At 42.8% G+C, this 71861-nt stretch overlaps 3 protein-coding genes and 1 long non-coding RNA gene across 4 annotated transcripts; 1 reads left to right on the top strand and 3 right to left on the bottom strand.

Annotated features, from left to right (window-relative positions):
* Positions 1–3881: 3881 nt before the first annotated feature.
* Positions 3882–10689, bottom strand: blk (BLK proto-oncogene, Src family tyrosine kinase). Its single transcript, XM_034076294.2, has 14 exons — positions 10646–10689; positions 9500–9582; positions 9067–9160; positions 8901–8931; positions 8523–8616; positions 8329–8427; positions 8111–8214; positions 7831–7980; positions 7284–7436; positions 7003–7182; positions 6267–6343; positions 5411–5561; positions 4832–4963; positions 3882–4663 (listed from the first exon to the last, which is right to left on the bottom strand). Exons 3-14 carry the CDS (start codon positions 9157–9159, stop codon positions 4461–4463), a joined length of 1467 nt encoding a protein of 488 aa, XP_033932185.1. The 5' UTR covers position 9160; positions 9500–9582; positions 10646–10689; the 3' UTR covers positions 3882–4460.
* Positions 10690–20698: 10009 nt separating this feature from the next.
* On the top strand, positions 20699–21524 carry LOC139433117 (uncharacterized). Its single transcript, XR_011642682.1, has 3 exons — positions 20699–20803; positions 21101–21311; positions 21426–21524. It is a non-coding gene; the product is annotated as an uncharacterized lncRNA (long non-coding RNA).
* A 20352-nt stretch (positions 21525–41876) lies between these two features.
* On the bottom strand, positions 41877–50410 carry LOC139433048 (retinitis pigmentosa 1-like 1 protein). Its single transcript, XM_071201915.1, has 6 exons — positions 49916–50410; positions 47051–47216; positions 46953–46967; positions 46060–46886; positions 44393–44561; positions 41877–41914 (listed from the first exon to the last, which is right to left on the bottom strand). The coding sequence occupies exons 1-6, from the start codon at positions 50408–50410 to the stop codon at positions 41877–41879; spliced, it is 1710 nt and encodes a 569-aa protein (XP_071058016.1).
* Positions 50411–66911: 16501 nt separating this feature from the next.
* On the bottom strand, positions 66912–70319 carry sox7 (SRY-box transcription factor 7). Its single transcript, XM_034076480.1, has 2 exons — positions 69852–70319; positions 66912–68776 (listed from the first exon to the last, which is right to left on the bottom strand). The coding sequence occupies exons 1-2, from the start codon at positions 70081–70083 to the stop codon at positions 67833–67835; spliced, it is 1176 nt and encodes a 391-aa protein (XP_033932371.1). The 5' UTR covers positions 70084–70319; the 3' UTR covers positions 66912–67832.
* Between the last annotated feature and the right edge of the window lie 1542 nt (positions 70320–71861).

Below are 71861 nucleotides of genomic sequence, written 5' to 3'. Positions count from 1 at the left end.
CATCTATTGGACCAAACACTCGTGATTGATGGACGCCATTAATATAATGACATCAAAGCCCAGGAGAGGACACATGTGTATGAGGAGTATAATCTCAATTGGACAACATTGAAAACAGCAACATTACTGGAAGATGAAAGCACATCTCTTTTCATCTGTGCTGGATGTGCTCGTCTTTATCTCAGAGAGCAGGGTTACCCTCAGAAGACACTAATGATGTGTTGCCTTCTGCAGGGATCACTCACTGTGTGTGAGCCGTCGTTTCCCGTCATTATGTGTCTAAGGCAGCTGTGATGAACAATAGGAGGGGAGAGAGGATGATTAAGCCCCCCAACCTTTACCCCACATGTCTTGTCATCTTGACGCTGCTGCGTCTGTAAAGCCGTTGTGTCCTTGGGCAAGACACTTCACCTGAACTTGCTCCTGTGGGTATTGTCCAGTGACCATTGCATGTATAACAAATATGTGTAATGTGTATCTGTAAAGCTGTATAATAAATGTAAGGAATTATTATTAATTATTATTGTGTTAACATCACGGCTCATTTCAAGGTGATGCTGCCTATCAATCACACGGCAGCGTGAGACGTGATTAATGCTTCTTCCCTCAGTTCACCAACTGACTGACGGATGTTATTATGATCTGACCCTGTGGGGAAGCTTTTGAGAATAGTGAACAAATATTGGCTTCATAGCATTCACAGTATGTTGAACTGGATGTAAATATTTAGCTTATGCTCGATAGATTGATTCTTAGCATATTTAATGGGTAATTCACCACTGGCGTAAACAGCAGAATTATCTGATAAAGATGCACATGAAGAAATATCGTATAAGAATTACCTGTATGCTTGTACTTATCTTGAGTGCCTACCAACAGAGGTGGAAAGTGCATTTACTAAATAAGTTGTGGCCTGGGTAGGTGGGGTATGTAATTTTGGAGAAACCAGCTCGAGTGCGCTAGAATTTGAAAGCACACAACCGAAACAAATCTGCCTCTTCCTTCAGACTTCCTTACAGAGCCCCTCCTCCAACACACACGAACGCGCACATGACCAATGAGGGCACGAGATGGAAGGCAGACAGGCAGGTAGGCCATCGTCGTGCTTTTTACAGCGCCACGGCTTCCACAGATGAATTGTTTTATGTATTTATTGTCAAAGCATTTCATATATTCATTGTCGGGATGTTAAGAGCATTCCATGGAATATAACAAAAAGTGTTTCTGAAATAAATTACATACCCCACCTTTAAGTACCAATTAGAGAGACTTGTACTGTTTTGAGTATTTCCATGTTATGCTACTTTGTACTTATACTCCACAATAATTCAAAGGTTAATCGGATTTGATTGATAATGTGAAATATAATCAACCCTTCTATAAGAATTTAGTTACACCTGACATTCACAAGCTACCCTGCATCATACAAAGTCATTAAAACTAGCTGCACCTTTACTAGCTCTAATGCATTAGTAATTATAATGAAATGGACCATTTTGCATAATAAGTACTTTTACTTTTGGTACTTTAAGTTTATTTTGATGCTAATACTTTTGTACTTTTACTTGAGTAATCTTTTGAATGCAGGGCTTTTACTTGTAATGGACAGAGTATTCCTACACTCTGGTACTTTACTTTTACTCAAGTACAAGATCTGAGTACTTCTCCCACTTCTGCCTACCAACGCACATATATTAAGACATCACAGTGAGACTTTTGAAGGTTTCAGGAAGTCAGAAACATTGGATTCAACAAGCTATTAAGATGATGCTCCCCTCCATGTCACATGCAGGCTCTTTAGAATAAACTGCCCCTCTCTTGATATTTTAACCCATGGCTACCTTTGCAAGCCAATCAGAGCAGAATGCTTTCTCAGGAGCTGTAAATGCCTAAAAAGACAAGCACTTCAACATTTGGACATTCAGACGGTACGAGTAAAATAAAGTGTCTTTTTAACATTAAAGCATGTTAACATGATCTAGTAGAAAGCAAAATACAAAGATGTGCTATTAGATGCCTCGTAAGACGGACAGATAAGATCAAAGGAATACAGATTATATCAGTGCGTGAGAGTCCGGCCCGGTGGTTAGAGACCACAGCTCACATGTCACCATGCCACATCAGATATGTGAGGTTGATCAAAGTTAGACTCTTTATCAGAACGTTTCATGATATTCCTGAGGAAGTTGTCACAACAAATGTCCACATAATAATGCTGTCGAGTCATTCAGTATTTCATTTTTTCAAAACACTAATTTAAAGAAAACCTAAATGGTTTGCATCTCAGGAACTTCTATCATTAATATCATAAAATTGCCAAAACATGATGTTGTGAAGTATCATTTTACAAATTGCTTGTGATGGGAAAACTTCACTTTTTCGTGTGAAGTGAGTGAGTGATTGAATTTATCAGTACTTCACTGTTCTCATTTATCAGGCTCAACAGTCTCTTTACAGTTTACAGCAGAGTATGTCATGTGAAACTGTGCAACACTGACCTCTGCAGGAGGACAACGGTGTAAACATCACTGTAACCTGCATTAGAAATGTCACACTTTCCTTTACTAACATGTATGTCTTTTTTATTTGCTATATACGCATCATTTCTGTTGGGAAAACATTAGTCACCATATGACTAAGGGGAAATGTTAATTCCCATAATTGATAAAGATGGGCATCCAAGCCAGTGCCGGTGTTGAAAAGTCCAAACTCACAGTAAAACTGTCTTTGCTTCTATTCTTCAGAAAGATTGATATTACACAGACTGCCAATGTGGCGGCTATCTAACGCTTGCAATGCATTTTAATGAAATTAATGAAATTAATGCAAGATGCTGTGAAACATAGCTCTCTTCTTGTTGCGTCAGTTGGAAACTCTCCAAAGTGTATGTCATTTCATTTATTTTTCTAAGAGCCCTCAGCTCAGTCATATAAATTACCCTTTGCAATCGCTGTAACAGACTGTTTTGATGATTCAACAGGAAAGCAGGCCAGTGGTACATTAACACCGTCTGTCACCGACTGATCCATAAAATATATCTAGACTTATGGCAGATAACACTTACCGTGATGATGGTGCACTGGTGACTGTATGAATTCGTTTTAGTTTTCTATTAACTTATTCACAGAAGAGTATATACTGTTTAACAAAGGAAATGAAAGTCTTGAATATTGAAGGTGGTTTACCGACCAACAGATTGAAAAAGAAAAAAGCACAAGCATAAAGCAGATATTTTAAACGTAAAGAAAATGTGAACACCTCAACCAGTTTGTCATGGGAGGTCATTCTAGCTGTGTGGCATTTCAGGAATGCTGACTCACACTTCCTGTTTCCTGTCCATTCAGGAAGTGGCTGGGTTTAACCCCTGGCTGCCGCTGCCCTTCCACTCTCTTATCTTCAAGATACTGCCGGCCCCCCCGGGGATGCTTAAGCTAGAGGATCAAACCCATGCACTGTAATTTAGGAAAGTGAGATGCTTTTAAAAGCTTCCTGTATGCAACTCTTTGTAATCACTCATCACTTTTACATTTTCCTCCATTCACCAATGTAAAAGTTAAAATACCAAACTTTTATTTGGTCTGCAAAAGTGATTACTTGTGATTATTATGTTTGTAAGGGATATCCTGTTCATGCAAAGCCTCATTTAGAGTGCCACCTTCTTTAAAATGGTGCAATGCTCTCTGTAGTTTTATGCGTTCTAGAATATTTCATTATAAAAAAGAAATTAAGCCAGTGTTTTAAAATGCCTAGAATACTTAATTCTGATTGGTCAATAAATAATGTCTACAGTTTATTAATAGCAACAATATTTTGTATCAAATTAATGATCTCTTTGGTTGCCATGTAAAAGGAGGATCGTTTTATATAAAAATAGGTAAAAATAAGACGTAAATATCTTTATTTACATAGAACATGTTTGCAAGTACAAACACTCCTAAAAAAGCCCCTTTCCTGTATCCATTGAAAGGAATAATAAAGGGGGGTGGGAAAGTGCAAATTATTGTGCATGTATTCTCAGGCTGCTCGTTTCTGTGCCATGCAAATGATTCATCTTTAACTCTACCTGGTCCAACTTTGCTGGGTCCATATGCCTTTTAACAGCACGCATGGACTGTATATGTATTTCAATATTTCTTCTTTTAACCAAATCCTAATTATGTCTTCTCATACTACAATGTGAGCCATCAATACCAGGGTAGTTGGCAACCCTTAACATTTCCTTTTTTGACTACAACTTGTTTCAGAAGCTCTTACTGCCGCTGCATAATCAGCTATGAATAACTTTCAAAATCACTAATAATAAGATATAGTACAAAATTCTGTTCACTTGAAATGTTTGAAAAAGTCTTAAGAAATATATATCTTTGGTTGGTCCTCATCCTTTACCCATGCAAGTCTCACATCTGTCTTCAGGACATGTTGTGGCCTTCAATGTTATCAGCAGGAAACCTTCTCTTTAATCACGGCTGCATCTCATATTGTCCCTCCGTGGCGATGAAGAAGTCGTTGAGAGTGTTCTGCAGAAACTCAAACGTGGGCCGGTCCTCAGACCTCTGCCCCCAGCACATAGTCATAACATCATAGAGTTCCTCAGGGCAGCCGTCCGGACACGGCATCCTGTACGACTGATCTAGACTCCTGATCACCTCTGGGTTGGTCATCCCTGATTAACATAAAGAAAACGGGCATAGCGAGACATTCCAATATTTTTAGCCATCATAATGTGCGATTTTCATAGCTGCAAAGTAACATTTCCACTGGTTTCTAAACAATTTAAATGGAAGCTAATTAACTTTTTTCTCTCCTTTTACTTGTTTCTCACTTCTCTTACCTGGGTAGGGTATTCTTCCATATGTGACTATCTCTGTGAGGAGGATCCCAAAGGACCACACATCTGATTTGATGCTGAATGTGCCAAAGTTGATGGCCTCTGGAGCCGTCCATTTGATGGGAAATTTGGCTCCTAATTGTCAGAGAGAGGGTTGGAAAAGGCAGAGGAAATGGTGTTACTCAGCAGGGAAATGCTGGGAATATGTAGCTGTATATATATGTATTTCACATAACTAAAACATATATAATGTGATAGAAGATGTTATCCACATATTCAAACAATAGTGGAGATAATGTGCAACTAATTATTCATTCATTTACACTTTTTTTATCTGCAAAATATTGTAGAATTGTAAATAGGGTCAACCTTTAAACTTGCAGGAAAAGCTACATAAAAATATGATTTAACAGTCAACAGAATAGATACAAACACTTAGATTTGAGTGTCTATTTACATTTCAGTGGGGTGGCTGGTGCATTGGTTCCCTTCAATTCATCCAATCAGTATTTCCTAAATTCCTGGCTGAGGCCTTGGATGCATTTATTGTCCAATGTGAGCAAACCTTTGTACATACTGTACCTTCTTGAGCTGTGTATTCTGATTCGATGATCCTGGCCAAGCCAAAGTCTGCTATCTTGCAGTGGATGTCATCACTGACCAAAATGTTGGCTGCACGCACATCTCGGTGAATGTAGTTCTTCCCCTCGATGTACTCCATGCCTTCAGCAATCTGTCATATAGAGAGAAAGTCATTTTGTTGTCCCAAGAAATAAGACAACTTGAAAGATTTTACAGCACATCCATAGGTGAAATTGAGATTTGGTGCACGTGCTGCTTGTGTGTGTTTCTTCTGGTCAGTGTGTAGAGTACAGCTCCAGCATGTGTGTGTATACTGTATGTGTTTATGATAATGGCAGCAGTGGGTTTAACAGGAAGTGCCGACTATCAGGAAAGGGCTTTTTTCGAAAGGGGCAAGAAGTTCTGAGGGAGCGCACTGTAAATGGAAAATAACATGATTTCCTGTCCGGATGTTAATAATTGATGTATGGGGAGTCTTTCAAGCCAGCAGAGTAGAAACCTTATCACAGAAACCACACAGCTACTGCTGACAGTTACCACGTGTATTCACATCATAGCGGGTGTGAAAGCATATATTAAAACTGACGTTCAGAGTGCTATGATGCGGCCTGTGTGTACAAATAGGCTTTGAGGTCAAACGCTTTTGTTTTTGTCAGAATATGCTAATACAAATATAAAACAAATTTATAAAACAAATAAACATCCTGTAGGCCTATTTAGAAATGTAGAGAAGCTTTCCTGACTGTATTGAGAGGTCTATGTGACGAACAGGCCACATACTGTACAACATATGATTATTCGCACTCACGGACATCATGTTGTTAAAATTAGCCATTTACAATCATAAGTCTCCCACCTGCGCTGACATGTCTATCAGCTTATTCATCTTGAGCTTTTTCCCTTCATCTGATTTTAGATAGTCCAGAAGACATCCTGCAGAGGAGAAAAGGAGAAGGGTGATAACTCTAACACATTAAAAGTGACAAAGACACATTGCTGTTTAATAGAAAGTACTAGATAATAGTTTGGATAAGGTTAGATGTTTCTGCACTTTTAGTCTTACATGATACTCAAAATGTGTGTATATCATTGCAGACACCTGCTCTTTACAGCATCTTTCAGTAGAACAACCTGGCAATACATATTTTAAAGCATTTTGATGAGAGGTTTTGATTGATAGAGTTCCCAGATCATCTTTAACTATATAGTTCTCTAATTAGTTTTTTCTCTCACCAACAAACTTCTTATATGCTCACTAAATAATGGAACAGCTGATCATAAATGGCCATTGAATATGAACAACTTTCTGACACAGCATCATAAATTGGAAATTCTAATCTTCACAATGTTGTTCTTTCCTTGGATTTGATTGCATTACTTTGTAAAATGTTGATTAAAAGTTGGCGTTTCTTTGAAAGGTTTGGAGCAATGGCTGCAACCAATTCAGCAATTTAACCGTATGGTCCGATCCCCGGAAAAATATTCTGCGACCATGATGATTACAGTTGATTATAAGCATGACACATTTTCTCTAGTTTCAGCTTCTCAAATGGGAAAAATACATATATGATTATTTGTATTTTTTGTCTTACCATTGATCATGAACTCAGTGACGATCAGAATGGGCTCCTTGGTGACCACAGCATGGAGGCGCACCAGCCGCTCGTGCTGCAGCTGCTTCATCAGGTTGGCCTCCTGGAGGAAGGCTGCCGGCTCCATGGTTCCCTCCTTTAAAGTCTTTACAGCCACTTTCTGGGTGTTCTTGTAGTAACCTGTAGTGGGGATCAACACGGTGCGCTTAACTCACTGCACTCTTCCATCTTGGCTTATAAAGTGTTGCCAATTTCAGGACGATTTGTTAGCTTCCTCTCACCCATCCACACTTCTCCAAACTGCCCGGCCCCCAGTTTCTTCACCATTTTCAGGGTATCTCTGGGAATCTCCCATTCATCAGGGGCCCATGGCAGCTCGGGGGCCTTCTCCTTACAAGGAGCATGCAGCCGCTGGCACAGACCGTCTGATGCGCCTGCACCCAAACGTGACACATGAGGACTTAATTACCAATATCTCTGTTCCATCTTTTGTTACTATTTTGCTAAGTTAAGTTCCTCAAACATACCCATGAGCTAATGTTCCTTAAATAGTTTTAAAGGCCTGTATGTGTACACTCATAAGTCGCTGTGCATTAAAAGCCATTCTATAGATACTGCCTTCTCATCTTGTGGTTTTGTCACACGAGTGGAAAAACAACACAACACAAGGGTCTAACTTCCCCTTTCAATTAACTTTTGATTTACAGCAGTAAGCTAAGGCACAATGTTTGTTCTATTATTTCTTATTAAGGAACAATTCAACTCCTATGTGTAATCCTTTTTAATGATCTTTGTGGATAGGTAAAAAGCGATCTGTTTATTACTTACGGGTGTAGTATTGAACCAGTTTCTGTAGAGATGTGAAGGGGTTGGAGGGGGAGATGTAGTAACCACCTTTGTCCAGACAGCGAATCTTGTAGTGTTTTACTACATCTCCTTGCTCTGGTACATGATCTTTGACTGACAGTGAGAAGGACCCTAAAGGGAAAACACGTAGACCATCCAGTATACATTTAGTTCTTAAAATTGGTCATATTCACATGTTTCTAAATGTGCTTCTAAAAGTCTACTTTGTGGCGTGATTATAAAAAGAGTCTGTGGCAGTCACCTCTGCTGGTCTCGCTCTCTCGAATCAGAAAGGCCCCGGGTTTGTTTCCTGGGGCTAAAAGCATACGTTCGGTCTCTCTCCTACTTATGTCCCTGTAAAACCATCTGCAGAGGAGAGAACCACAAAGGACACTGCATGTAGAAAAACTAAAAACACATACAAATGTATTTCACAGTACAAAGAAGTCTTATCTGCCATGCAGTTTGATGAGTTCTTACTTTTCCACCTCCAGTGTATCTGCTCTGGCAACATAATTACACGGGATGTAGCCTTCCTGTCCGGTCTCCAAAGATTTAGCCATCCACCATTCTCCCTCACTACAAAAGTGGCAGATCATTTTTATTTATCTGCGTTAGAAGGACAATTTTGTTTCACTGATTGATATACCATGCACTAGGAAGAGAATACTTACTCTTGTAAAACCTTAAGTTTGTCTCCCTTTTTGAAAGGTAGATCCCTGTCGTTGGTTGCTTCGAAGTCATGTTGTGCCATGAAAATAACATCGTCTACAAATAAAGCACATTTATTTTAAAGTAGTCTGCTGCTACTCTGGACGTAAAAGTTAATGTAGTCAAAATATATAGCGTGAGCATACAGAATGTTTGTACACTGTCTGTGATAGTGACATGAACACTATCCCTCCCCCAGAAGAGAACATAGGAAACACAACTTAGATTTTAATCTCTAAAAGTGGCCTCCTCTTGCTGCTACTAATGTGTCTCTGCATAGCAACAGTGAACTGCAAAAACGCAGGAGAAAGATTGTCAGTATGCGTGCGGTCAGTGATTACCAGTATCCGTCAGGGTCCGCTCACTTCGTGCCTAAAGAACAGAAAGATATGTCATTTCTAGTATTCAAAACGTGAATGAAAAACAATGGCAAATGAATTAAAGTAAATGAACATACTTTGTACTTATTAAGGTGACTATAGATGATCTTTTAAAAGGTCTACTTACTATGTGATTGGATTGGTTGGAGGCCTGAGTGGTGAATTTTCTTTTGTAGTTGTCGTCCTGTACCTGTTTCTTGTCACTGCAAGCGCAGCCCATCCTGCATGATTGGAAATCTTTAGTTAAACAGCATACTGCTAACAATATGTTTGGTGGGTGTAAGTGTATCATCTCACCCTTATTATAAGCTAAGATATTAAAGGTGTTATCTATTGTGCACTGTAATAGATTGATGGAGACGTACAGCCAGATACTAACACTCATACCGTTCTTCCTAAATATACTAGAATTCTCTTTATACTATGATGCTTTTTGCCGCCTAAACTAGCATGCTTATCTCATTGTAATAGTATGATACAATGCTTCATAGCCCTAACCCTAACCCAGTTCATTTTACAATATCAAATTTACAGCATATATTTTCATTTTTGATTTGTACCTGATTAAGCAGAGGAGCCTGAAGCTGTTTTCACTCTCCTCTCCTCCCACTGCAGGGCTCTGTCTGTGAACTCATGCCCGGTGCTGTACAAATGAATGAAACTCGCTCAAAATCAGCGTTATCATCAGAGTAGAGACTCTTGGTGAGCTCAAAAACAAATCGCTCTCAATAAATGGTGTTTTTCTTTATCTTTGTATGGTAGCATTTACCGTTTCTGATACAGCCATAGTGTCATGTCAAGAGTTAAAAATAGAGAAATAAAAGTGCTAAATATAACCAAAGGAGAAGTTTACCATGAACTGTTTGGGTCAATATGAAAGCATCATGTGTTTCATTTATGGTGCACAGATAACTGCTGTTTAAAATGTTTACTATCAGTCAGAATAAAGGAAGGACCGTTTGTGCCCATAGGTTGTTGTGCAAATGTGAAAGTTAAAAAGTCAACTCTTGTACAGTTACAATGTGCTATAACGAAACTTGACTAAGCAGTGTGGTATTATTTGCCTTGCTGTTCATTGAATTATGAGTCAGCATATTTGTGACTGCACTGTCCCAGGAATATTGAAAAAAATACTTTAATTATGCCATAAATGTACATTTCCCTCAGATAACAACTGCATTGTGACAATCTTAGAGCTTTAAACCCTACAAATATCTCATGACGTGTCATTAAAACTGTGTAAATATTATAAATGACAGTTGAAAAACATACTATAATCTTTATTTTTGTTTTACGTGTGACTTTTTTGTTTGCGTCTCATATTGTAGATGTAGAGTCAGAGGAATTGTAGCTGCATATTGCACACACTGCCAACATGTTGTACCATATGAATACCTTATCTGGCCTTCTATACACACTAGGGATAGTTTTTTTTTCTCAGTCAAATTGTTTTTGTATGCATAATGTAATAATAGTTTGTAACAACTACTCCAAATATTATCCTTTGTTTATCATTAACCATGTGAATACCAGTAAAACTCTATTAGCGTTGAACCATTCGAGTCATTTGGTTTTCTCCTAAAAACAGTTTTTTAAATGTACTTTTGTTAATAATTTCAACACTGTTTAATATGATTGTTCATTACCTGCATTTCTATTAATACTGGCAGATTTTGATATGAGACAAACACACAGCAGATAAATACCTTGAACTTGTCCCCCAGCTTGTGTCTTCAAAAGTACTCCAGATGCAAAATGTCTTCAATTTCCTGATTGAAGGCTAACGCTGTCTCTCTCTCTCTCTCTCTCTCTCTCTCTCTCTCTCTCTCTCTCTCTCTCTCTCTCTCTCTCTCTCTCTCTCTCTCTCTCTCTCTCTCTCTCTCTGTGGCTTTCTCTCTTTCTACTCTCTTTTTCTCTCTCTCCCTCCCTCTAAACACGGCCTCCCCTGAGGGACTACAATGAGTTTACTGTAAATAGATAGCACTGTCTGTGTCTATTTATTTTTGTCCCATAGTTCCCTTTTCCCTCGCATCTGAAGCAGATTATCTTGCAAAACATTACAAATAGCCTCATCTGCGTATTACATGTCAGGTATTTAACTTAAATAAAACTTTGATTAAATACAATGCATCTTTAGTCTACAGACTAACAAATGCAACTCAACCAAGGTCCAATTACAAAGGAGGGAGTTTACTAGTTTCAGCAGAACGGTTTATTTCCAAATGTGTGTTTTTTAGATGTCTTGCATATCAAATGAGATCTGCGGCCCTGTGTGTATATGGTTGACTATAGGGTTGGTTATAGGTGTGGTTTTGTACTATATTTAAACCAGTATGCATAGTTTCCATGACTCATATCTCAGTTCCTCAAGTGAAGGACGTCTCATTTCTCTAAATGCACACCGTGGACCGAGGATCGAGCGTCGAGGAGGCTCTCTGGAGGAGCTATAACCGAGGATACACTGATGGTTCCTCCACGGCTCCTCCGCGGATGCATTTCTGGGAACGGTGGAGGCGTGACGCACGGCCGGACTTATCTCAGCCAATGACAGCTCTGCATCCATCCCCTGGATATTATTTTAGAAACTGCTCTCATCGCAACGCGATGTTTACATTGAGAACAGCTGTGAGGTCCTGCAGAAAGCAGAGCAGTGTGTAAAATATATATCACTCAGTATAACAGGCCTACTCTCTTTATTTGCTTTAGTTTAGTAGATATATACAAACAAAGAGTCGATATTTTTCTAAAACCATTTAGTGCTTCACATAATAAAATACACAACGGCTGTAGCCTGATTATGCTTTAGGAGCTGTAGGTGTGTTTGGTACAGTGTTTAGGTGTGTGTGGTAGGCTACAGTGTGTAGGTGCGTGTTGTACAGTGTGTCGGTGTGTGTTGTACAGTGCGCAGATGCGGCGGACAGACAGGTCTCAGTTGGTTTGGTGTCCTCTGCTTACTTTTAATACTTGCAAATACAACGTTTGGCCTGTAATTTCAATTCCCCATTTCAGCGACCAGAGAGAGGGGGAGGGGGGATATATCCAGTCTCTGATTGCGTTACGTTATTATGAGAGTGCTCTCATACTTTAAATTGCATATATTTATATAAATATATTTGTGTGTGTGTGTCCGCATCTGTAGCCTGTTATTGTCTCATTATACCGCACTCTCAATGAATTCAAAGTAAATATGTGGGGGAACAATGTTCAGCTGATCTAACAGAGATTATAAAATATGACAAAACACTCGACAGCTGATGCAGCTGTTGCCACGTAATAATGAACGGACGTCGCTTTAATATGACCGCTCAGAGGAGAGGAGTTCTCATTTCTTTAAACGTCTGCTGCTTCCCCTCCTCTCTCCTCGGTTCCCCTCCTCGGTCCTCCGCTCGCATCTCCTGTGAGCGGGACTAAGTCTCGAGGAGGGGAGTCGAGGAGGGGACATTTAAGAATTGAGAAGCCTCTCTTGAGATGTTATTCTCCTAAACCTGTGTAAGGTCAAAGGTCAAATTGGAAGAAAATTGAAAGAGAAATATTGTACTGCTAATTCGTCCAATTGTTCTATATCTCCCAATTGTACTTGTTCTACTTTAATATACTGTAGATTAAGGTTCATCTTTTTAATTAATTTCCTTTATTTTCAATTTATAGAAACACAACAATTGTGATTATTACAAACATTATTCATTACCTTTTTATTTAGTATTTTAACTATAGGCTGTTAGTTACTCTAGTCAAATAAATGTGACAATCAGTGTCGCCAGTGGGGATGGGATTTTTGTATGTCATATGATGATGCATTATATTTACTGTGTGTATATGTATTTTAAGCAGAAGTGGGGGGAAATGTGTGTTTCCATTCATAAAAGGGTAGCCTGTCAGGTGGGCGGAGTATGTGTGTTTTCGCAGCTGGTGTGAATCAGCTGGAGGAGGGCAGCGTGATTGGCTGCTGCCTGCCCAGCCTTCCAGGGAGCTACGTGGATTGGCCGGTGGGTGGTTAAAGCGAGGAGCCGGGACATTTACCGGAAGAACGGGAACAGGTGAAGCTCCGAGGTGAAGAGGGAACGGGAAGCAAGGCTCTGGACGGATCGACGAGGAAGTGACCGTGAAGCGAAGGTCCACTGTGGAAGTACTGCTGCACTGCGATTTACTGTACGGCTGCCAGCTGCTGATCGACGGGTCGGTTGAAGGCAGATTTGCAACGCTCTCAAGCTCCTGATATTGCAACGCTCTCAATCTCCTGATATTGTAACGCTCTCAAGCTCCTGATATTGCAACGCTCTCAAGTTCCTTATCATTGCAACGCCCTCAAGTTCCTGTCTTTCGCACCGCGCGCTGCTCCTATCAGGGCCAGTGCGCATCTGAGTCGGATGCGCTCCGAACTATTGGGAGACGCGCGCCAAGTCTCCAACTGCTTTCTTCCGACCAGAAACACGCTGCGCTTAAGGAAGGGTGAGAAGAGATAACTTTTAACTCCTCTCGGTCTGAGGTGTTCTTGACCGAGAGCGGACCCATAACTATTTTAATTCGGGCCATGTCTTGCTAGGCTGTCACTGCATGGTTAAATGAACAAGGAGAGTATGGGGTGCAAATAGTGCCACTTGCAGTCATTTGCTCACCAGTGCCAGTGACTGTTCCATTTTACTCCTTAGCAGCCAGTGAGTGGGAGAGCATGTTCATTGTGTGATGTGTGTAGTGCTTTCTTTAAATAGACGTGTCATGTGTGTAGTGATTCCCTAATAGAAGTGTCATGTGTGTAGTGATTCTCTAATAGAAGTGCCATGTGTTTGCGTTATTTGCATGCTTTGTGACATTTTACGTTTAGTTGTACCATTCATGGTCCCTCCGGCCAGCAGGGGGTGGGTAGAGCAGTAGCAGCCTGAATTGACGGGGTGGTATATAGGCACTGCATCACTTGTCCTTGTGATACATTTCCATGTGAGAAGCTTGGCTGATATGGTCCCTTACTATTTATTTAATTTCTAATAAAGATGATTGTGTTACCCGATATCTGCCTGCTCCTCGTGTGTGTGGGTCAATTGGGGGATTAAAAGAACTGGGTGCCAGCAAGTGGGCCATTACATAGAGGGCTCACTCGCGACACCTTACATTTTGGCGTTGTCGGCAGGATACGGCCTGGCCATCCAGTGTATAGCATCCGGCCCGAGGGGAAAGAAGGACCGATACGGACGATGCACCGCAACAACCTGCGTCCCTGCCCTGCAGGATTATGGACTGAGTCTCAGGTGTGTCCTCAGGAAATTGATTCCCAGCCTAACCAGCCTGTATTCTTGTTGCCTTTTGGCACTGTAGCTAGGTGGGGCTCTCGGTCTACTCCAGTCATACCAGGCCTAGTGCCGGAGCCAGAGCAGTTTGGGGAACTAGAGCAGGTCCCAGCTCAATTGGACCCTGAGCCTCAATTGGAGGGTGGGCTTGTGCCAGGGGAAGGACAAGGCCCTGTGAGGAGGTCGCAGCGTCGAAACTTTGGGGTGCCTCCACAAAGGTACCAGGTCTAAGGGGTAGTCGGGACGACCACCAATATTGAGGGGGGGAAATGTCGCCAGTGGGGATGGGATTTTTCATTCTACGCTTTCGTGAGCTCTATCACAAGTGGCAAGCGAGGGAACCACCAGCTGAGGACATTGAAGATGAGCTTCTAAGGACACAGTTCATCAGGGGACTACAAGAAAGCCTGGTGAAACAAGAATTGAAACGACTTCTTCGTCGCACGCCGGGAATTACTTTTCCTGCTATCTGCACCGAGGCCAAAGCGCTTGAAAGGGAGCAGGCTAAAGATGGAACTGAGACATGGGCCTGTCGCACTTATGCCCCCAGGCCTCCACAAACCCAACCACCTGACACTCCTTTATGTTCCTTAGTACCCCCACCTGCCCAGGACAGCCAGGCATTATGGGACTCCCTGCGGGCAGAGCTCCAACAGGACCTTAAAGACCAGATGTTAACACTGGGCAAGTCTCTCATGGAAGAGATGCGTGGTCAAATTGCTAACCTCTCTCTGGGGCCTGCTGACTCAACTGTACAGAGGCAAAACCCACAAGCAGGGCCCGCATTTCAGACTAGGCCTAAGAGTGTGTAACCCCCATCCCTTCTCCATAGAGATCCCCCAGCGTCGTGCCCTGGCTACAGTGTCCCAGGTGGATCCTCAGGCTGTGAAGACCGAGGAGGAGTTGGTGTTGACCCACACAGGGCCATCTGCGGTGGAGGTAAAGGTGAGGAGTATAAGCAGCACTCCAGTCCCGAATGTTACTGTACCTCCAGATCATCCGGCCCTGGCATTGCAAGGAGAGGACCTCAACCATAACGAGCAGCAGCGGTTAAGTGATCTACTTCAGAGGTGGACCAAGGTTTTTGCAGCCAATGAAGATGATTTTGGCCACACAAGTGCAGTCTTGCATCAGATCCCTACCGGTGATGCACCTCCAATCCGACAGAGACACAGGCCAGTTCCACCAGCACTCTATGCTGAGTTACGAGCCCTACTGGAAGGTATGTTGGAAAATGGGGTTGTAAAGGAAAGTTCCAGCCCCTGGGCAGCACCTGTAGTGTTGGTAAGGAAAAAGGATGGATCGTGGCGTTTTTGTGTAGATTACCGGAAACTTAATGCCATAACTCACAAAGATGCTTTTCCTTTGCCCAGAGTCGAAGAGTCGCTCACCCACCTCAAGGAGTCAGCTTGGTACTCCACACTGGATCTGGCTAGCGGGTACTGGCAGGTTGCGGTGGACCCCCGAGACCAGGAGAAGACCGCCTTCACAACACCAGTGGGCCTCTTTCAGTTTGAGCGGATGCCGTTTGGTCTCTGCAATGCTCCAGCCACATTCCAGCGGCTCATGCAACGCTGTTTGGGAGGGCAAGTAAATGACTTTCTATTGATATACCTGGATGATATCATTGTGTATTCTCCCTGCTTTGATAGTCATCTCAGGCACCTGGAACAAGTGTTTGAGAGACTACACCAGCACGGCCTAAAACTCCAGCCCCACAAATGTCACCTGTTCAAGAAGGAAGTGAAGTACTTGGGACATGTGGTCAGCAAGAAAGGGGTGGCCACGGACCCAGAAAAAACTGCAGCTGTGCAGGAATGGCCGGTCCCCAAGACAGTCACTCAAGTCCGTTCTTTCTTGGGCTTTGCAGGCTACTACCGCCGATTCATCCCTGCCTTTTCCCGGCTGGCAGCTCCCCTGAATGTTCTGCTTCGGGGTACGGCAGGGGTTAAATCAACAACAGTTAAGTGGTCTCAAGAGTGTCAGGGTGCATTTGAGGAACTTAAGCGAGCTCTATTACAGGCGCCTGTGTTGGCGTATGCAGATTTCAAATTACCCTTCCTGTTGTATACAGATGCCAGTTTGGATGGGCTGGGTGCAGTATTGTCACAGGTTCAGCAGGGGAGGGAACGAGTTATTGCATATGCCAGCCGTAGTCTAAGCCCTGGTGAAAAGAATGACCAGAACTATAGTTCTTTTAAGTTAGAGTTTCTGGCGCTATTTTGGGCAATCACAGAGAAGTTCAAACACTACTTGTGGGGCACAGAATTCACAGTGTTTACAGACAACAATCCCCTGGTACACCTGGGGACAACCAAACTGGGGGCCGTGGAACAGAGGTGGGCAGCCCAGCTGGCAAACTTCACCTTTTCAGTCAAGTATCGACCCGGTGTGGAAAACCGGAATGCAGATGCCTTGTCCCGGCTCCCAGGGGAAGTAGATATCAAAGCAGTCTACAACGTGCCCGGAGCTCAGGGAGGTCTAGGAGTGAAGGGTCCACCAGCTGGACAGGACTGTGATCCAGGGTCTTGGCTGGACAGGGAGACCCGGAGTTGGACAAAGTGAGACAATTGATCAACCAAGGGTTAAATGTGTCTCAGGTGCGATGGTCTGAGTTCCCCCAAGTGCACGGGTGGTTGCAGACATGGGATCGGCTGGAACTTCGTGACGGAATCTTGGGGCGCTGCATTCAGGAACCCGACACGGGCCAGCAGGCTTTCCAGTTGATTGTCCCAACCCAACATGCCCGGGAGCTGTGGGAGGATTACCACAAAGCGGCTGGACATGCCAACAGCGAAAAGGTCTTGAGTATCTTGCAGCGCAGATTTTACTGGCTGGGGATGGCTAAGGACATAAAGTCCTGGACAGTAGTATGCCCACAATGTGTGACAGGGAAGGCTGGTCCCAAGGTGAGGGCCCCTCTTCAGCCCATTGTATCCAGTTACCCATGGGAGGTTGTAGCCCTGGACTATTTATCATTGGGACGGCCAGCCGACACCCACCAGTATATCCTGGTTATGACCGACCTGTTTTCCAGGTATGCTGTGGCAGTGCCCACCAAGGACCAGACAGCCCAGACGACGGCGAGACATTTGTGGACCGCCCTCATCCAGCCTTTCGGGTGCCCAGAACGGTTCTTGACGGACCGAGGAGGTGCCTTTGAGTCTGAGGTAATGCGGCAGCTCTGTGAACTGTATGGCTGTACAAAGAGCCGCACTACCCCATACCATCCCCAGGGAAATGGGGCCTGTGAGCGTTTCAACAGAACTTTGCTGTCATTATTGGGCACACTAGGTGCAGAAGAGCAGGTACGGTGGAGGGAAAAGCTGCCAGCTTTAGTTCAAGCTTACAACAACACTGTACATTGTAGCACTAAACTGACTCCCTACTTTGTACTGTTTGGCCGTCACGCCAGACTGCCTGTTGATCTGTGTGTAGGTGTTGTCCCCCCACAGAAAAAGGGAACAATTAATGGCTGGGTGAGAACACACCATCAGACACTGCTTGAAGCGTATAGCCGGGTACGAGCTCATACCAAGCAAAGGCAGAACTGGGACCAGGCACGGTATGATAAGAAGGCCCATGCTATCCCCTTGTTGCCCGGAGGGAGGGTGCTGATCAGGAACTTCAGACGGAGAGCCAGAGGCAAGTTGGAACCACATTGGGTGCCTTCTCCCTATGTTGTTGTCTCACAGGTACGGCCTGGCCATCCAGTGTATAGCATCCGGCCCGAGGGGAAAGAAGGACCGATACGGACGATGCACCGCAACAACCTGCGTCCCTGCCCTGCAGGATTATGGACTGAGTCTCAGGTGTGTCCTCAGGAAATTGATTCCCAGCCTAACCAGCCTGTATTCTTGTTGCCTTTTGGCACTGTAGCTAGGTGGGGCTCTCAGTCTACTCCAGTCATACCAGGCCTAGTGCCGGAGCCAGAGCAGTTTGGGGAACTAGAGCAGGTGCCAGCTCAATTGGACCCTGAGCCTCAATTGGAGGGTGGGCTTGTGCCAGGGGAAGGACAAGGCCCTGTGAGGAGGTCGCAGCGTCGAAACTTTGGGGTGCCTCCACAAAGGTACCAGGTCTAAGGGGTAGTTGGGACGACCACCAATATTGAGGGGGGGGAAATGTCGCCAGTGGGGATGGGATTTTTGTATGTCATATGATGATGCATTATATTTACTGTGTGTATATGTATTTTAAGCAGAAGTGGGGGGAAATGTGTGTTTCCATTCATAAAAGGGTTAGCCTGTCAGGTGGGCGGAGTATGTGTGTTTTCGCAGCTGGTGTGAATCAGCTGGAGGAGGGCAGCGTGATTGGCTGCTGCCTGCCCGATTGGCTGCTGCCTGCCCAGCCGTCCGGGGAGCTACGTGGATTGGCCGGTGGGTGGTTAAAGCGAGGAGCCGGGACATTTACCGGGAGAACGGGAACAGGTGAAGCTCCGAGGTGAAGAGGGAACGGGAAGCAAGGCTCTGGACGGATCGACGAGGAAGTGACCGTGAAGCGAAGGTCCACTGTGGAAGTACTGCTGCACTGCGATTTACTGTACGGCTGCCAGCTGCTGATCGACGGGTCGGTTGAAGGCAGATTTGCAACGCTCTCAAGCTCCTGATATTGCAACGCTCTCAAGCTCCTGATATTGCAACGCTCTCAAGTTCCTTATCATTGCAACGCCCTCAAGTTCCTGTCTTTCGCACCGCGCGCTGCTCCTATCAGGGCCAGTGCGCATCTGAGTCGGATGCGCTCCCAACTATTGGGAGACGCGCGCCAAGTCTCCAACTGCTTTCTTCCGACCAGAAACACGCTGCGCTTAAGGAAGGGTGAGAAGAGATAACTTTTAACTCCTCTCGGTCTGAGATGTTCTTGACCGAGAGCGGACCCATAACTATTTTAATTCGGGCCATGTCTTGCTAGGCTGTCACTGCATGGTTAAATGAACAAGGAGAGTATGGGGTGCAAATAGTGCCACTTGCAGTCATTTGCTCACCAGTGCCAGTGACTGTTCCATTTTACTCCTTAGCAGCCAGTGAGTGGGAGAGCATGTTCGTTGTGTGATGTGTGTAGTGCTTTCTTTAAATAGACGTGTCATGTGTGTAGTGATTCCCTAATAGAAGTGCCATGTGTTTGCGTTATTTGCATGCTTTGTGACATTTTACGTTTAGTTGTACCATTCATGGTCCCTCCGGCCAGCAGGGGGTGGGTAGAGCAGTAGCAGCCTGAATTGACGGGGTGGTATATAGGCACTGCATCACTTGTCCTTGTGATACATTTCCATGTGAGAAGCTTGGCTGATATGGTCCCTTACTATTTATTTAATTTCTAATAAAGATGATTGTGTTACCCGATATCTGCCTGCTCCTCGTGTGTGTGGGTCAATTGGGGGATTAAAAGAACTGGGTGCCAGCAAGTGGGCCATTACATAGAGGGCTCACTCGCGACATCAGTAATTACTAACCTTTAATTTAAATTGTAAACCATACACTCCAGCATGTGCTCTGCATCAGCCAATCAGCTAGCTTCTCCCTCACTGCGAGTGGGACCCTGGGCTGAAGTCGAATAGTCCATTTAGCTTAGGAACCTTCCTAAAGGAGTGAAATGACCCGGAAGTCCCTCAGTGGCAGCCATGATAAGTGCCGTTCGAATTCTCTAGAATGATGAGAATGATATAAAGGAGGTTTCAAACTTCCTTTATAACCTCCTTTAGCTTAGGAACCACTGGACCTCCCTAACCATAGACATATAAAGAGTAGACGCCGCATTGGCTGCTGGGGCGCAAGAAATACGGCCGCCATCTTGGACCGGTCATCCTACAGACATTCTACCCATAGACAGCAGAGGGTTCAAGATGCCAGAACACTGTGCGGCGTATTGCTGTGCAAATCGGCGGACGATTGCGAACAGGGGTCGGGGGATTACTTTTCACAAGTAAGATTCAACATTATAATTGGTTGTATTTTGTAAATATAATATTATTGTACTGTATTGATGTCCGCCAGCGAAATCGTAGCCAGCAAACATTATGTTCATGGCCAACTGAGACTTTATAAATCGCTGCTGTAACAAGTGCATTTCCCCGTTGTGGGATGAATAAAGTAAAATCTAATCTAATCTATCTATGAATAAGGAAGAAAATAAGCTTGACCTCCTTCTTAAAATGTTTTTGTGTTGACTCTCAAATCTCCCGTTTTTATTTTGAAGGTTTCCCAAAGACAACGATATGAGAAAGAAGTGGGAAGTTGCTTTGAGGAGGGAAGGGTTCACTGCAAGCGAGTCATCCGTGATTTGCAGTGAGCATTTTAAGCAGGACGAGTTTGACAGGACAGATTGTCCGACTCAGAGATGGTGTTATTCCCTCCATCTCCAGCTTCCCGGTTCACCTCCAAAGAGTAGGTGTATCATCATAAGGTTATTAGCATTCATAAATGTAAATATTCTATTATCAATAACAGGTGTGTGTGTGTGTGTTCATTTTAGCCGGAAAAGGGCAGGACTACGTCTCCTTCCAGAAAAGCTGAAGAGAGCCTGTCTGTGGCCCCTCAGGACGACCCAGAAGCTTCAACCTCACACTCACAACCTCAGCCTAATGATGTGAGTATTTCTATTTTCAACATCATTCATAATGGTCCTAGACAAAGTAAAATCTCTCTTGTTTGCTGCCACTCATATTAAACACACTCACAAATAAACCCATACACACACAATTGAAGACATGTTGAACATGCATTCCTGACAACACACACACACACACACACACACACACACGATGCTGGCAGTGGCTTTGACAGGTGATGACTATAAGAAAGAATGTGGGCCATACTCTAGTTGTGTCAAAGTGATGTGTGTGAAGTGAAACATCACTCAAACCATGTTCATCCCTCTTTCTAGGATCATAGCGATGTCTCGCCTGCTTCTCCTACTGCTCTTAAGGCCAGACTCAATGAAGCTTTAGCAAGAGTGGAGAGTCTCGAGCGAGAGAGGAAGAATGCCATGGCTAGAGAAAAGAGGGCAGAGACCACAGTGAGGAGTCTTTTGGGGGATTTGAGGGAAAAGAACCTCATTAATGAAGAACTCAAAGAGAGGCTTGATTTCTACTCAGGTAAAATGAAATTAGCACTTTGAAATTCATGTACATCTTACTCTTACACTCTTTATTAAACTCCTTTGTTATTATATGAAGGGGACTTATTAATTTTTTCTCATACAATTTCAGATCTTCAAATAGACTTGAAGGCAAAGCAGGGCCATGAGTACTCCAAGGACCACAGAGAATGTGCCCTCACACTCCATCTGCATGGTCCAAAGGCATACAAATACCTCAGAGACTAAAAAAAAAAGGTAGTCTTAATGTTGTTCAATTTCATTTTTGGAAATTACGGTTGCAAATACGTTAAATAGCTACTTCTCAATTTTTTTACAGATGGCTGTGTTCGGTGGATGGCAAGCCTGGCCTGAACAAGATGATGCTGGATATGCTGGAGAGAAGATGCCAGGACGACCAGGCTAAATATGGATGTGTTGCACTCATGTTGGATGCCATGGCCATCAGAAAACATGTGCAATATAATCCACATAACCAGTCAATGTCTGGTTTTGTCGACATGGGTGATGGAAACAATGAAACCGATGTTGCTACTGAGGCTCTGGTGTTCATGGTGGTTGGCCTACAAGGACATTGGAAGGCTCCCATTGCATATTACCTGACGAAGTCTTTGTCACCTGAAACACAAAGGGTCCTAATCTAAATCTAAAATCTAATCTAATCTAATCTATCTAGAAAGAAGAAAATAAGCTTGACCTCCTTCTTAAAATGTTTTTGTGTTGACTCTCAAATCTCCCGTTTTTATTTTGATGGTTTCCCAAAGACAAAGATATGAGAAAGAGGTTCTCAGTCATGCTTTGGAGGAGCCGCATGCACGGGGCATTCGGGTGTCATGAGCAACTTTGTGTAAATATGGTTTGGGCGGGGTGGTGTCATGTTCTTGTGTTTAACTTGAACATTTAAATTTTTTATATAGATGTAGAAGTACATTTTCATTTTTTATGACATAGATATTCATTTTTACTGATATATAACTTCTGTCTATGTATAATGTATTATTGTTTCTTCATTTTTCAACTTATTAAAATAGCTGAGTATAGGCCTACACAATCTGCTTCTCTATCATATATAGACCATTAGTGTTTTTTTATGTGTGTGTGTATATATATTATATATCGTGTGTCTTTTGCAAAATACCTATCATACATAACATAGGCTATCAAATACCAGAATATTCTATTGCTGTTAAGCCTACTATGAATATTAAAATACGCCGAATCATGTGTCCGGTATCATGCCTACATATATGACGTTTGCAGGAACCCCCCCCCCCCCCGTGAAAATCAGTTTTGTATTCAGCGAGTTATGATTGATAAAATGCGCTGACACTTCATTGCGCCTGCCAGACAGATTACACTGAGTGGAGCGGGTGACCGGTCCAAGATGGCGGCCCCACGGCTCGTCAGCGCCAATAGGCAGTTGCGGTCGATGCGGCGTCTACTCTTTATATGTCAATAGAGGCTTCTCAATACTCAAATTTCCCCTCCTCGACTCCTCGGTCCTCCGGTAGTGACCCGGAAATGAATTTCAGCGCGCCATTTTGAAGGACGTCTCATTTCTCTAAATGCACACCGAGGACCGAGGATCGAGCATCGAGGAGGCTCTCTGGAGGAGCTATAACCGAGGATACACTGATGGTTCCTCCACGGCTCCTCCGCGGATGCATTTCCGGGAACGGTGGAGGCGTGACGCACGGCCGGACTTATCTCAGCCAATGACAGCTCTGCATGCATCCCCTGGATATTATTTGAGAACCTGCTCTCATCGCAACGCGATGTTTACAGTGAGAACAGCTGTGAGGTCCTGCAGAAAGCAGAGCAGTGTGTAAAATATATATCACTCAGTATAACAGGCCTACTCTCTTTATTTGCTTTAGTTTAGTAGATATCTACAAAGAGTCCATATTTTTCTAAAACCATTTAGTGCTTCACATAATAAAATACACAACGGCTGTAGCCTGATTATGCTTTAGCAGCTGTAGGTGTGTGTGGTACAGTATGTAGGTGTGTGTTGTACAGTGTGTAGGTGTGTGTTGTACAGTGTGTAGGTGTGTGTTGTACAGTGCGCAGATGCCGCGGACAGACGGGTCTCAGTTGGTTTGATGTCCTTACTTTTAATACTTGCAAATACAACTTTTGGCCCGTAATTTCAATTCCCCATTTCAGCGACCAGAGAGAGAGGGGGGGGGGGGGGGTATATCCAGTCTCTGACTGTGTTACGTTATTATGAGAGTGCTCTCATACTTTAAATTGTATATATTTATATAAATATATTTGTGTGTGTGTGTCCGCATCTGTAGCCTGTTATTGTCTCATTATACCGCACTCTCAATGAATTCAAATAAAATATGTGGGGGAACAATGTTCAGCTGATCTAACAGAGATTATAAAATATGACAAAACACTCGACAGCTGATGCAGCTGTTGCCACGTCATAATGAACGGACGTCGCTTTAATATGACCGCTCAGAGGAGAGGAGTTCTCATTTCTTTAAACGTCTGCTACTTCCCCTCCTCTCTCCTCGGTTCCCCTCCTCGGTCCTCCGCTCGCATCTCCTGTGGGCGGGTCTAAGTCTCGAGGAGGGGAGTCGAGGAGGGGAAATTTGAGTATTGAGAAGCCTCTAATGTCCCTAACCGGCAGGAGAAGCGAAAATGCTGCCCCACAATGCCTTGCAGCCGCAGCATTTGCCGTCACTCAACAGTCGGCCGTTCACGGAAACAACCGATTATGACCGAGAAATTATATCATGAAAGTTACGGTGCTTATTAAGCGTTTTAAAACATAGGTGGTAAGTTGCCAAAGTGCTTTGTTTTGGACGTTCATCTGTATTATAATCAAAAAGAGAAATATGAACGTTAGTTTTCACTGAAATTATCAAATAAAGTCAACATTTCAGTCTTTACTGAGCTGTGTGGAGTTTGTTCAACTTTTAAAAGATGTTTGGTGATATACACAGTGATAGATGTTAAGGACTAACGTTTATAATAAATACATCTGTATTGATTTTAAGATCTTTAGTTCATACAATCATACGTCTTGGGATCATTTGTGACCGGAGGGAGAGGGTGACGAGCATAAGTTTCACTTTCCTTTTTTATTTCAATTCCAACTTTGGTCATGAAGAATATGTTTCTCTGTTGTCCACGTTCATAAAGCAAAGCAGCAGCATCAGAGCACGGTGCAGAGTCTCTAGATGAGTTTACAGTAGTCCCTCGTTCTTATTAAACATCCATGTTGTAGTCCGCTGTATAGAAAACTGTGGTTTCCATAGTTTCCCCACAGCAGCAGACGCACACAATGACGTCCGCTGGCGCATCATAAACACGTGGGATAGTGAAAGTGCAGTCGGATTCTCTAAAGTACCGCAGTCTCTTCTCCTAAATCCTTTTGAATTCTCCTATCCACTATCCCTTAACCCCGTGACGTTTCACTCAGAGGTCAAGGAATAGACGATAGGGTTAGAATTTAGGAGCTGATTTTTAAACTATCCGACTGCAGCCCAGGTACCCTTTATAAAAAAGACCACTGTTTGCTGTCCTGGCCCCAAAATGGTGGATCGAGCTCCCCATTGGTGTCAGGACAGCAGAAAGTCTACACATCCTCCATTGCAGACTGAAAACCCACCTATGTACATACACGTCTTCAAAGTCTACGCAATGATTCTGTATTCATACAAAATGCAGTCCATGTCTGAGGGACAGTGCTTCCTGTTTGTTGGTGTTCCTCAGTGTTGACACTAGAGGGCGTAGAAAGTCACGTTTTAAACCCCTGACTATTCTAAAGTAGGTACACTTTACCAGCTTGTCCCTAACTTCATGCCAGTTCTATTAATACATGACCCTTACATTGCCCTCGTATAAAAGAAACAATCATTCAATAGAGAGTTGAACTTCTGAGATTCTTTTGTTACGTAACACTTGGGTATCCGTCGCTGGTGCTGATGACAGTGTGCGGATGTGAATACAGATGTGAAGTCTTTGACATTGAGTGGGGGAAAGATCGCGAGCTGATGTGCGGTCAATCTATCAAAGTATAACAATGCTTTTGGTTTTCACACCATACTCTGCAGTTAACCAGCTCTTTCCTATTCTCATCACACAATACAGCGAAGAGGGAATTCACCTCCTTCGATAAACACAAAAACAATATGTCCTTGAGTTATCTGGCAGTAATTATGAACCCTTTTGTTTCTGCTTTGCATGTTCAGTGACTATTAAACGTTATTAAGGATATATCAAGGAACCTTGTGAGGAAGATATCATTCAGAGGATGTCATGAGCTAGAAGTGCAGGGAACAATAAATCTTACAGCACCGGAAGTGTTTTCTATGGGGGGCTTTTATACAACACGCAACGTGGGGATATTACTCTCTGGGCAACACTTCATAGGTTTTTGTTTGGACCACCTGTGCTGTGTGTGGGGGCTGTGCTGTGCTGTAGTTCTCTGAAGGAACAACCTGCACATACACACAAGTAAACAAACACACACACACACGCACACACACGCGCACACACACACACACACACACACACACACACACACACACACACACACACACACACACACACACACACACACACACACACACACACACACACACAGGCTGCAGGTGCATGGTGAGTGTTATTGAGTGCGTCCTGGTTACTAACTGCAGTTTCTCTTTATGCTCCCTTCTTCTGGTTTTCCATCAGCCCTTGTTTTCTTCCCAGGGCTTGGCGGATGCTTATGTACAACCCTGTTGGGGTCCCCAGACATTGCATCCTGCCTACAGTTGGGTCATAAGTGGCCCCACAGGATAACCTGAACAACGGTGGGAAAGAAAGGGAGCGTGGGTCTCCTTTACTGACACAGCCCTGGCCAAAAGCACACATGCTGCCAAAGAGCCTTTCAATTCCTGTCATCAATGTGAGTGTGCACCGCATGTGACCCAAAGTATTTGCTTATCGGTGGTGGACTCAGTACAAAGTAAAAGGACAAAACTTTTAGAATAACATTTTTACAAAACATGCCAAAAGTTATAGTTTTCAATCTGCACAACAGTGTTTAGATAACACTGCCAAGTGGCATGTAGCTCATGCCAAGTGGCATGAGCTACGAGTAAAGTTGTACCTAAACCAATCATACTATATGATACATTTTTAGATTACATTGCATTTAGCTGACGCTTTTATCCAAAGCGACTTACAATAAGTGCGTTCGACCAACAAGATACACACTTGAAGAAAACAGAATCATATACGTACATCAGGTTTCATAGAGCTAAAACATTTCAAGTGCTACTCAACTGGCTTTAGATAAGCCAGTCCTTTATTAGTATACAAGTGCTCTGTTAGCAATTCCTTGTTAGTAATTCTATCGCTCGAAGTGGAGTCGAAAGAGATGAGTTTTTAGTCTGCACCGGAAGATGTGTAAGCTTTCTGCTGTCCTGATTTCAATGGGGAGCTCATTCCACCATTTTGGAATCAGGATAGATAATTATATTTTTGAATTATTCATCTGATTCTTCAAAGTAGGTAATGTCACAAAAATGCAATAGAGTAAAAGGTCAAATACATGCCTCTGACATAATAATAATAATAATTCCTTACATTTATTATAGCGCATTATCAATGACTCAAAGCGCTTTACATATACACACATTGCACATCATACATGCAATGGTCAGATACTGTGGACAATACCCACAGGAGCAAGTTCAGGTGAAGGGTCTTGCCCAAGGACCCACCGGCTTTACAGACGCAGCAGCGGCGGGTTTCACCCCTTGATCTGATGATCATTGCACAGCGCACTGCGCCACACCGTCCATCTTCACGCCTCGAGGTCATCGAGGCGCTTTTACAAGTATACATTGGTATTATACATGTACTGTGGACAATACCCACAGGAGCAACTCCGGGTGAAGTGTCTTGCCCAAGGACACAACGGCCTGACGCAGTGGCGGCGGGAGCGGGTTTCGAACTGGAGTTCCCCAGCACCCCCCTTGATCTGATGATCGGATGCACAGACCACTGCGCCACCCGTTAAAGCTTTGATTTAAGCTCACTCACACTTATACACACGCGCACACACACACACACACACACACACACACACACACACACACACACACACACACACACACACACACACACACACACACACACACACACACACACACACACACACACACACACACACACACACACACACACACACACACACACACACACAGGAACACACTTTTCCTCAATTTTGATCCCCCTTTACATCGCAACAAGCCCCTCTTTGACTTCCTGGCTGTGTGGGAACCATTTCTCTCCTCTGTCACACATGAAGTGAGAGAAGGCCTTGCATTTGCCTTAAAAATACAAAGTGATTGTCAATAAACAAGGAACAATTGAACTCCCCCTCATGCATTCAACAGGTACGTTGCTATTCCTCTGGGATCTTCCAAGGTTTTGGGAGAGCTTCACTTTTCCTATTCCTTTTCGGTAGGTGAAACAATTTAAGCTTTATTTCTGGAGTTTACTATAAAATCAGTGCTTCGAACATATAAACATTTAGTGCATGTTAAAGGATAATCTTTGTATACCTACTCCTTTATTTTGGAACATTCATTTATTATTTCATGCATTATTATTTGTGTATCTTAAACTTCATATGTATAACAATCCATTATTTTGAGATTTTTGGGAAAACTCAATATTCCCCTGTACCTGTCACTCTTTGTGTGAAAGTCACATGGCTCCGCAGTCTTGCAGTTGGCAGTCTGGACAGCTGTTCCTGGGGCAAGTTGCTCCGAGGTAAACATGGCCGCGGGAAAGCCCCTTATTATTGTGCTCCGGATGACGTTCCTCACTCTTCCAGTGTTTACGGTGGAAATAACTCTGTGCCAGCAAGCAGGTGCTTCCTCCAAAAAAATCTCTGCTTTTTGAGATTTGAGGAATAAATACATCACACCAACTAAAACATTACTGCAGCATTAATATTTGAAAGTGTTAATATGATCAATATTGACAAGGCGAATAGTGTCATTGTGTTTCATTCAGAAACTGATTAGGTTTTCACCATTTACTTTAAAGCTGAGTACTATTAATCATATTTCACATCATATTTGATGTGAAATATAATCAACACTTAAATAAGACTTTAGTTACACCTAGAGGAAATTCACCAGTTACCCTGCAGTATACACAGTCATTAAAACTAGCTGAACCTTTAACAGCACTTTAATGCATCAATAATTATAATCAAAACATTACATAAATATTATTCTGAAATTAGCCAATCTGCATAATGAGTCATTTTACTTTTGGTACTTTAAGTATATACTAGAGTGTAGTATTCCTACACTCTGGTACTTTTACTCAAGTACAAGATCTGAGTTATTTTGCCACCTCTGGTTCAGTGTGGCAGATCTGCATGTTGCACTATTTATTTAATTTTATTTTGTTGACTGTTGTGAATGTTTGGACAATACTTATTCAAACAACAGTACAATTGCTTGAAAGTGAGCGTAAAGTTTTCACTGATTATGATAATAATATTTTTAGTTTTTAAAGGTGGGGTAGGTAATTTTGGAGAAACCAGCTCGAGTGTGCTAGAATTTAAAAATACACAGCCGGAAGAAATCTGCCACTTCCTTACAGAGCCCCTCCTCCAACACACAGGAACGCGCACATGACCAATGAGGGCACGAGATAAGTTTGTGCACAGATGGAAGGCTGACAGGCAGGTAGGCCATCCAGTTATTTTAGCCGGCTAAAATAATTGGTCGTGCTTTTTACAGTACTATGGCTTCCACAGATGACATTTTTTTATGGATTTTTTGTCAAAGCCATCCATCCATCCATCTTCTCCCGCTTATCCGTGGTCGGGTCGCGGGGGCAGCAGTTCCAGCAGAGAGCCCCAAACTTTCTTTTCCCTGGCGACATCAACCAGCTCTGACTGGGGGATCCCAAGGCGCTCCCAGGCCAGCGAAGAGATATAATCCCTCCACCTGGTCCTAGGTCTACCCCTTGGTCTCTTCCCAGCTGGACGTGCCTGGAACACCTCCCTAGGGAGGCGCCCAGGTGGCATCCTAACTAGGTGCCCGAACCACCTCAACTGGCTTCTTTCGACGCGAAGGAGGAGCGGCTCAACTCCGAGTCCCTCCCTGATGACCGAACTTCTCACCTTATCTCTAAGGGAGACACCAGCCACCCGGCGGAGGAAACCCATCTCGGCCGCTTGTATCCGCGATCTCGTTCTTTCGGTCATGACCCATCCTTCATGACCATAGCTGAGGGTAGGAACGAAAATGGCCCGGTAGACAGAGAGCTTTGCCTTCCGGCTCAGCTCCCTTTTCGTCACAACGGTGCGGTAAAGCGACTGCAATACCGCTCCCGCTGCTCCGATTCTCCGGCCCATCTCACGCTCCATTGATCCCTCACTCGAGAACAAGACCCCGAGATACTTGAACTCCTTCACTTGGGGTAAGGACTCATTCCCTACTTGGAGTGGACAGTCCATCGGTTTCCTGCTGAGAACCATGGCCTCAGATTTGGAGGTGCTGATCCTCATCCCAGCCGCTTCACACTCGGTTGCGAACCGATCCAGTGAGTGCTGAAGGTCGCAGACCGATGAAGCCATCAGAACCACATCATCTGCAAAAAGCAGTGGTGCAATCCTTAGTCCACCGAACTGCAGACCCCCCCCCCCACGACTACGCCTCGAAATCCGATCCATGTATATTACAAACAGGATTGGTGACAAAGCGCAGCCCTGGCGGAGGCCAACCCTCACCGGAAATGGGTCCGACTTACTGCCGAGGACCCGGACACAGCTCTCGCTTTGGGAGTACAGAGATTGGATGGCCCTGAGTAGAGACCCCCTCACCCCATACTCCCGCAGCACCTCCCACAGTAACTCCCTGGGAACCCGGTCATACGCCTTCTCCAAGTCTACAAAACACATGTAGACCGGATAAGCGTACTCCCAGGCCCCCTCCAGGATCCTTGCGAGAGTAAAAAGCTGATCCGTCGTTCCACGACCAGGACGGAATCCGCATTGTTCCTCCTCAATCTGAGGTTCGACAATCGGCCTGACCCTCCTTTCGAGTACCTTGGAGTAAACTTTCCCGGGGAGGCTGAGTAGTGTGATGCCTCTGTAATTGGCACACACCCTCTGATCCCCCTTTTTGAAAAGGGGGACCACCACCCCGGTCTGCCACTCCTTCGGTACCGTTTCCGACTTCCACGCAACGTTGATGAGACGTGTCAACCATGACAGTCCCTCAACACCCAGAGCCTTCAGCATTTCCGGGCGGATCTCATCCACCCCCGGGGCTTTGCCACTGTGGAGTTGTTTGACGACCTCAGTGACCTCCCCCCGGGAGATTGGCGTTGATCCCCCGTCATACTCCAGCTCTGCCTCTAACATAGAGGGCGGAGTTGTCGGGTTCAGGAGTTCCTCAAAGTGTTCCTTCCAACGTCCCAACACTCCATCAGTTGAGGTCAACAACGTCCCATCCTTACTGTACACAGCTTGGATGGTTCCCTGCTTCCCCCTCCTGAGGTGTCGGACAGTTTTCCAGAACAACTTTGGTGCCGCCCGAAAGTCCTTCTCCATGTCTTCTCCGAACTTCTCCCACACCCGCTGCTTTGCCTCGGCCACGGATGAGGCTGCTGCCCTTCGGGCCTGTCGGTACCTTGCAACTGCTTCGGGAGTCCCCCGGGATAACAAATCCCTGAAGGCCTCCTTCTTCAGTCGGACGGCTTCCCTGACCACCGGTGTCCACCAGGAGGTTCGAGGGTTACCGCCCCTTGAGGCACCTAAGACCTTGAGACCACAGCTCCCCACCGCGGCTTCGGCAATAGAGGCTTTGAACACCGACCACTCTGGTTCAATGTCCCCAACCTCCACAGGAATGCCCGAAAAGCTCCGCCGGAGGTGTGAGTTGAAGGCCTCCTGAACTTGGGCCTCCTCCAGACGTTCCCAGTTCACCCGAACTACACGTTTGGGCTTACCAGGTCTATCCAGAGGCTTCCCCCGCCACTCGACCCAACTCACCACCAGATGGTGATCAGTTGACAACTCCGCCCCTCTCTTTACCCGAGTGTCCAAAACATACGGCCTCAGGTCCGATGATACGATAACGAAATCGATCATGGACCTTCTGCCTAGGGTGCTCTGGTACCACGTACACTTATGAGCATCCTTATGTTCGAACATGGTGTTTGTTATGGCCAATCCATGACTAGCACAGAAGTCCAGTAACAAACCACCACTCCGGTTCAGATCAGGGGGGCCGTTCCTCCCAATCACGCCCCTCCAAGTGTCTCCATCATTGCCCACATGTGCGTTGAAGTCTCCCAGCAAGACTAAGGAGTCCCCTTCAGGAGCCCCATACAGGACTCTTTCCAGGGTCTCCAAGAAGGCCGAATACTCTGAACTGCTGTTGGGTGCATAAGCACACACAACAGTCAGAGTTTTCCCCCCCATAACCCGCAGGCGTAGGGAGGCGACCCTCTCGTCCACTGGGGTAAACTCCAACAACGAAGCACCTAACCGGGGACTTGTGAGTATCCCCACACCCGCCCGGCGCCTCACACCTTGAGCAACTCCGGAGAAGAATAGAGTCCAACCCCTATCCAGAAGTAAGGTTCCAGAGCCGACGCTGTGCGTAGAGGTGAGCCCAACCAGATCCAACTGGTACCGCTCCACCTCCCGCACAAGCTCCGGCTCCTTGTCAAAGCACTTAAGATATTCATTGCTATCGGGATGTTAAGAGAATTCCATGGAATATAACAAAAAATGTACCTCGAGCCGGTTTCTCAAACTTACCTACCCCACCTTTAAGTAGTGTTCTATGTTCCATCCATCCATCTTCTCCCGCTTATCCGTGGTCGGGTCGCGGGGGTAGCAGTTCCAGCAGAGAGCCCCAAACTTTCTTTTCCCTGGCGACATCAACCAGCTCTGACTGGGGGATCCCCAGGCCAGCGAAGAGATATAATCCCTCCACCTGGTCCTAGGTCTACCCCTTGGTCTCTTCCCAGCTGGACGTGCCTGGAACACCTACCTAGGGAGGCGCCCAGGTGGCATCCTAACTAGGTGCCCGAACCACCTCAACTGGCTTCTTTCGACGCGAGGGGGGAGCGGCTCAACTCCGAGTCCCTCCCTGATGACCGAACTTCTCACCTTATCTCTAAGGGAGACACCAGCCACCCGGCGGAGGAAACCCATCTCGGCCGCTTGTATCCGCGATCTCGTTCTTTCGGTCATGACCCATCCTTCATGACCATAGGTGAGGGTAGGAACGAAAATGGCCCGGTAGACAGAGAGCTTTGCCTTCTGGCTCAGCTCCCTTTTCGTCACAACGGTGCGGTAAAGCGACTGCAGTACCGCTCCCGCTGCTCCGATTCTCCGGCCCATCTCACGCTCCATTGTTCCCTCACTCGAGAACAAGACCCCGAGATACTTGAACTCCTTCACTTGGGGTAAGGACTCATTCCCTACTTGGAGTGGACAGTCCATCGGTTTCCTGCTGAGAACCATGGCCTCAGATTTGGAGGTGCTGATCCTCATCCCAGCCGCTTCACACTCGGTTGCGAACCGATAGCTGAGGCTGAGTAGTGTGATGCCTCTGTAATTGGCACACACCCTCTGATCCCCCTTTTTGAAAAGGGGGACCACCACCCCGGTCTGCCACTCCTTCGGTACCGTTTCCGACTTCCACGCAACGTTGATGAGACGTGTCAACCATGACAGTCCCTCAACACCCAGAGCCTTCAGCATTTCCGGGCGGATCTCATCCACCCCCGGGGCTTTGCCACTGTGGAGTTGTTTGACGACCTCAGTGACCTCCCCCCGGGAGATTGGCGTTGATCCCCCGTCATACTCCAGCTCTGCCTCTAACATAGAGGGCGGAGTTGTCGGGTTCAGGAGTTCCTCAAAGTGTTCCTTCCAACGCCCTAACACTCCATCAGTTGAGGTCAACAACGTCCCATCCTTACTGTACACAGCTTGGATGGTTCCCTGCTTCCCCCTCCTGAGGTGTCGGACAGTTTTCCAGAACAACTTTGGTGCCGCCCGAAAGTCCTTCTCCATGTCTTCTCCGAACTTCTCCCACACCCGCTGCTTTGCCTCGGCCACGGATGAGGCTGCTGCCCGTCGGTACCTTGCAACTGCCTCGGGAGTCCCCCGGGATAACAAATCCCTGAAGGCCTCCTTCTTCAGTCGGACGGCTTCCCTGACCATCAATGTTATCAATCAATATTCTGAAGCACTGATAATCACTTTGTGGTGCCTTTCATACATCTCTGTGTATGAGTGCAACACGTAAATATGTTGTTGCAAGAGTGTTTCATGCATACTGACATATTTTCAGAAGTGATGACTCATGTTGTGTTGTTTTTTTAATTGAATTGTCTGTAAAAAAGAATAACCAAAATGACGTAAAAGTAGTTTTTATTAAATAAATAAATAATCGGTACAGTAGGCCTACATTCAATAAAGGTAGTAGCCGCTGCACCACAGAGAATATCTTATTTTCTTACTCATAAACACTGTTGAATTGTCTAAAATACAGATAATAGTAGGCTACAGTATGCCACGATACATCTCTGACTTTTGAGATGTTCCTGTAAACCTGCTATAGAACTTATTAAAGCTTTCTCGCAGCTTCCTGGTTAAAACTATGAAAATGCATACACTAAAATGTGTCATCATCCAGTTTTTCCCTTTATATCGAACACTAACATACTGCCATGGACAGTACTGCAAAGTAGTTAGTTAAACATTCAAAAATAAATATCAATTTTTCTGGCTTTCCAGAAATAATGACTATAAAAATATATATCTTTACCTTTACCTTTGGAACCAAAATGTTTTATTCCATGAAATACATTCGGAAAACATTCTTGCTAGATCTAGCAGAAAATGTTGAGCAGCAAATATTGTTATACTGCAGTAATTTGAAGAAAACTACAGTATATGTACATATACGACATATATAAGACATTAGTGTAACAGTTGTAGATTCTACAAAGTACCATACATTTAGCACAGTTTACTATTATTGCCATGTGTCTGTCTGGGGCCAGTTTCAGTAGGTAACATGTAACAAACATTTATAATGCATTAAAATAATACAAGTCTCATTTAACTTTGCATTAAAAACTATGCAAACCGGCTACATATATATATATATATATACATTCAAGTTTTGATGGTTCTTCTTCAACTGTATGATTAGTAGTTGTGCATGTGTTCAGTCTCAGCATTGCACATGCTGGAACAAAGTGCTTGTTTCTTTAGTGCTTTTGTAACCATACGTTTCAATCAAGTTAGAAATTAGAATAATCTAGGTCAATTAATTACATTTCACTCTTTGCATTTCTTGTAAGGTCTCTCTCCAGAACCTGACCGTACGTCTTGATACAACAAGAATGACCTCAGACGGCACATTGCCTGCTTCTCGATTTCCTTGTGTCCACTCCTCGTCTCGCTCTCTTTTCCCACCAGCTTTTGCAGAGTCACGGTCAACTTATGATGAATTATTTTTCAAAGTCTTTGACTCAAGGCTTGTAACTTCTTCTTGACTGTTTATCTCATTCTCAGAGTCTTCAACATCAGCATAAGCGCCATCATCCGATTCTGCTTTTACTTGGATCAAAGCATCAAGTGTCAGTGACGTCTTTTTCTCAGATGCTTTTGTAGCTGCCTCTCCATTTACTGTCTTGCTTGGAACTAAATCTTGCTCTCCGCAATCAGTTTCGTCTTCTGCTTCGTCTGATTCCTCATCTGCTTCGTCTTCTCCGTCAGCTGACTCTCCCTGGTTTCCATTCCAGTCTTCATTCCCTTTTTCACCTTCCACCTCCTCTTTATCGGAAACTTCAGCATCTTCATGGCTTCCGTTTTGGATGTTGATACATTCACATTGTGTTACATTTGTTTCGTGTACCTCATTATCTTCATCTTCATCGTCCACTTGTTTGTTTTCTTCATTGTTTTCCTCCACATCCTCATCTGGCTTCAGCTGGACCACATCATCAGGCCCTTGTGTTTCCTCGTCTGCCTCTGGGATGGCCTCTTCCTGATGCTCTTCAGTCCTCTCATGTTGTTCTCCTTCTGTCTGTTGCTGGTCATCTTCTGTGTTATCGATGGATTCATCCCTTCCTGTTGGGGCTTCTTCATCCTCCTCTTCCCCTCCACATTGTTCTCGACCATCACTCTCAGTCATCTCATTCCCTGTCGTTTCATGCTCCGCTGATTCTTCTTCTGCTGTTTCTTCAATGTCCTCATCTTCGCCTGTTGCTCCACACTCCGTATCACTCTCATGTTCAGCAGATTCCTCCTCATCATTTTCAGCCTCCTCTGAATCCTCTCCAGTTTGTTCACCTTCTTCTTGTTCCTCATTGTGAGATGTATCATCGCCTTCTTCACCTTTATCTTCTTCTTGAACAACATCTTCCACAGCACTGCTTTCTGCATTATTTTCACACGACCCTTCTTCAGCTGTCCCTGTTTCCCCGCCCTCCTCTCTCTCAGATTCGAGTTCACTCGCTTCAACATCTGCCTGTTCTGCTGCATTGTCCTCTTCACCAGCTACTTCCTTCATTTCATCTCCACTTGTGACAGCATTCTCTTTTTCTTCCCCATCTCTGTCAGTGTCATGTTCACTTGTAGCTTCAACGTCTGCCTCTTCTGCGCCGCTGTTATCTTCAGCTTCACTTGTGACATTCATGTCTTTTTCCACAGCACTCTCATCCTCAGCCGTTGTTGCTTTGTCATTATCTGAGGTTTCGTTGTCATCGTTAGTAGCGGTCCCGTCTTCCTGGGATTCCTCTCCAGCTGCTGCTGTATCTGAAGTTTGACTTTCATCGTTTGTGACCTCCTCATCTTCATGAGATTCATCTCGGGTGGCTACGTCGGACTCTTCTGCCATAGCTTCCTCGTTGACGGATTCATCTTCACTTGTTGCTGCCACAGCAGTCTTGTCTGCTTCAATATCATTTTCTTCAGCTGGTTCCTCCGACAGTTCATCATCTGTTGCACCATTGTCCTCCGCAGTCCCTTCTTCATTGGTGTCGGTAACTGCTGCTGAATCCTCATCACTGGTAGCGGCAACATCTTCTCCATCATCAACCACTGCTCCGTCCACAGCTTCTTCCTTGTCAGTTGTGGCTGCCAAAGCTGTCTCTTCTGCTTCAATTTCATCTTCAGCAGCAGCAGCATCATCTTCTTCTGCTGATTCATCAGCTGTGGCTGTGTCATCCTTCTCATCTGCAGATTCGGCCGCACTTGTGGCGGCAACCTCCTCCTCGTCATCACCTGTCCCATCTTCCACAGCCTCTTCTTCAGCTTCTGCAGCCTCTTCCTTCATGTCATCCTCACTGGTGGCAGCGATCTCTTCTTCGTCATCAGCTGTTCCTTCTTCCACAGCCTCATCTTTGTCTGATTCGTGTTCACTTGTGGCCGCCACATCATCTTCTTCTGCTGCAACTTCATCTTCAGCCGTTTCCTCATTCTCATCTGCAGATTCAGCCGCACTTGTGGCAGCAATCTCCTCCTCCTCATCATCACCTGTTCCTTCTTCCACAGCCTCATCTTTGTCTGATTCATGTTCACTTGTGGCAGCGTTACTGTTCTCTTCTGCATTTTCATCTTCTGCTTCATCAGCTTCAGGGGCCTCCTCCTCCAGTTCATCTTCATCGGTGGAAGCAACTTCCTTGTCATCGTTAACTGTCTCATCTTTGTCTGATTCATGTTCACTTGTGGCAGCGTTACTATTCTCTTCTGCATTTTCATCTTCTGCTTCATCGACTTCAGGGGCCTCCTCCTCCAGTTCATCTTCATCGGTGGAAGCAACTTCCTTGTCATCGTTAACTGTCTCATCTCTGTCAGATTCATGTTCACTTGTGGCTGCCACATCTTCATCTTCAGCTGTGTTGTCTTCAGCAGTCTCTTCGTGTGATTCATCTCCTTCTGGGACAGCAATCTCATCTTCAGTTTCTGCTTTTTCTGAATCGTTTTCTGATTCATCAGCAGTGACTGTGTCTTCGTTCTCATCAGTGGACTCCTCCTCTTCATCAACTGTCCCTTCTTCCACAGGCATAGTGACGTCTTCTGCATTGTCATCTTCTGCTGTGGTTTCTTCTGCAGCCTCTTCTTCTTCATCAGCTGTTACTGTTTCCACCGCCTCATCTTGGTCTGATTCGTGTTCACTTGTGGCCGCCACATCAGCTTCTTCTGCTTCTATTACGTCTTCCACACTTTCTTCCTTTGATTCATCCTCACTTGTGATAGCAATCTCTTTTTCTAAAGTCATCTCATCTTCAGTCGTTGCTTCTCCAGCTGGTCCTTGCACTGATTCATCAGCTGTGGCTGTGTCGTTGTTCTCATCTGCAGAATCAATCGCACTTGTGGCAGCAACCTCCTCCTCGTCATCATCATCATCATCGACTGTTCCTTCTTCAACGGCCTCCTCGTGTTCAGACTCATGTTCACTTTGGGCTGCCACAGTACTCTCTTCTTCGACCTCATCTTCTGCTGTGGTGGCTTCTGCAGCCTCTTCATTTATTTCGTCCTCACTGGTGGCAGCAATCTCTCCTTCGTCATCAGCTGTTCCTTCTTCCACGGCCTCCTCGTTTTCTGACTCATGTTCACTTGTGGTTGCCATAGCGCTCTCTTCTGCATTTTCATCTTCTGCTGTGGTGGCTTCAGCATCCTCTTCATTTATTCCGTCTTCACTGGTGGCAGCAATCTTGTCTTCATCCTCAGCTGTCTCTGCTTCCACAGCCTCTTCTTCGTCGGATTCATTTTCATCTTCAGCTGCCTCTTTGTTAAGTTCATCCTCACTTGTCCCAGCAATCTCTCCGTCTAAAGCAATCACATCTTCAGCTGGTTCTTTTGAGGATTCTTCTGCTGTGCCATCGTTCTCGTTTGCAGAATCATCTTCACTGATGGCAGGAATCTCTTCATCGTTATCAAGCATCTCTGCTTCAACGTCATTCTCCTCTCCTGCATTTCCATCTTCATCGTTGGTGGCTTCATCAGCCTCTTCCTTTGACTCGTCCTCAGCAGTCTCACTTTCTACATCTTCATGTTCTGCTTCTTCGTCTGGTTCTTTGGACAAATCCTCATCTGTGGCAACGTTCTCATCTGCCGTCGTCAGCTGTTGTGTCTTTGCTCTCCTTTTGATGATCAAATGCATTGTGGGTAGCAATCTCCTCTTTATTCTCAACCATCCCTTCTTTGTTTCTACGTGATATGGTTTAGTTGTAGAGTCTTCCCCTGACATTTCTTCTCCAGCTGTGCCCGTATTGTCTGTCAGGGATTTATCCTCAACCATACCTGTGTCTGCATTCTCACTCTCTGCCCTTTCATCTTCTGTTATGAATTCATCCTCATCATCATCATCTATAGAAGAGACTTTTACAGTTTCTTCATCTTCTTCTCTGCCTTCAGACCCATCTTCTTCGTCCTCTTCTATTTCTCTTATTGCTTCGAAAATTACTTTTCCAATAAGCGTTTCTACTGCTATTCTGTCACTTTCTTTTTCAGAGTGAGATGTGCAGGTGGTTGCTTGAGTGTTGCCAGGGTGACCATTCTTCCTCAACAGAAGCCTCTTCAGGTCAAAGTCCATAAAAATAGGTGCAGCATTCATAACTTCTGCAGGAATTGGCGGTATATATGTCATTTTTTTATCCATGCACGCTTCACATGGACAATAGTCGTCATCATTTTCACTGCGCTGGTCGCTGTAAGAAGTGGCTGTCGCTGAATCATCACTTTTGTCTTCTTGAGGATCAGTTGATTGTTTGAGCATAACCTTCAGCCTCCGTCTTCTCTCTGTTTGTGTGGTTGATGCACGGGACATTGCTTCTGAAGGTGGTCTTGGCAGGCCTGCAAATTCTTGTATTTTGTTCAGTTCCCTGTTTATACTTGTTTTGATTCTTTTTTGGACCTCGGTTTTAAGTTCATTTATCATTATGTCAAGCTGCTCGTTATTATCCAAGTTCCACCGGACTTTAAACTCTGTCATTGCATCGACATAATGTGTCATGAACTGCTTTTCAATTTTGGTTAACAAAGTCAGCACCCAAACAGGATCAGGTGACATCCTTTTGCTGTCGCTTCCTGAACTCTTGTCTGAGGATGGTGGAGTTTCAGGGAGTTCTTTCGGACTATCATTGCTTCGAATTGTCTCATCTGTTGCTGGATCATCTTCCATTTCTTTTTCCTTAGACATTGCTTCTGCTTCTTTCTCAGACGTTGACTGAGCTTCTGCCTCTGCTTCATCTTCACAAAGTTCTTGTACTTTCTTTAACCGACCTGGACTTGTATGCAGTTGAGAGATGTTACCATTCACACCATCACTACTGTTCCCTGAGCCAGTGGAGCCGCTGTTGACATCAACACCGGAGGATGACGTATGATTGAAATCATCATCGACATAGCGCTTATCTTTCCTCTTTAACACTTGTTCATTTTCTGGAGGGTCACAAAGCCAAAGAGACTGTAGAATGTTCATTAGCTCTTGGTATCTTTCATCCTGTTCGTTTGCATTTTCAGGATTATGTACTATTAACTGCAACTTCACAAGGCAATCCAGAAGACCTCTTGCTGAAGCGCTTAGTTTGCGTCCATACACTGTAGAGATTTCTGGTAAGCTATTACATCTGTCGAGCTTCGGATTCAAAAGAACTTTCATCACCTGTACAGAGGAGTTAAATATTTTGGAGACATCATCTCTCTGAGTACAGGTATTGTCGGCATTTGGTGACGCCATGCTTATTTGGCAGTCTTCATTAGGGATACTGTTTTGAACAATTCCTTCATTTGAGTCTACTGTGTTCTCAGTTGCAGAGTCACAGTTTCCATTCATCTCCATTCCGTTAATTTCCTCTTTTGTGTGGCCATTATTTTGTTCATCACAGTTTCCATTAACTTCCTCAATGTCATACATATCCCCTTCTGCTGGTATTGAATTCAGCCATTCGTTCACAACCTCAGTAGGAGATGCATTCGGAAGGTTGGACGGGACTAACTCAAAGTCATCCATTTTTGTGTTGTGTCTGCGTTTGCTGCTTTTGTCACTTTTGTTATCCTTGACACTCCTACCAATGTCTGTATTTTCCAGTGGACCAGGACTTGTTATCGTCTTGGACATATCAGATTTTGATTCTGCCGTGCCTGGAGTCTCATGTGAGTCTTTAACAAAATCTGAAATGGAGAGAGTTTGGGACAAATCACTGTAATCTGAAACATCAGATTTTGCAACAGACTTCGATCTGGAAGTAACCTTTGAAGTAGCATGTTTTGGATCTTTCCTGCTTGACTTGCTTTTATTAGAGTTACAACTCCTCTCATCAACTGTATGTTGTTTGTCTTCCTTATGCGAACTCTCGTCATCAGGATTAATGACTTCTGGAGTTATTGGAGAATTATTTGTCTTCTCATCAGCGGGAACACAAACGGAATCCTCTTTTTTCCCCCCGCATTCATCTGTTGAAATATCACTTACTTTGGATTTTCTAGATCTGACACTTGACTTGACGGATAAAGAACTTTTTGGCCGTCTTTCACTTTTATTTTCTTTAAGTACGGATGCAGTTGACTTTTTTGAACGTCCTGAAACCTTCGACTGTGATAAGGCTGAAGGTACTCTGTCTTCAATTTCATCAACTGTCACAGCAGGGATTTCGGTGGTGCCCAACATTTCGGATCGATTTGAATTGGCTAGTGTACTTGCTTGCTTTTCACCAGCAGGAACAACAGATACTCTTGATTTCTTTGATCGCTTTGACAAATTAGATTGAGCTGAGATGGCACTTGGAGGTCTTTCAGATTGCTCTTGAGTATTTTCTTCATAAGGAGTGTCAGAACGTTCTAAAGGAGTTACAAAACTGACTGACCTCCATGATCTGTTAGACATTGCGCTCATCGGTCTCCCCTCAGTGAGTTCTTCAGTGTCTTCATCTGCAAGGTTAGGGACATCTTGAGCAGCTTTTGATTTCTTTGATACTGCTGAAGCATTTGACTTTCTTGATTTAGCTGATTTGATGGAGGTGCTACTTGGTGCTCGCTCTGTAATCTCTTCGTTGTCATGTTCCCCTTGATTATTGGAGACTTCTGAATGATTAGACTTTGCTGAAACATTTGACCGTGTTGATTTGGCAGATCTAGCTGATTTAACTGACACGATGCTTGGTGGTCTTTGTACAGTGTCCTCATCATTTGACATGGTTTCTTCAGCAGGTACTTCACATACTTTTGACTTACTTGATTGTACAGACGTGGCTGACAGTAAGGATGTGGCTGACATTGCACTCAGTGCTCTTACCTGAGCTTCTTCTTCACCATTACATTCATCAGAAATACCAATCGTTTGGGCAGAAGCATTTGTTATCGTAGATTTTGCTGAAGCATGTGACTTTGCTGATTTAGCTGACAAAGCACTTGGTGCCCTGTCTTCAGCTTGCTCTTGGTCATTTTCTTCACCAGGGCTTTTCAAGCTTTCTTCAGCTTGTACATCTGAGCATTTTGACTTTTTTGATCTGGCAGAAATATTTGTCTTGACGGACTGAGCTGACATTGAGCTTACTCTTCCTTCTGTCTCTTCATCAGCGATTGCATCACTGTGTACAGAACGGACATGAGAAGCTTTTGATTTGTTAGATGTTACAGAAACATTGGATTTTGCAGACTTTGCTGACTTTGCTGACTTTGCTGACTTTGCTGATCCGACTGACAAAGTGCTTGGAGCTCTCTCTGGATGTTCCTCATGATCAGATGTTGTTTCTTCAAAGGGACCATCAAGTCTTTTTGACTTAGTTGACTTTACAGAAATGGATGACTTTGCAGTTTTGGCTGACATGGCACTCTGTGCTCTTTCTTCTGCTTCTTCTTCATCATCTCCTTCCTCAGAAGTATTTTTTCCAGACTGAACTTCAGAAGCTTTAGATTTGATAGATTTTTTTGAAGCATTTGACTTTCCTGATTTAACTGACAAAGCACTTGGTGCTCTTTCTGTAGACTTAGTAGATACTTCAGAAACGTGTGACTGGACTGATCTAGCTGACATGCTGCTTGCTGCTCTTTCTTGAGTTTGTTCTTCCTTATCTTCTTCATCAGGGCTCTCAGAAGTGTTTCCTGCTGCAACAGTAACAGAACATTTTGACTTGTTTGATCTTCCAGAAATGTTTGTTTTAGCAGACTGAGCTGACATTGAGCTCAATGCTCTCCCCACACTCTCCCCTTCAACAACATTGTACTCATGATTGTCAACATCGTTTTCCAAGGGAACTTCAGAGACTTTGGATCTTCTAGATTTTGCAGAAACTTTAGACTTGGTTGACTTCGCTGATCTGACTGACAAAGTGCTTGGAGCTCTCTCTGGATGTTCCTCATGGTCAGATGTTGTTTCTTCAAAGGGACCATCAAGTCTTTTTGACTTAGTTGACTTTACAGAAATGGATGACTTTGCAGTTTTGGCTGACATGGCACTCTGTGCTCTTTCTTCTGCTTCTTCTCCATCATCTACTTCATCAGCACTGCCGGTAGTTTGGCCAGACACAACTTCAGGAGCTTTAGATTTGATAGATTTTTTTGAAGCATTCAACTTTCCTGATTTAACTGACAAAGCACTTGGTGCTCTCTCTGAAGACTTAGTAGATACTTCAGAAACGTGTGACTGGACTGATCTAGCTGACATGCTGCTTGCTGCTCTTTCTTGAGTTTGCTCCTTGTCGTTTTCACCATCAGAGCACTCAACACTTTCTTCAGCTGGAACATGAGAAGAACATTTTGACTTGTTTGATCGTGCAGAAATGATTGATTTATCAGAATGAGCTGACATTGAGCTCAATGCTCTCTCTTCACTTTCACTCTCCCCTTCAACAACTCTTTTCTCAGAATTGTCATCAACGTTTTCCAAGGGAACTTCAGAGACTTTGGATCTTCTAGACTTTGCAGACACATTAGACTTGGTTGACTTTGCTGATCTGACTGACAAAGTGCTTGGAGCTCTCTCCGGATGTTCCTCATGATCAGATGTTGTTTCTTCAAAGGGACCATCAAGTCTTTTTGACTTAGTAGACTTTACAGAAATGGTTGACTTTGCAGTTTTGGCTGACATGGCACTCTGTGCTCTTTCTTCTGCTTCTTCTTCATCATCTCCTTCCTCAGAAGTATTTTTTCCAGACTGAACTTCAGAAGCTTTAGATTTGATAGATTTTTTTGAAGCATTTGACTTTCCTGATTTAACTGACAAAGCACTTGGTGCTCTTTCTGTAGACTTAGTAGATACTTCAGAAACGTGTGACTGGACTGATCTAGCTGACATGCTGCTTGCTGCTCTTTCTTGAGTTTGTTCTTCCTTATCTTCTTCATCAGGGCTCTCAGAAGTGTTTCCTGCTGCAACAGTAACAGAACATTTTGACTTGTTTGATCTTACAGAAATGTTTGTTTTAGCAGACTGAGCTGACATTGAGCTCAATGCTCTCCCCACACTCTCCCCTTCAACAACTTTGTACTCATGATTGTCAACATCGTTTTCCAAGGGAACTTCAGAGACTTGGGATCTTCTAGATTTTGCAGAAACATTAGACTTGGTTGACTTCGCTGATTTAACTGACAAAGCACTTGGTGCTCTCTCTGAAGACTTAGTAGATACTTCAGAAACGTGTGACTGGACTGATCTAGCTGACATGCTGCTTGCTGCTCTTTCTTGAGTTTGCTCCTTGTCGTTTTCACCATCGGAGCACTCAACACTTTCTTCAGCTGGAACATGAGAAGAACATTTTGACTTGTTTGATCGTGCAGAAATGATTGATTTATCAGAATGAGCTGACATTGAGCTCAATGCTCTCTCTTCACTTTCACTTTCACCTTCAACAACTCTTTTCTCAGAATTGTCATCAACGTTTTCCAAGGGAACTTCAGAGACTTTGGATCTTCTAGACTTTGCAGACACATTAGACTTAGTTGACTTTGCTGATCTGACTGACACAGTGCTTGGTGCTCTCTCTGGATGTTCCTCATTGCCAGGTGTATTTTCTTCTACTTGTGACTTAATAGACTTTACCGAAATGGTTGACTTTGCAGTTTTGGCTGACATGGCACTCTGTGCTCTTTCTTCTGCTTCCTCTTTATCATCTCCTTCATCAGGACTGCCAGTCGTTTTGACTGACTGAACTTCAGAAGCATGTGACTTTGCTGATTTTGCTGACATGCTGCTTGCTGCTCGTTCTTTAGTTTGCTCAGGGCACTCAGACTTCTCTTGTGCTGGAACATGAGCAGAACATCTGGACTTGTTTGATCTTGCAGAAATGCTAGACTTAACTGACTGCAGTGACATTGAGCTGACTGATCTTTCGTCACTCTCCTCTTCAACATCAACTTCTTCAGAGGCATCCCCACACTTTTCAGAAGGAACTGCAGAACCTCTGGATTTCTTAGATTTTGTTGAAGCATTTGACTTCACTGATTTAGTGGATTTGGCTGTAACATTTGACCGTCCTGATTTGATTGAAATTACACTAGGTGCCCTATCTTCCTCATACTTAGTAATGGTTTCTCTATCCGAGCCGTCACAGCATTTTGACTTACTTGATCTTGCTGAAATGTTAGACATTATCGATTTTTCAGACATGCAGCTCGGTGACCTCTCACTGGTCTCCTCTTCAGCATCTCCTTCGTCACAAATGTCATCATTATGTTCGGGAAGAGCTTGAGAAGCTTTTGATTTTGTAGATATAGCAGAGGCACTTGACTTGGCAGAGATTGCACTTGGAGCTCTTTCTGTAGTGTCGCTATCATCGTTGTTCTTCTCAGACCTGTCTGACATGGGACTAGATGCCCTTGTTTCAGCTTCCTTATCTGCAGTTGGCTCTTCATCATTTCCATCCTTATGGCCAATCTCCTCATTGGGAACTTCAGACGATTTAGATTTGCTAGATTTTCCAGAGATATTTGACTTCACCGACTTTGCTGATTTGATTGAAATTGTGCTTCGGGGTCTTCCTTCACTTCCCTCATCTACTGCATTTCCACCATCTGAAATGTCAGCACTTTCTGCCGAATTTGATTTCGATGACATTACACTTGGCACTCTCTCTTCATCTTCTCCCGCCTCTTCACCTTTCGCCTCTTCTTCAAAATGTTCATCAGTATTTTGTGACATCCTCTGTTCAGTTTCCTCTTCAGCTTGTACTTCTTCAGTGAGAGAGGAGACCCTTGAGTCCTTTGATTTAATAGACGTTTTTGATGACATGGAACTTGATGCTCCTTCTTCATCAACATCAACATCTTCTTCTGATTTTTGTTGTTCGGCTGCCATTTCTGACTTCATTGACTTTTCTGATTTAGCAGACATGCTGCTTAATGATCCTTCTTCGTCATCGTGTCCTTGCATTTCTTCAGCTGTAACATCTAAAACGTCTGACTTGGATGTTGAAGAGGCATTTGAATGAACAGACATGGCACTTGATTGATTTCTTTGTATCCCACCTTCTCCTTTTGTGTCATCTTCAGGATCTTTAGGCAATCCGCAGTTACAAGTGTATGATTTTTTTGATTTTCTTGACCTGCTTGAGGCCCCTGAATCAAGGGATGTTTTATCCGTAGGGCTCATTGACATATTTTGTATTGGGGATGCTTCATCCAACACATCACTTCCTGGTGTCTCTTCCCTTTCAGGTTTACTATTCTGAGAAAATGCTCTTGAAGCACTCAGAGGGACATCTCCATCATTATTCTGATCCTCTTCATGGTCTATTAATACCTCAGAAGAAACAGATCCCGCTTGCTGTTCTTGCTCCATTATTTCAGCAGTTTTGACATCGACCTCATCCTTTGGGGAACAGTCAACCGAAACCTCCCGGTTGTCCGGCGTGGAGGATTGCACCTTGCACTTTGGTGAGCAAGAATCACTGATGGTGCAGTACTCTACGATTTCATCCGTCTGCTCCACACAACTTTCTGTCTCCACTACTTGTTCTATCCGCTCTGTTGTATGATCCTCGCTCGTCTCAACCACTGTCTTTCTAGAGACCATTGTACGTGAGGATGCACTTGAGCTGGAGGTTTGAATGCGACGAGATGCTCCATGTGTCCCTGGGATGTTTTTCCAGATATCGTATTCCTGGCCGTGTCTGCAGCAGTGAGGACAGTGAGGCTCCTCTGCATGTTTTTGACAGGGTCTTGCGATGTAAGCCTCCTCTTGCTCACTTGCAGAGATGTTTTCAGATTCTGAATAGCTTTTTTCGTTGACCTGTGCAAAATATGGGTCATTGTGTCCGTGTCGGAACTCACAGGTCGTCCCTGTTTTCTTCCTTACTTCTGTGGACCAATGTAATGTTTCGTCATTTTGTAGCCTGAAGCAAACTTTCATCTCCATTGACAAACTGCCATCTTTATTCACACGAACCCGTTTCTCTATATCATCCTCTCTCATCCCACCACCAGTGTGCGGGCCAGTGTGCGGGCAGGAGTCCACTTTATCTGGAGAGTCGGTTCCATCTGGTAATGACTTGTCAGAGGTAACTGAGTGTCCGGTGGATCTGTTGTCAGATTCCAGTTGTGAGTTGGCACTTTGCTTTGTTGAAAGTCCTTGGATTAGCATCACGACACAAAAAAAGACAAATAAAAAACCGATGACAATGTGTACTGTACAACCATACTGAATATTACAGTCTGTCACCACCAGTGAAACCCTCGTTAGAATGTACAGTAATTCATTTTCAAAAACTAATTCAGTGATGAAGTCTGAGGTGGTCTGTTTTTCCTACCTCCATTGCAGCCACTGGAGTGAGAATGGAGGTCCGGGAGTTTGTCGTAAGATGTTTTCTCAAAATTCTCCACGACGGACGGATGAGAAGGCTCACGTCCCATACAGACAAGCACACTAGGGCTCTGCATAAGACTCTGAACATTGTCAATCTGAAACATAAAGAATGATTTAAGCATCAGCATGTTAACTGTATCCAGAAACAACAAACAATACTTTATATTGGCAGAAATTGACAAGCTTGTGTTTTTTGAAAAGTTGGCATTGAGAGCCATTGACAGGCCATTATTTGAAGTAAATGTAGAATTTTACCAAGTAGATATCTGGCGGAATATTTGTTTTTCTTTTGCCTCTTAGTTCTTGTCAGCATTATAGACACTGTCTGTGTGGAACTGAATGTTTGACATGCCAATGGTTGAACATGTGTAGCCCTACTGATGATTGCTTATTGAGGAGATTGTTCAAATGGGGGTTGATTGAAACTTCTGTGGCTATTTTTCGTACGACATTTGTATTACTCAAATAGCATTGAGTATTGTTATTTTGTTTGTGATATTGTTTCATGTAAGAAAATGCCTAGTGAACATGTTTTAAAACATTTATGTTTTAAAAGATTTATGTTTTAGGCTGATGTTTTTTGCAGTTGAATGCTCCAAATCCCTACAAAAGAAAAGCTGGACAATATAAATATCTGAATCAAGTATAATCTAAGAGAAACTTCACCAGGGGAATTGTTGCAATTATGAGCTGCCTTTGTAACCAGGGGTAATTCTGTTATCCTGTTTTATTTCACTTCTCCATGCAAGGCCTAATAAAAGGAGATACTCCTCTCCTGTAGTTTGCCTTCATTCTGATGAACACAAATTGCCGTCTGATAAGAAAACAGCACCTTTCCCAGTTTGATCATTTTGGCATTTTCAAAGCAGCCATCTTTCCGGATAAAGATTATTTTTTTGCTAAATATTATTAAAACATTTCAAATATAACACAATTGTAAACCCCAATAGGTAATACATGGGTTTAAACAATACTACATACAATCTTAGAAAACAGTCATCTTTAAATAACAAGGAAACAAAGATAATAATATATCACTCAATTTGATTTCATATTCATATTAATTGTGTGGTAAAGTCTGGAATAGATTGTAAAAATACATCTGTTCTTATTGGTTTCATTTATGCAATAGTACGTTTTGATGACACCCAATATTGAATTGTGCTGCCTCTGTTCACTGACAGCTATGCAACAAATATTGAGTTTATTTTATTTAATTTTGCTGTCTGCACTCTGTTTTGATGAAAGTGCAGTTTCCTAAATCAGATGTGTGTGAAGGCAGATGAATGGCTTCCTCCATGGTCACACGAAGCCCAGGTGAAGATAATGAATTGCCACTGTGGAAGACACCTTTCTGAGACACCTCTGGTATCAAAGTAAGGGAGTAGAGTCTCAACGTTGACCTGTTTTTCCTCCCTCAAAAATAGCTCTGATTCGACCAAGATTAATGGGGTGTGGAGAAATACCCCCGATCTGAATGTGTGTGTGAAGGAATATCCCGGTTTCATTCCCTCATGAACGCACTCAAAATATTTATCCCACCAGACTTCAATTACAACGAAACTCTAAATGCAAACCACATCATTTATATTGTTTGAGTTGGTGGTGTTTTCTCCTAGAGTGAATGACCATACAAGTTAAATAAACTGAATATAAATAAAACCTAATTACATGTGGATTTAGATGTTTATATAGTCAGTTATCTCAAAATGTCTGCGAGTTTCGAGAGCACAAGGTTGGCTTTCATATTTCAGAAATAGTAGGCATATATCATCCTCTTATTATTAAAACAAAGAGGGTTTCCTTTTATAAGGTATCATCCAATGTCAGTATGTATTTACATTTAAAAATATGTATTTCTAAAATCATTTTAAATATTGTGGGTTTTAAAAAAATCTTTTTTATATTTAGTATATTATAGTATATATATATATATAAAACCAACAATGCAATAATATAGGCTTAAAGACCGTTAATGTGATATGATATGTTTATTATGAATATACACCCAGATCTTTAAATAAGAGATTGAAATTGAATTTTGTGATGAAATTACTTTTTGAAATTGTGTGTTAGCAGTAGGGCTGATAGTTAACACAACTCTCAACTGAAATATAGTAGGGAATCCATCCTGTCACTAGAGGCCTCTCTTTCACTCTCTTTTATCAATCTCAGGCATGAACACCAGCAATGTGGAACAACTCTTCAAAACAACAACCGAGTGCACCTTCTTGTTTTTCTACCCCAAAGAACAATGTTATTAAAGGCAACTCCTATAGTAGTACAAATGTAAATTTCAGATTCGAATATCCATACGATCAATTCATAAACACACAGGACCGTATTCACTAAGGGTCAAGCTAAGAAAGTCCATCTTGAAATAAGAAATGTCCCTAACACCTAATAGAATAACTTAATAAAAAACCCTGTTCTCACAAACTCCACAGAGTGGGAGAATACCAAGTTAAAAAGAAAATGTAAAAAAAAATTACACCCTCTTCTGGCTGATTCACAATGATGATTTCAAAATACCTATAAAAAATGTAAAAAAGCGATGCGATGCAATCAGTCTAATTCAAGTTTACCTTTTATTTGTGTCCCTTTTATAGCAAATTAAACTACAAAAATTAGGGAGTTTTTAACAATAACTGTACAAAAAATCACACTTATGGACAATGAAATCTAAAAAAGTGATCAATTGTTTGTGTATTAACATAAAATCCCATAAATATATATTTTAAGGTTGTTACCAATTTATCTTGACAGCCTCTACTCTAGCTTGTTGTGATCTCACCTTGCGTCCATCCAGAGTGTACAGCTTCCGGACGTGGTACTGCATGAGCTCAGACACCTCCTCTATGAACAGCCCAAAGCTGTGTAGACTCCTGCGGTGCAAGGCAATAGTTTTCCTTGACGAGGGGTCGCTGTTCTTCACCAGCACCAGCCTCTTACTGTGCCTCTGGTGATGCACGTGGCCTGAATGTGCCACAGGGTGCTCCTCGGGCCTGGTGGGCCCCCTGAGGACATACTGCTGTGGCTGGTGGTGGTGACAGGGTGCATGAGCGTGATACAAAGGTGAGACATGAGTCTCTAACGCTTCCACAGCTTGGGTATGTCTATGCTCAGAGCAAAGGTAGCATTCCTCCAGAGGCTCATGATGGGCCAGGATGCCATGGGTGTTGATCCAGGGGAGCCGGCTGGTGTGATGCTTGAAGGGGAGAGAAGGCATGTGGGAGCCTTCCCCCCCCACAGCATTGAAGCACTGGTAGTTGCGTCTGTGGGAGGACATGTTGGGCCGGGGTCTCTCTGCTCTGGGCTCAGGGGAGCAGAGGGCAGGTCATGCTTCTCCACCACAGCCTAGGGGAAGGGGTCGCACCACACATCTGCATGGCTCCCATTGAGCTCAGGCTGAAAGAAAAATGTAAGAGTTGAGAAAACAGAACAGGTAGAAGATCAAGCAGGGTTTTAAAATGTTCAAAGCAAAATAAACAACACAATGGGAGTCATGTAGTCTGTCCTCCGGCCTAACCTGTGTGCAAACAGTGAACTTTGTTACGTCCATTTGAGCTTGTTCCCGGTAACCCAGCATGGCTACTCAGTACTTACGTCTAAATCTACCTAAACATGATTAGGGCTGAAAAAAGGCTCGTCTGAAAAAGAAAATCCTTACAAAGAAGCAGGCTTTAGGTTTATGTATCTTATGCTGTGTGATGTGTGCGTATAACTAACATACACTTTTTATGTACACTTTGCTATTATACTGGTTGACACAAAACAGACAATTATACACAGACTAGGAATAGCTAGATTCACAGTTTAGCAGTTGCTGAAATCACTCACCAAAAGAACTATCTACATTTTAAAGTGGGATACACAAGACAGGGTTGTTACATTCTGTATGTACCGACTGCTGACAGGATCACAGAGTAAAAGAAGACGGGGATAATGAGGATACAGCCAGAAATAAATCCACCAAGTGACTTCAAATAACAAGATTAAGTCTCAGCTAGCAGCGAAAGTGGACATTACCTCGATGATTGTCACCGTCACTGAAGAAAATGCATCCATAGCCAGCTTTTCCTGCAATCAATAACGTAAGGATTACCTATAAAAAAGCAGCGATATCTGCAACAGGCACAATGCATGCTTACTGTGACAATGCTTGGAGGTAGAGATAATTCATTGTCTGATGAAAAGAGAGGAAAGCACAATATGATATGCAAATAAAAATGAGTCAAATCGAGGGGCTATAAAATAGGCTAAGCTTGACTGACACGTTCAGGTTTGGCTGTTGTCCTGTTATTGTATTAGCATTGTAGACAGTAGTGAAGCAGCAAGTGTTTCCTCTAGCTGAACATTTTGGCAGAGAAATGAAAAGTAATTGATTGATGTAAATACTCTTATACAGTATGTCGTGTTGCCAGCCGCAACCTTTAAGGCTTAAGGTTGAACCTGCAGTATATCCATGTAATGCTTACAGAGGCATTTTGTCCACCTCAAATAGAATACTTTCTCCTCCATAATCCAGGATCATGAAAGTTAATTATATTTCAGTTTTCTTATTTTAGAGAGAACATATCATTTCCATAGCTAGCTATACTTTATTTTTTGACACCAAACGATAACATTTTATATAATAGATTCAATAATCTCAGGAACAAGGCACAGATAACATGGATTACAAATGATGCTTGGCTGTAGATAGAAATCGTGATGATAATAGAATGTCAAAAAAAAAACAGGATGCCATTATTACAGGTGCCATAGGATGGTGTGTGAACATTTAAAAAAAAAAAAGAGAGTATTTAATGGAGATGGTATATTTTTATTTATTTTTATTTTGATATACTTTATTAATCCCCGTGGGGAAATTGTTTCTCTGCATTTGACCCATCCTAGTGTTAGGAGCAGTGTGCTGCCATTTTGAACGGCGCCCGGGGATATATTTGATTATAAAACGGACATGTCAAATCAAGCAATCTGATTGGTTCTTAGCCGTGATATACTGAGCGTATACCATGGGTAGAATTGTAGTTACTTTCCACAACAAGTCAGTACCCCTCCGCGTCTGAGAAAAAGTGTATACAGTTGGGCTGAAAAGCAAACTGCCTGCCTGCTTCGCGTCGGGCCGAACCACGCCCCTTAGCTGTGATATAATGAGCATATACCACGGCCTGTGGTGAGCTATTGCTTAAATATATTATTTTGTTTGTAAAGATAACTGACCAATATGTAAGGTAGTATTGGCTACTGTAGTTTGCAAACATTGCAGAATGTAGTTATTTCCGAAACATGCCAGTTATACATTTTTAAAGTAGCTGCTACCCAGCAAATTACAGATGCAAGAAATACTGACCATGACCAGTAAACATATGTGGCCTTTGAATCTCTAGAATAATAGTTTTTCAGGCCAGCCTGAGTTTATCTAGTTCACCCTAGATGTTTGCATTCATTCTTTATGTAAATCACACAAACAAAATACTGACTAACGTGACTAAAATCCTACATTTGATTTTCCAAAGTGCAGTTCCCAGTCTCCTTGTTTTAGTTATGTTGCAGATGTTATTTAAATGAGTCCACAAGAGACAGGATTCCATATTACATGCACAGTACAAAGGTATGTATACTCACATGATCCACATCTCTAAAAATCCAACATTTAAAATAAATAGTCCAAAATCCACAGCAGGAAAGAAGTAAACTCCCAAAGAAACAACAAAAGCTTTCGCGAGCAGAGAAGCGAGAGACAAGTTCAAAAGCCTCCTTCCAGAAGCGGGCCTACCCGCTAATCACGTACATGGGAGGCTAAGGATAGAACGAAAAGCCCTGCTAATCACTCTGAGATTGGACTGAAATCTGCTGAGGCTTTGGACACATGACTCGGACTTCACCATTGCGTAAAGGGAGTTAAACACGCTTTAAGAAAGCATTTGAAATCTCATTGACGATATATGACCAGGCATAATGGTCCCTCTTTAACCATTCATTATATGGCTGCTATTTCTCATGGGTTTTATCTTAAAAAAACACAAAGACATGATTCTACTTGTTTATACGTTATACCTGATCAAATAGAACATGCACAATATGTTTATAGTGAGAATGAAGAAAATACAGCTCTTGACTTTAAATTGAGCTTTTATCGTTTGAAATGATATGTGTCATGCACTGGATGGTTTTATTTAATTATTCAATGTTTTGCGCTTTATACATTTTAATTGTTATTCTTGTATTAAACAAAATGGACACTGTTTAAAGCAACATTACCTTTTGCTATTTATTTTAAAGAATTTAAAGAGTCAGTTGGCTAATGTCTTCTTACACTCAGTTTCACTTATTTAAACCTGTCATCTTGTTTTCTGTTACATTTTCCTGAACTACGACAGAGCCTTCTGTTTTTAGCAGTGATTTACAGCCAGAATATCCCTCGTCCCATTTCACACCCTTCCTTATTGTTGCTTCTTGTCATGAAATCAACAAATACTTAACAAAGAGTGGTCCAAAGGGTCAAAGCCAGATGAATGGGGAAATATGGCAGCATTTCAATTATCCATTTATTTTCCATGTCAGCAGAGGCACTCCCCCGGCTGATGGGCCTACATCCTCCTAGCCGCCTGATTGGCAGTCTCCATTCATGTAATCATAGTGTTTCACCTGCATGTGTTACATGTGAAACACAGTCTGTCATTTTGTTAAACTTTACTTTCCTCATTTAAATATTGCTCGGGTCAGCTAGATCTTCTCAAGGACAAAGCAACTTCCCCAGAGCACACGAGAGGTTACCCTTATCTGAGGCTCGCAGACGGCATGCCGATCCCTCCCTGTGATGCCGGGAGTTTCAAGAAGTGCTTCATCACAGGAGCACCCACTCCCACAAAGCCTACACAATCACACGCTCAGCGGGGGGCTGCCCCCGTGCTGCCATCTGTCTTCAGTCTTAAGGAGCTTGATGTGTCATGGCGGGGTGGAGCTGACTCGAGGAGGGCAGATTTATGTGTCCTGACTCATGGGAAGAAAATAGCAGAAAGACCCCCCCCCCCCCCCCCCCCCCGCTGAGTCATGATGGTAAATGCTGAGAACACGGTTTTGTCCTCTTACTGCAGGCTTTCCTGTGCAAGGAAGACACCTCCCCGCACTCCTTCAAGTCAAGTGAAAGACTTGGCAGCACGAGTCATCATGATACATTTTGTTATCAAATGTCTGAATTCTGGAATTCTTTCCCTTTTAAAGACTTTCCCCACGTCATTAATTAAATCTACAACTTACACCAAACATGCTCTCAGAGTAAATGAGAACCTGTAGTCCGCATTAAATTAATTGAACATGATAAACAGGTGTTTCAAGTCAGCTGTCCAGCCTCCACCATGCCAATACAGTTTTGGAGGGATCACAAAGGGACCCCCCCCCCCCCCCCCCCCTGCTAAAGAAGGACGCCTTCAATGTTAGTTACAGTCCTGCAAAAGTTCTGCGCCCAGGAAGTCCTAACATGGACCTTTCAACCCAAATGCAAGTCACTTTAATGGTATAGTTGGTGGTCAAAAAAATAGAAGATGTGATGTAAAAATATGTGTTTTATGTATTGTGTTTTCATGCTGTTATTTGCACTATTATTATATCATCAATATGGAAGTTGCTAGGTTTCTCTCATTGTACTTATCGGTATAAACATATACCATTTTATTCTGTAAATACATTTATTAAAAGCAAACAACAACAAAACTACACATCAAAAGATACAAATCTATACATTATTTGTTTAAGTTATGACGTACAAGTACACAAAAAATATTAGCAACTTTGATTGTTACAGCAGAAAGAAGTACAAAGAACACAGTTCTAGGATTACATCAAGTGTATTTCGTATTGATCGTGGTTAGGTATGTTTGTGTTGACTGCAGTTGCCTATCCTGAGCATGGTTTTGAAATACTCATTAGAAAACCAATGTGCAACGTCCCTCCATCCGTTGTTAATCTATCCTGAAGAAACGCCCTGAATAGATCAACTGTCAGCCTGTTGAGGACGAGAAGTACATTAAGGCACACCACAAGGAACAAAATGATTTGTTTAGGCTGTAGAGTTTATTCTAAACATTTAAGAACCTGTGCAAATCTCATGTTAATGAGTTCACAGACAGACGTTATCTCTGTTAACACTCTAACCTTTACATGTCACAGCCAGGTGAGGGTGAGGATTGAAGGGAGGTAATGTAAAAATAACACAGAGGAGAAGCCTTGCCCACACACTTACACAATCATACAGTAGCAGGCTCACACTCTGGGCCAATCCTATTATCCTTACAGGAAACCTCTGGAGAACACCAACTCAAGTGTCCTCCAATATTCATACATGTTTGACTTGTTTTATCTGAGCAGCAGAACTCTTTAGGTTTGTTTTAAGTAAGCAGAACATTATTTGCGTGTGTGTGTGTGTGTGTGTGTGTGTGTGTGTGTGTGTGTGTGTGTGTGTGTGTGTGTGTGTGTGCGCGTGTGTGCGTGTGCGTGCGCGCGTGTTACAACCTGCCTTCATAAGACATGAGAGTTGACAATCCTATTATTGAAAGCTAAAAGTACTCAAACGTCCTCTTCTTCATCAAACCAGGTAGTTAACCAACCTAATTGTTATGCAATACAGATATAGTAGTAAAGCTCTTTTTTAATTCTGTATATCTACTCTTTTCTGCACTTAATGACAAGAATGTGTTACCAGATGATAATTATTTCACCATTACTAGCTGCAGCTTCTCTCATAGCCACTAGATGCTAACTCACGGCATCAAGTTAGTGGAAGAATCCTAACATTTCTCTCAAATGTTGCCCATAGGGGACAAGCCAAACTAACTTCCTGAACTAAATAAATAGTGTAAGCTTTCTTAATCAGTATACAGCTGTAGCTACGAGTATGATAGCAATCTGCTTGCAGCCAATCCTAAACAATGATTATACATATTATCATGAACTGGGTTTGAGAAGTTCGCCCCGGGCTTGGGTTTGGGTCTGACCTCTGTCCTGTTCCCCTTTTTATTTTTATCTTCACTTTGCTTTCAAATAAGGAGAAAACTAAAAGTTGAATCATTCAAAGATTAGATAAAATAAATATAATTAAGTAAATCAATTATAAATATGATTGGTTTATTGAATTAAAGAAGAAATAGTTGTTCTCTTAAAGGGGACCTATCATGCAAAATGCACTCTTGTACGTCTTTTATACATGAATATATGTCCCCGGTGTGTCAGGGAACTCACTAAGTGTCAGAGAATACAACCCTCTCTCTTTTCCTCTGTACCCAAATCTCTAAAAAAAAGGGGGCTGTAACAGATCTGATAGTGGCCGTTTCTCAATCGCAAGTAAAACTGACAATGTGCAGCGACGAGGTCATGATGGGGAAAAGAACACCGACAGGCTGATCAGGAGTCCGACGCGAAGCGGAGGGATCTAGATCGGCAAGGTGTTATTTTCCCCATAATGACCAAGTCGCTGCACATTATCCCGCTTATTACATGGCCACATTCTCAACAAAGTAACGATATGACTCCCAATATTAATTGAAATGCTTTTATGGATTTAGAAAATAGTTGTATTGATTTAAAAAATAGTTGTATTGATTTAAGGGTCATTCCAGAATTGGAGGACATTTCATGTCCCCCATGTAAAAAATCTAATAATCCATGCCTAAAATGCTAAAACATGCACTTGTTGTGTTAAACATACTTGTATTGAGACAAAATGTATATAAAGTTGTAGAAAAAGTGGTTTCAAAATATTATTTAAATGATCAAATAGCTCTCGAACATCCCCTAAAATGGCATTTTTCTCTTGTCCCCGCTTCTTGGTGACCAACTTGCATGTCAAATATAACATTTAAAATAGGGATTTTATTTACTTTTTTGGTATTATTCTATTGATATATGTCTCTTGTAATGGTCAAATCAATTTGTTAAATCATAAACATATTTTAGATAACAGTAATTTTGCACAGAAGGTGTGTCCCTCAACATGCGTTCAACCCTACCCAAACCTTTTTAGATTGGCACAGGAAGTGAACAAACTGTAAATCAGATGACACAGTGGAAGTGACATCAGCAAGCCATGTGCTAGTCCCATGGGTAGACCAAAACTAAGTCCTCTCTTTTATTTTTCATATTTTTACAATCTTTTCAGTCTTAAAAGAGTGTGGCACTCTGACCCACTCAACCCTGTTACTGATATTATCAGAATAAAGCATATTAATTATTAATTAAAAGTTATCTTTCTTGCATTAGATATCCAAGTGTGTCCTTGCCTTGAAAGTAGCATTACATGCTACATCTAGCAATAATTCCTGAGGTTAAAGCTCAAATTAGCATTGATGTTCAACCCTGTTACTTTCAACCCTGTTCTATAATTAGAGTAACAGGAGTAATTCTTCATTGGAAAATATGAATTTGATGCCTAGCTGGGCAAATCACTTTTTTTGATGGTTTATTATCTGTTTTTCCTAAATACATAAAAAAAAATTATAAAATAAAAGGTTCATTTTTCATAAATGTTGGTGTCTAAATTGTCCTCCAATTCTGGAATGACCCTTAAATTGACATGCATCCGCTAAGAAAAATAGTCTTTGAACTAACGTAGCAACGGCAGGAACTGCTTCAATAGCGTTTTTGAGGAGCTTTTTGATTACAGATTTGAAAACATCATTGCTTTACTTTAAAAGTAGCACAATTAATTATGTCAAACCTTGGAAAGTATCTAGATATCCCTGCCCTAATGCCAAAAGTAACTGGCAACTGAATATGTGTCGCCGTTTGATGTCTATGTCTGGACCGCTGCGTAAAAAGGAGGGTTTCTGCCCCATTACTTCTCTTCTTACTTCTATAAGAATAAAACACGGAGGAGGGAGATCTCTTTTTCTCCCCCTCTTCTGACAGCCCAGCAGCTGATGTCAAAGCACGCTCCCCTCTCCTGCAGGGGGGCGTGGTCAGCTGCAGCTCACAGAATCAGCCCCCTGCAAATACAGTGCTGGAAAGAGCAAATAGAGCGAAATGAGGCATGGCTAAAATGCAGGATCTTTTTGGTATTTTGAAAAAAAAACTATATTTATCTACTTTATATAGGTATGGCCCTACAATATATTGTTGAAATATAGCATGATATGTCCCCTTTAAATGTTCACATTCCAGATGGTTGTAGGATAATCTGAAAGCTATATCATATGCTTATATGTAATTGTCTGTAGCCCTGCTCTTCTCTGTAGAATTATTATCCCACTACTAAGCAGAAATTGGTCGGTTTAGAGGTAACATAAGTTGGCCAATAAGGTCATGGGCTATTGTAATTAATGGGGTTTTGTCGATCCTTAGTTCCAAACACATTGGGGAATCAGCACTGTGAAAGTGCAGACTAAACATTTTGCAAAAGCAACATTTAGAAAACTAAAGGGTCAGGTCTTGCACAGTGTGCTTCAAAGGTTGTGATATCCGAAAAAGCCCAATAATACATTTATTTACCCTACATGCTGCTGTTTTTATATATGGAGCATTTCAAGTGCCAGGGAGCTTAAACGTGAAATAACTGTAGAATATAATGCTATTATTTGATATGTTTGTAAAATAAGCCTAATTCACTCGAAATTAGAAAAATATCAGAAAAACAGACATAGTATAGTACGTCCAAAATATGCAAAAAATACATTAGTATGTCCAAAACATCAGAAAAAACGACAGATTTGTAGGTAATATAAACTATGACTTTTGAAGGTAAGTGTTGTATTAAATGGTAGCCTCTGTTTTGAAAATAATTAGTGCTCACACTCTAAGTGGAGACCAATGGTCAGTGAATTCAGGCTTTGTGCCCACTATAGGTCAGTGGATACGTGACTGTAGCTGCTTTATTCAGCTATCTCTGCTCTTAAGTATTCCGCCATCTGTAATAAACATAGACCTCTACCGCTCATATCCTGTTTTGAAGCTGTCAACATATTATTGAGCTCTGGGGACAACTGAATGTGTCATTTCCATGTGTCTCATTTTTGATGTTGAGTCTTTAAGGAAGCTAGGCTGAGCATCCAGCAGGAAGGGATTCCTCCAAGCTCAGACATCAACAACATCCCGAATATTACATCCCTAACGTAAAGGTCGGAGGAATGGGAGTGAGCGTGGAAATGATGCCAAAGTGACCTGTTGTCAAGGTCAGTCAGGAGAGCTCTTCAGCAGAACTTCTGAGTGTAAACAGCACACATCAAGGCAGCGGAAATGCTTTGAGTCATGCCTGACGTACTTTATCTCTGAATAAGCAGCTGTAATGGGGTTTGTTGTTCCAGTATGTAGGAACTTGCATCACCGATCAGACATCTTCCATGACTCTTACACTTACACATGTTTTCTGGCACCTGGTCGACAGAGACTTCAGTTGTAATTCCAGAGATGTGGGCAGGATGTCTTCGTGTGGCTCTTACCTCTTTCAGGTCCGATAAAAACGAATAAATAACAAGTTGATTCAAATGCTTTTATTGTCTGACTTACAGTCCAACACCCAAAGATATTCAGTGTTTCAAGCAGCACATTTCTTTCTTTCTCACATTTAAGAAGCTGGAAACACCAAATGTTTGCTTCGAAAAAAACCTTATCGCTTAAGGTTTTGTGGTAATTTCCAACCTTCAAATTATAATGCTAAGAAAAGAATCCACTGAAATAAGAAATACAGAGAGCAAATGCACAGTGTGTGTCCTGAAATCAGATCCACATGAGGTAAACATGAAATCGTGTTTAAATGTGTCACCTTTAACATTTTCAAATATGTTAGAAAGCTGTTTTTTGAGAGCTTTTCAGTTCATGATTTAATTTAGAATTTAAATCAAAAATGTTAATCAATTTGCATTTTAAATGTATAGCTATATCTAACCCAGATATATACTTTATATGTGTAAGAAGTAGCCAAAGCAAGGACATATGAAACCCTCTTTTTGTGTTTACCAAAACCATAAATAAATCAGCAACAATGACATCAAGTCCACATTTTTGTTAACGATGAAGATAGGTTAATTATTATGTGCTTATGCCAGCTACAAAGCAATTTTTTTCCTGTAGAAAATGTTGTTACACTCAATTCTACCTTTATAAATAAATGGTATCCACTCTAATTTTATGAATGATATTTGTTGAAATATATGAAACTTAATTACACTCCTTGTTTCTCTCAAGCTGTCATCAGGCCACTTGGCTGTTTGCTTTGTCTATCCTCCACAGTAGCTGTTAAAAGGGGCTCTCTCACACCGCTGAACTTATAACATCACTCATCTAAATCATTAGTGCATCTGCATTTCAGGATGCACGCTGAGTAAACTCTGTTGGTGCAGGACACCGGGGCCAGAGCCGCGATTTCAGTATGTAGACGCACTAAAATGGAAAAGATGGGGAGTGACTTCAGATCAAAGACATCCCTTTGCCCTTGTAATTTAATGTCAGGACACAGCCTTAGCTCATGCTTTTCACATCATTTAAAAAGATTACCAAAGTAAGCAGGAATTAGCAATATACTCAACAGATTTAGTGTATATCTGATGCCAATCTAGACAGAAGAAAGTTGTCCGAAAATGAAAACACTGCACACAATGTTATAAATATCTCAATTTATGAATCAGAAATATGCAATGCCTCTCCCAGTTATTCCCACAATACGGCATCACACGCGGAACAGATAAGGATGTTCTATCTCTTAAATGGAACAACCACATTGCAATTAGGAAGCACAATAGGAACATCCTCCTCCACATTGAGGTGAAGAGTTACACCCCCCCTGGGAGAATCTGCAGCAGTCCAAAACAAGCCAGATAGCGCTGCAGCACACAGACAGTAGACCTCTATCAGAGAGAGAAGGAGAGGGACCAATGCGGGCCAGGGCAGTACAAATAGGACATGCACTGCAATTTCTCATCACCTTTTTTTAATAATAATACATGTCATTTAAAAGTGTTTATACATCTGAACTTGTCAGTGCTGTTGGAATGCAGTTAAATATCTGAACACACAAGCTCTTAATAAAGTGGGGAGTTTGCTGAAATGCACATAGTTTTGGAAGACATTTCTCAATCCTTTTTTTTTTGTACATCCTGCAGCAGAAGCTTTACGCCTGTGCCGATTTTGGTAATCAGGCCGTGCTTATGGGTAAATGGAAATCTAGCCTTCTCCTTCCCTGGGTTGGCAGCCATGTGCTGGCCTCCCTATACGCGGTTGCCGGGCGCCTGTATCTGCTTAGAACAGGTGCCGGATCCCGTTCAGCTGCAGCATTCACAGCACAGGTACGGGTGGGAGGCCCTTGGCTGCTGTGCACTACTGTGTGCAGTCCCCCAAGTTTTCCAGGGGTCCCCATCTGTGTCCCCGCACATCCTCTGCCACATGGCACCTGTCCCTCGACGAGTCTGGTCCATTCTTCGTCCGGCAAACGTACACGCCTGCCTGCCACCCCGCACGCTGCCTGTTGTTGAGCCACAATGAGATGAAGAATAGCTGCACCCATAATCCCTTGCTGTGAGACGTGTGTGTGTGTGTGTGTGTGTGTGTGTGTGTGTGTGTGTGTGTGTGTGTGTGTGTGTGTGTGTGTGTGTGTGTGTGTGTGTGTGTGTGTGTGTGTGTGTGTGTGTGTGTGTGTGTGTGTGTGTGTGTGTGTGTGTGTGTGTGTGTGTGTGTGTGTGTGTGTGTGTGTGTGTGTGTGTGTGTGTGTGTGTTCTCCCTCCTCCTTTTCCTCCTTTGGCCAGATTTAGGGCCAAGTACAAATTGTAAACAGGTTATTATGCTGCTGTAACACACTCCAGCTGGAAATGCACTCCGACAACATTTAGTGTTTTCTGTTGTAAGTGTGTCTTTATCCGTCGCACAGAGTAGTTTCATTTGGTGTAAAGTTCACTGCGTTTACTGTGATTAGGATGCTATAATGAGTTTGTTGTTCTGTATCTGTAGGGCTTGACAGGAAAGACAGGATTTTCCCTGCAGAATCACTTAGTAAATAACTTTGCCTCATCTATTTGCAAATGACTTTTGTGATTTTTGCAGCTGCATGCAAGTGTTAGGTTTAACAGGTTAAAGATAGCCCTCTAAGCCTTCTACTGTATAGTTGTTGTATCATGGTGTGTTTGAGTTATTTTGTATTGTTGCTGCATGGCCCGGCCCCCCCACTGACACTTTACTTCAGCCACATCTATGCATTACATTAATGCACACAATACACAATATCTGTTTATTTTATTATTACTGCACATATTTTATTCCATTCTATTTCAAAGTAAATACTGCTATATTTGACTATACTTTTTATTATTTTTTTACATTATTATAGTTTTCTTAAAATAGTTTTCTGTCTGTGTTTTACATTTTAGTTTTACCTTTATGCACCACAACACCAAGTCAAATTCCTCGTATGTGTCAACCTACCTGGTAATAAACCTGGTTCTGATTCTGATGAAGAAATGTTACTTAAGCCCCAAGGTCCCCCTCGGCGGGTACTTCTTTTTTTTCACGACACTGTGTCTCAGGGGATCTTAATATTTAAGAACCTATTAAAGGTGGGGTAGGTAAGTTTGAGAAACCGGCTCGAGATCGCTAGAATTTGAAAATACACAACCGGAGAAAATCTGCCACTTCCTTATAGAGCCCCTCCTCCAACACACACGAACGCGCACATGACCAATGAGGGCACGAGATAAATGTGTGCCCCGATGGAAGGCTGACAGGCAGGTAGGCCATCCAATCCATTTTGCCGGGCCGGCGAAACGGATTAGTTGCACTTTTTACAGTATTACGGCTTCTACAGATGAAATTTTTGTATGGATTTTTTGTCAAAGCACTTTGATATTCATTGCTATCGGGATGTTAAGAGCATTCCATGGAATATAACAAAAAGTGTATCTCGAGCCGGTTTCTGAAACTTACCTACCCCACCTTTAATGTGTTACACCAGAATAACGGGAATAATCTCAGCTAACTGACGATACAAACCATTTTTACCAAAACAAAACACAAGTCTCATAAGAAGCATCTAAATGACCCCTGAGCGAAAAATGCTAACGCACTTTAGCACAGAACTCAAGATAAAAGATACCCTTATTACTTATCGTAGCTGCAAATACAAGATATCCGATTAAAGCTGAGGTTCCACAGATTATTTAGGTATAGTATCATCACTGAGTGATCCGAACTCGCGACAGGGGAAGCAAACACAGACATCACAACACGTACCTTTTACGGGAGATCGTCTCACCTTAGCTGTCAATCTGATCAAAAGACTTGTTCAATGCCATTAAAACGAGAAAAAACGCGGCTGAATCGGTTAATCCATAGGTTGATAATGTTTCAGTGGAATATTTTTTTTTATTTATCATCCATAATTCCATTTTTATGTAAAAATCGGAGAGTAAAAGTTAGTTGCTAATGGTAGCTACCAGAGTTATCGCAGCTTCCGGTTTTGGCTATGCGTCAGTCTCACACACACACATTACCAAATAAGGAGTATGTGGGAGTTCCCCTCGATTCCATTGGCTCTGACGGTTAGAAAGAGATGTCAATCAGCAAAATCGAGCAACGAGGAAGTGTTTTTTTGTTGCTAAATCTCTCTTAAAAGGTCAAATTTCACTTGTTTTGCATCAATCTTGATACAGGGTACTTCTTATATGTTGTAGTTTGGATTCCTAAAGCTTTTAGTCTACCATCCCATCATTCAAGGGTGGTTTTCACTATAAGTATTCTTTTTTTTTGGACGGACATAATAATTTACATTTTGTTTTACTATGTTCAATCTTAATTTACTTTAAAATGAAAACATCTATATTGATTCTGACACTTCTACATCCAACTCACAGGTGTAACCTTGCTTTGAGAAAAAAGATTATTAATTTAACCCTTTTAGAAGGGAAGATATGGTCATTTGTTCTGGGAATGTCATTTTCGAGCCTGAGACCTGAAAAACAGGCTCGGGGATTAACAGGAGGGCATCCCAGTCTCAAGATTTGATAAGCCTTATTCACGTACTTCAAATCAGTCCCTTCCTCTTGACCTATAGTAAATACGCAAATAACGTCATTTAGCACATAATGCTTGACCTAAAATATGATGTGATTGGACGCTCCCTCGCCAGCTACACAATAGATGCTGGACCAACCAGACAGTCGGCCTCCTCGTGCCTCCGGAGGATGATATTTAAAGTGATCACTGCTCACCTCGGCCCCAGCAGATGGATAATACTTTACACAGCTGTGCAAACCTCTGCACCGAGCCTGACGCTGTTACCTTGACAGTTGGTGTTGAGTTAGACCGCCAAGTTGTTTGTTTGCCCAGGGAAGTGACATGACGGCAGAGGAGGAAATAGGAAACATAACAGACTACCTGACGGACTCATTCCACAGGCTTGACCTGAGACTGGAAGTGAGCCAGTCAGCAATCAGAGAGAAATAACAAGCTCGTGTTTGTTCAGCCCATATCCTTATATTCACAAATATAGTAAATCTTGTTATTCTGCAAATGTGTGAAACATTGAAATAGTCAAATTAAAGAGATGCACACACAGAAGAGGGGGCGTTACACACAACACCTGCATCGGGGTGTGTATAAAGTGTACATTTCATGCGGTTCACAACAATGTCATGGCAGTTTTTGTTGACACCTTTTTTTCTCTTTTCTTTCTTGTTGATTTATTGCAGCTGAAACTGCAGCGATGGCTGTCTTAGTTTTTCTGCAAAAGCTTCTGACAAAAGGTTACGACGACGATGAGTCAACTTCTTGGGACGAAAGAATCGAGGCTGACAAGTTGAGTGTTTTGCCCTCACGTCCCGAAAAACTTAAAAGTCACAGGATTGTCAATCCTCTGATTAAAATCCTTCAGAGATCTTCTGGGAATTTTTACAGAAGGGATTTGGTTTATCAAAGTGTTAATATCCACAGGAGATTTGAAGTGGTCAGTTTGTTGGAAATCAGTGTGATCTTAATGTGTTGGACACCAAATGTTTATTACTCATCACTGCAGAGGTACCTTAATGAGAACGTTGATCACGAAAACAACAGGACAAAGTTTAAATGTAATATCAAATTCATATTAATTATGGTTTCTTATAGTTGTATTGTATCTATGTATTTGAATTTGATGCGTTTGCTGTCCTTTGAAAACATTTCTCTGAATGCCAAAAGTGGAATTGTTTTTAAAAAATTGAGGAATCAGCTAAAGAAAAATGTTTGAACAAAATGTTTTTGTCTGAAAAAGATTATCTAAATGTCACTTCGATGAAAAAGGACTGTTTTCTTAGTTCATCTAATTTTCTGTAGAGACCGTAAAGATTTTCTTAGACATGTGGGACATTAAACACTTACTCTAATATCAACACATAACACCATACTACAGTAATACAAATGCATTATGTTACAATTTACGCTAAAGTACCCTTTTCTTGTGGACACAGTCTGGCCTAATGTGATGATGATGATGCTTGAGTCCTTGTCCGTGTCACAGTGTCCTACCCTGAGGCGGTGCATGTGATTATTATGACACTGCAGGTGTTTACCAGGGGAGTCTGCAGCAGCACCCTGAGCTGACCCTAACAACTCTGGGGCCGACGGTGCACCGAAGACCTACTTTCTCACCCCGCAGGCCTGGGGCACCACGCGTAATGCATCCAAAATATGGTCGCACTTCAAAGGGGACCCTTTGCAGAGTTTGGACCCCTGCAGGCACAGAGGCTAATGATCTAACCCCAAAGAAAGGAGCATGAAATCGGCTGGCTACAAACACTGGTGCTTGATAAATGTTGTGATTCTGGTCAGTTTAATCACATTGTCAGCAAGGTGTGTCAAAAGCACACAATCATAGTTGAATGTGGGTATAAAGAAGGTATTTTAGGTACATATGTTTAACACAAGTGTTGTTTTCTGATTTGAGAAACGGTGATATGTTTGTGGTTTGTCTGTGTACAACAGGCCAGGTTGACAAAGCCTCTCCTGAAATATGGTGGGTGAGTAAAGACGGGTAAGTGAGATGCTAATCAGCGCGGCAGTGTTTCCTCCCGCTTGCTGAACAGCGGGTTCCCTTCCCTCACTCTGGCTCTTTAATGCAGGGCCCAGCCAGGCCCAAACATCCTGACGGAGAGAGGCTTTTCCCTTATCAGTCAGGAAACACCGCTCCTCCGCCACATCCTCTTTACAAGAAGCACGACTCAACCGTTCCCAAAAAAATGCAGGAAGACCAGCCAGACTCCAGGATTTGTCAAAAGCCCCTGAATTCCTTTTATCAAAAAAAAAGAAGAAAAATTCAAGAGAACAGAGAGGATGAGGGGAGGGGTGGAGTAGGGGGGTTACAACAAAAAAAAAGAAGAGAAAAATGAGCAGGGTGTAAAACAGTCAATGAAGCCCTGGGATTTATTTTTTTATTTATTCTGCACAGATTACCAAAGGTCTGCATCAGCAAGATAGAACGCAGGGTGAGGGGGTGGGGTTGAAGAAGTGGGGTCCGGAGTGCCTAAGAATGGCACCCAGAATAAGACTCCAGGAAAACAAAGGATGGTTGAGATGGAGGCGGGTGGCGACGGCTGTGCCTGTTTTACACTAATCCTCTGAACCGGGACAAAATGAAAGCGAGGGGAGACGGAGAGAAGGAGAGAAGGAGGATGTGATGGAGGGTGGAGAAACCAAGGGAGTGGGTGTCAGAATGGGCCACTTGCAGCTTGGCTAAATAGAGCCCAAAATAGAAGAAATCGTGTGACCCTGAAGTCCAAGCTGGACTAATACGACCCACCACCCCTCCACGTGTGTGTGAAATCATGTAGTTACAAACAAAATACTTTTCTTACTTTTATTTATTTAATTCAGGACATTTTTAATTACGTGATAAATATATGAGGATAAATCTGCTTCATCTGCTTCCCAACAATACCTTAAATTATACTACATATTTATTTTGGTGTATGTTTTCTGCGGACACATTTCCAAGCAGCAACTCCGTTAATATAAAAATTGGAACTTTATTTTAAATTATTGTCTTTCACAAACCTAAATCAGCATACATTTATAGTTACCATTATTATTTTTCATCGTAGAGGTTATGATTATATATTATTAAGTACTTGGGAAGAAGTATAAACACCTTTTTTCTTCATTATACACCATTCTGTTAAATTGCATAAGAAATGGGCAACTAAAAACTCAATCAATTACAACTAGTGAGGTAAAACTCCCACACTAATGAGAGGGAGAACATATAATACAAACATTCGAATGGAAAGCGCAGATAATAGCATTACAGTAGCATTTATGCAATACATCAAAGGACTTAAATTAGCTACTAAAGAGCGTCTGTACATGCCGCAGTGGAAACAGTAACTGGTGACATTTAAAAGTGGACAAAAAGTGTTTACGATTGTTCTTCTGGTTTAGAAATGTCATGACAACTGGAGGTGGTATACTATAGTATTTTGTGTCTGCATCCCTGAGGTGTCCATCTCCCTTTTTTTCATATTCCTCTCATAGCTCTTTGTTCTTTCCTCGGCTTCAGACAATCATATTGCTCAGTGATCACTTTAGGTTTGAATCATGGGGGGATGATGTTGCTCATGGTCATGGATGCTTATACAAGATTTGAAATGACAGATAAGAGCCCCAAAACTGTTCTCCGACTGGCACCCAAGTGCAACATCATCCCAAATGTCTTCACCCATTTAGACCCCATAGTGTCTCTGATCAGCCCCATGTGTAATGTGAGCTTACGAGATGCCGTAGTTGTTGTAGTAGGCCGCCGTTGCGTCTGCGAGAACTGAAATGAGACTGGATTCTGTGGAGCTGCTGGGAGGGGCAGAACCAGCACTGGGAGACGTCAGCTGGATGTGTCCTGTAACAGTCAGGCTCTGCTCGGGGGGGAACCCGGGCCCATTGGAGTTCAGGTACTGGTCAAACTCATCGCGGTCCACCTCACCCAGGAGCTCGGCCTGGCTCAGCTGGTCCAGAGTCTCCAGGTGACCCTGGGTCTCTGGTGGGGGGGACAGCTGACCCAGGTGTCCCTGGTGGAGCCCGTGGTGGATATGGTGGAAAGATGAGCTACTGTAGTAAGACAGCGGGGGGATGGGGATCAGTCCCCCACCACCTTGGGACATGAGAGAGATGTGACCCATGTGTGCGCCCCCACAGTGGATCTGGCTCTGAGAATAGTCAGTGTGGTACGGGGGCGGGCTGCCCATGTGTGTCTGACTCTGGTGGTGGTCGTCTGGGCAGGAGGAAGAGGAACTACCAGATGTGGAATAATAAGAGGGAGGGACATGCTCGTGGTCCATGGCATCTAAGGGGGACATCTCAGGGGGGGTGGGCAGGCCGTAGGGGTAGGTGTCAAAGCTACTGCTGGAGGGGGCCGGGTCTCTGAAGCTTCTGACGCCGGGCAGCGGGCTGGGGCTGGAGAAGCCGCTCCTGAGGCTGCCCTCGTCTTTGTCCAGGGGGTGACAGAGGACCCTCTGCTCGGGCAGGGCGTTCTGATCTGGGGCCAGTCCGCTCAGCAGGAAGCCGGGGTCCACCCGCTTGCAGATGCGTTTCAGCTGTTTCTTCCTGCGAGGCCGATACTTGTAGTTGGGGTAGTCCTGCATGTGCTGCACCCGGAGCCTCTCTGCCTCCTCCACATAGGGCCTCTTATCAGGGGGGGTCAGGGCCTTCCAGGACTTGCCTGCAAGAGGAAAACACAGATTTCATTTAATTTATTTGAACTGCAAATCTTGAATGAGTTTGTAATTCAGTGTTGCACTTTTCTGTTAATTGTTTAAAGTCTGTTCTAACACAATGATACATTACAGAATACATTTTCTAAGACGCACAATTTCTACAAATTGTAAAAAACCCATAAATAAGTTTTGTGTGTATGTTTGAATACATGTTTACACGTATACTCCCTTTTTGGATAATAAAGATACGACAATCCTATTTATAATGGTGGAATTGCAACAAGATTGTAAACATTAAACATAGGTACAATAGCACTATAAAACAGACATTCAATTAATAATAAGATTAGACTTTACTTTACTTTCAAAGGAAGACTCATAATTGCTATAATCATTTTTCATTCACTCGTAAAAGTAAAGAGAAAACATCTATATTCACTTCTACTGAAAAGCTAATAATCAGCTTATTTTACTTGAAGTTATTAATTGTTTATAAAAAGGGAAATAGTGCCCTTTTTTAGGATAAACACAAGTCCCTATTTTACCCTTATTTATGAAAGCATATTTGAGATGTTTTGCCGTTCTGGAATTGGCTTTAACCTGATCTCCGATTTGCCAGATTTTGAATTTGGCACTAAATACTAATCCATACCAGCGTAAATCCAACGCAGAATCATATATTGTCTTTACTAAGTCCATAGTCTTAACGAATGTTACGGATTAACGGGGATATTCACTTTGAGCAACGCGCTTCATAATGTCTGAAGTTACGTAATTAATTAATTTGGTCTGACAACTAAGATTAAACACGTTGCTTTGTTGTCTTTTCTTTTTAAAACACATTTACCGATAACTGTCTGTTTTTTCAGATTCTAATGTAGGCTACTTATCATTTTTGTGTTGGAAACAACTCTAAAACTTTAGGAAAAACCTCTGAGGCCTGAGGCCAATTATAAGTGTGAGGACCGTAAACAAAAGCAGTAATACTATTGACAATAATAATAGGCTATATGCAAATATTACTGCTCACATAACAAATAAAGTTGTTAATTAACAACACTTTAAATAACTTTTTCTCACCCAACATTTTGCTGAGCTCGGCATTGTGCAGGTCTGGGTTTTGAACCGCCAGTCTCTTGCGCTCGTCTTTGGCCCAGACCATGAACGCGTTCATGGGCCGTCTGATGCGCGGCTCCGGCGCCTTGTCCGCGGGGGTCCTTTGCGGGCCGTGTCCGTCAGACGCGTTCCCGTCTCCTGGAGGACACTCGAAGGACTCCGGCCACGACGAGTACGCGCTGATGAGGGCTGCCATGTGCGCACTCTCCTGTCCAAACTTAGGATGCGCTTCTCACTGTGTCTCTCTGATAAATTGTCTTCTCTGTGGAGGTTGACTAAAGGCTGATTAAAAAACTACAGAAACTGCTTTTATAAAATCCAGCGGTGTTTAACACTGCCTGAATCACTAGAGCTGCAGGCGACAGTCAGATGTCAGGACAGGTTTGTGGAGATATGCTCAGCTGCGGCTCCTCCTCGTGAGTTATGATTCAGTCTTTCCTGGTGGATGGGGGAGCGCTTTATATTTGAGGAGCAGGTTCCAGGAGAAGCCCCCGAGGACTCTCGGCTCCTCCTTGATTGCAAGTTGAGCCCCGTGAAAAGGGAAAAGAGAGAGAGCAGCATTTCAACACCATTTACTACTTAAACTGGCCTCACAACAAAACAACACTTTCCACTGACAGAGAGCGAGAACTCAGTCACTGTGCAGGTTTATTTTATACAATTATGTTGGGCACACATCATAAAGGACCAGGGTGAGTCAAAATGGAACAACTGAAATAATTGTTACCTATTAAAGAAAACTAATTACTTATTACATACACTTCATGTTGCTGTAGGAATTTGGCAACATTGTTTTTTTTGCTTCCCACAAGGTTACCCTCACCTGGCAACCTGATCTAACCTGTCTTGCTCAACGAGTAATACTTGAACACTGCACTGGATACAAGTGTTTATAGATTTCCACTGAACTCCTAAGCATTAAGGGTGTCATGGTCCAGGGAAACAACACTTTTTCTTTTTAAGTTTTTATAATGTGCTGCATCTTTGAATATATTTGAAACTCCTAAGGATCGATATTATACTATTTTAAAATGACTGTAGGCCTACTGAGTTCTCTTTAATAGTTTGGATGCAGATCAATGTGGAATCTCTGAACAAATCTGTGGGTGCGAGGAGATGAAACCAGTGAACAAACAAATCAGTTTCCTTCTGTGGCCATGGCTCATATCAAATCCATGAGTTCCTGTTGACAGGATACTCTTAGGCTGCAGCCACGTAGAAGCTCACACTTTTACAGGGCACACACACACTGCTGGAACACAGCTACTGATCACAGGTCAGATAGTATTTTGGTTTGTAATATTTATGGGGGAGGGAGTAACCTGATAACAGATACTGGTTTAACGTTTTCCCTCTCCGAACCTCCAATCCAATCTTAAGTTTGCAGTACACATCTTTTGCTCCGTTGTGATTCCCTGACCATCAAACGTAAGTGTCAGCTCTCGTGTGTGAACCTTGCCCCCCTCCTCACAGGAAGAGGATACGGCACCTGAAGCCACAGATAGTGCGTAGGGCAGCCACATCAGTGATATATAGAGCCATGTTGCTCTGACATGGGCCACATTGAAGTGAAGTCAGTGTGAGTAAAAGTCACAGCAGCGTGAGAAAACAGGAGTGAGCAAGTCTGATTGACAAAGTTAGAGTTTCATATATTTGCAATTTGGAATGAAGCACATGAAAGCTCTGAGTGGTGGGTTTCTGCAATGACTTAGCTTTATGTATGTTTGGGTGGGAGCTGCATCGGCCTGCTGTTGTTTACCCTTTCAGAGTAAAAGACATGTGGCTACTGAAGACTTGGCGAGGGGGTTTGTCTTGATGCATGTGCTGCATAAAGAATTGTCACTATGGTAACTTAAATCAAGCATCCAGTTTTAAAATAAATGCCAGTGTTTAACGTTGTTAGGCCAAACCTTTACCACTTTTATGTGTCTGCGTCATAGATAATCTGCTGTATTAAAACCGCAATCTACGGTT

Source organism: Pseudochaenichthys georgianus, chromosome 24, assembly GCF_902827115.2.
Source record: "Pseudochaenichthys georgianus chromosome 24, fPseGeo1.2, whole genome shotgun sequence".
In the NCBI taxonomy this organism is placed as follows: Eukaryota; Metazoa; Chordata; class Actinopteri; order Perciformes; family Channichthyidae; genus Pseudochaenichthys; species Pseudochaenichthys georgianus.
Note: the sequence above shows the minus strand (reverse complement) of the source record. Positions and strands in the feature narration are given on the sequence as shown.

Excerpts from the sequence above, each read along its gene's own strand:
- LOC139433048 (XM_071201915.1), bottom strand. The coding sequence starts at position 50,410 with ATGTCCTCCCACAGACGCAACTACCAGTGCTTCAATGCTGTGGGGGGG. Across the intron at positions 47,217-49,915 it reads ACACTCTGGATGGACGCAAG|ATTGACAATGTTCAGAGTCT; the intron begins GTGAGATCACAA and ends TTTATGTTTCAG. Across the intron at positions 41,915-44,392 it reads GAAAGAGCACAGAGTGCCAT|TGATGCAATCGCTGATGAAG; the intron begins GTCAGCCAAAAC and ends TTCTGTACACAG.
- sox7 (XM_034076480.1), bottom strand. The coding sequence starts at position 70,083 with ATGGCAGCCCTCATCAGCGCGTACTCGTCGTGGCCGGAGTCCTTCGAG. Across the intron at positions 68,777-69,851 it reads CGAGCTCAGCAAAATGTTGG|GCAAGTCCTGGAAGGCCCTG; the intron begins GTGAGAAAAAGT and ends TTCCTCTTGCAG.
- blk (XM_034076294.2), bottom strand. The coding sequence starts at position 9,159 with ATGGGCTGCGCTTGCAGTGACAAGAAACAGGTACAGGACGACAACTAC. Across the intron at positions 8,932-9,066 it reads CCAACCAATCCAATCACATA|GCACGAAGTGAGCGGACCCT; the intron begins GTAAGTAGACCT and ends TCTGTTCTTTAG. Across the intron at positions 6,344-7,002 it reads CACTGAGTTCATGATCAATG|GATGTCTTCTGGACTATCTA; the intron begins GTAAGACAAAAA and ends TCTCCTCTGCAG.